The sequence below is a fragment of the Pituophis catenifer genome, unplaced genomic scaffold (assembly GCF_029215685.1).
Source record: "Pituophis catenifer annectens isolate HBS135680 unplaced genomic scaffold, rPitCat1.0.hap2 SCAF_1, whole genome shotgun sequence".
In the NCBI taxonomy this organism is placed as follows: Eukaryota; Metazoa; Chordata; class Lepidosauria; order Squamata; family Colubridae; genus Pituophis; species Pituophis catenifer.
Window position 1 is genome coordinate 221,290,741 of NW_027256881.1, and position 72,089 is coordinate 221,362,829.

General features: G+C 39.7%; 1 protein-coding gene across 1 annotated transcript; it reads left to right on the forward strand.

Moving 5' to 3' along the window:
- Positions 1-10,371: 10,371 nt before the first annotated feature.
- Positions 10,372-33,644, forward strand: MARCO (macrophage receptor with collagenous structure). Its single transcript, XM_070957048.1, has 17 exons — positions 10,372-10,477; positions 12,741-12,842; positions 16,288-16,482; positions 18,329-18,373; positions 19,672-19,716; positions 20,413-20,475; positions 20,597-20,629; positions 21,452-21,505; positions 21,605-21,649; positions 21,957-22,064; positions 23,865-23,972; positions 28,814-28,858; positions 30,420-30,503; positions 31,363-31,416; positions 32,333-32,377; positions 32,983-33,156; positions 33,514-33,644. Exons 1-17 carry the CDS (start codon positions 10,372-10,374, stop codon positions 33,642-33,644), a joined length of 1,437 nt encoding a protein of 478 aa, XP_070813149.1.
- Positions 33,645-72,089: the final 38,445 nt, after the last annotated feature.

Below are 72,089 nucleotides of genomic sequence, written 5' to 3' on the forward strand. Positions count from 1 at the left end.
TCCTCTTCTCCTGATATAGTTTCTGCCATGGAAATTACATAGGTAGCACCTAGAATCAAATAATTATAGAGTTAGGAAGGAACGCAATGATTATGCAATCAAATTTTTTGCAATGTGCAGAAAATCCAACTCAAACATTATTAGTCAGTTTAGATTGCTTCCCTTCCCTCCAGCAGTCAGACATTGCCCTTCAGACAACAGCCTACATTGTTTGGCTGATGGCACCCCGAGGAGGCCCTCTCTGTGGGAGCGCACAGGTTGATGGGAGGCCGTTGGTAGCAGCAGGCAGTCTCGAAGATAACTAGGTCCTATGCCATATACTGGTGCTGAGATGTGTAGTTGGACCTGTGTTCCATCCTTCGACATTTCATTGTCAAAAAGAATTTTGTAAGTTCAGAAGATGGCTAAGACCATAAATATCTCACTGACAGATCACACCTCCATGCATACAACTTGTTGCTCTGATAACTTGGCATTGGCTGATGCTATTCAAACTACCCACCTCCACTTACCCAGCCCCATCCTATCTCATATTGAAGAGACTGCTGGTGTTTCAGTTTCCACTGTTAAGAGATTCTCAGTGGGAGTGGAAATGAAGGCTGGGGAAGCCACCAGCTGCTTTACTCAATTCATCCTGTATTAAAATAACAGGATAGGAGTAGCATCATTGCTGGCCTCTTAGCTGAGGAAGGATATTGTTGGAAGGACACTACCAGATCCTGGACTGGATGGTTAACAGAACCATCTGGCTTTGGGCAGAATCTTGATGCAAACGTAATTGTTATAGCTTTAAGCTAAATGTAATTGTTATTTGTGCCAGAAAGGAGACATTTACATATAAAAATTATTATTAGGAATGATGATGATAATGATGGCTTATTATCATCATCAACATTTGGTATCCAACCTCTCAGTTGGGTACTAATTAGTAATTGGGTACTAAAAACTAATTAGTACCCAACTGAGAGATTGGATACCAAATGTTGATTGGCTTAATTTAGTACCCAATTAATCAGTGGAACAGCTTGCCTTCAGGTGTTGTGGGTGCTCCAAATGAGAGGTTTTGGGGAAGAGATTGGATAGTCATTTGTCCCCAATGGTATGGGGACAATTTCCTGCTTGAGCAGGCGATTGGACTAGAAGACCTCCAAGGTCCCTTCCAACTCTGTTATTCTGTGTTCTGTATATATACCACAATAACATAAATGAAATTACTCATGCGCTTGCATCAGACTTCATTATATCATGACATAATCATACATGATAATATCTTGATGTACATATCATTATTGTGATATCATTGTGACTTTTAACTAATGTTGCTGCATGTAACTTTAATTTTGCTTCTTAATTACAGAACTCTCAAACTGTTTATGGAAAGTAGGCAATGTTCATCATATTGAGTCCCCCTGCCTACCCGGCCCTTTAAAAAGTTCCAGGTTTCTAGAGTGTCATAAGTTTCATCCAGAGGCTGTGAAGGCTGAAATGGTCCAGGTTCAGAATGGTATAATCCAAGGCAAATTGCAAAGACTTTTCCTTACTCCATAACTAATCTCAAAAACTAATTCTTAGCTACCATAAGTCTGACCAGCTCTATATGCCTCAGTCTAATGCTATTCTATTTGTTGTTATCAGTTTTCTTGATGCCTTCATCTTTTTGAAGTAAGACAAGAAAATGCAACTATTTCTTTTACATCTCATGATAGACATGTCCTATCTACTTCTGTTTTCTTTTGTTGAAGAGGAAAGACTTTGCCAAAGAGTTCCTCATAGATAAGAATCCTCCACATCAGAATGTACAAGTCAAATCCATAGTCTTCCTGTGATCCTGGGACCTTCCATAATGACTTTGATATAATACACCTCTGTGGAGACAAAAAAACAACTTGACAGTGGAAGCAAAGATGTTCAACAGGAACTTGTGCAAATTAGTCTTGCCCTGCCCCTCTCATAGCAAATGAACAGCTCAATTTGGTTAATGATCTAGAATGTGGAAGAGTCCAGGGTATTCACTATATCTTTCCATCAATGGATAATGGAGACTCTCACGGTCATGAACCTCCTAGGAGGAGAACTTACTCAGATGAACAAACTAACCACAGAACACTTAGAAGATAAATGTAGAGAAGTACACACAAGCCCTTTTCTGTTTGTTCACTTCTGCAAAATCTTCTTGCCCAGATTTTACTTGGAACAAAATGCTGAGTCTTTGCAAGAAAAGCAAGTTTGTTTGGAAAATGAAAGTAGGGGAATTTCAACATCTTGTACAACATCTTCCTGTGAAAACCAAACAATGTAGACAGTTGGGATTGAGGGGGGAAAATAATCTAAGGGTAACTTAATGAATATGCTTTCAATCTTGAGTTGTTTGCTGTTTTTGTTTAGGATGAAGAGGTTATATTTAATAAAACGTACTCAAAATACTCAAAGCTCATCCAAGCACGATGACAAAACAATCAGAATTGTATATTGTCACAAGGCATGAAATAAACAACATGACTGCCAATAGAATTGCTAGGTATGGATAGGCGTACATGACTGAAATATAGTAAAAATGGAAACGAGCTGTGTTAGTTTATGATAACAAATACATGAAATCTGATAGCACCTTCACCACTAATCAAGTTTCTTAGGGCTTTTATGAGTAGCAGATCACCTCATGAATACCTGTACCCAAACAGCTCACAAAAATGCAAGTGAAAGATGACTTGGTTGATGATGTACAGAATTCAGATCTCCTTGATATCACCCGTGCGGAACCAGTAACAAAAATGGATCACGTGCCACACAACAAATACTTTCTGTTGCAAAATTACATGAGGAAGTATTATACTCATTTCCTCCCCCATGTGATTTCCCCTCATTCCAACTTTAAAATTATAATAAAGTTGTGTCATCATCTTCAACATTTATCATCATTTTCTTAGTACATATTTATCTTTCCTTTTACATTTAAATTTAATGTATTATAATAAAGTTGAATGAGAACAGTCACCCAAATGGTGCTCTAAGCAATAAACTCACTCTTTCCACCATCACTTGTGGCATTAATCTGACCTTATGTAGTTTACAAAGCTGTGCTCTCAGTTTCCCTCCAGCATGACAAGGGGATTTTTTAAATTGAATTTCTCATGTCTAACCCTAACCCTAACCCTTACCCTCCAGATTATATAACTCCTAGTAGACTCAAGCAGTGTGATGATGAAAATGTTCATTCAACATCATTGGTGGTGTGTGTATGTGTGTAGATATCTCAACTTTACCACACATGCCCTCAAATATATACAGTATATCAATTGACATAAAGGCTCTCTCTCTCTCCCTCTCTCTCCCTTTCTATTTTGATTTATGCGCAACACACAAAAAGATTGAACACATACTATTTGATAGAAAAATAAAAATTTAATGGGCCTAATTAAGATATAATGAGAAGTGATGTGCATTTCAGAATTGAGATGATAAATCTACTTGTTAGTAATTACATATTTAAGCTCAAATCAATTGTACTAGACGGTCATTGTTTAATTTCATTAATCAGCATTTCATGTTTCTTTTCAATCTCATAATCTTAGAAGAAAAAGCTCATGTATACCTGTGAATAGATTCACACTGGATGTGCACAACATTCCTGCTCAGCCCTCTCTTTCAAAACCAAACTTGAACACGCACGATAGAGGAGCTTTTGAAATCAGTGTGATCTTTCTTTATCCATTTCCTGAATGGCAAACAATCCCTCAAGCTTCTCTAGGAATACAGCAAGTGTAACATTGTTTTTTTAAAAAATCACTCTTGGAATAACAGATTTCAGAAGTGAAAGAGTTATACATAGTAATATATTAATTCAATGCTATTCTTTATAGGACATGTGTATAATTGGGTATGTTTATTATTAAGGAACAAGAGAGAAGACTTGATGTTATCTCAATTTCTCCCTCCAGCCAACAGCTTGGATATTGTTGCTACTCTTCCATTTTTAAACATCAGTCAAGATCACCTCTATTATTATTGTTACCCGCCAGTTCAGGGGTGGGCTCCAAAAATTTCAGCAACGGGTTCTCTGCCTGGTTACTGGGTGGGTGTGGCCTAGTCAGCCTCCTGTACCATGGTGAGGAGGGGGGCATTTTCACCTTACCCAGGCTCCAGAGGCTTTCCTTGAGCCTCTGGAGGGTGAAACTGCCTCCCCCAGGCTCTGGAGCAATGATGGCGAACCTTTTTGTCATCGCGTGCCAAAAGCAGGGGGAGTGTGGGGGGTCGCTCATGCATGTGCCCACACCTATAATTCAATGCACCCTGCCCACCCCTGCGCTTGCATGAGTGACCCCCGCATTTCCCCCGCTTTTAGCAAGTGATGGCCCGGTGGGCCCGGTAGGCCTAGTAGGCCAATTTTTCACCCTCCCCAGGCTCCAGAGGCTTTCTAGGAGCCTGGGGAGGGTGAAAAGGGCCTTCCTCCCCCCCCGGAGGCCCTCTGGAGGTTGGAAATGGCCCATTTGCTGACTTCTGGTAGCCCGGAAGGCCTGAAAATCAGCGTGCTGGAGCTGAACTAAGGTAACACACGCATGCCCACCGATATGGCTCCATGTGCCACCTGTGGCACGCACCATCATGGCTCTGGAGGCTCTCCAGAGTCTGGAAATGGGCCTGTTTTTGGACTTTCAGAACTTCCGGGAGGCCCATTTTCCCCCCTCCCTGAGCCTCCACACAGGCCCTGCACTTATCTTGCATCCAAAATGGGCTGCGTGGAGACTCCAGGGAGGGGCGAGGTGGGCGGGGCCAGCCAGGGGTGGGATTTGAAGGCTCTCCGAACTGGCCATAACATTAGCTATGGTTCTCCCAAACCCGAGTGAACCCGTAGCAGCCCACCCCTGCACCAGTTATTATGCCTGGTTGTCTCTCTTAGCAGAAGAATCGCTCCAACCTCCTTGGTAATCTCAGTTACACTTTTCTAGCTATATTATACTTTTTTTAAAAAAATGCTATATCATAGACCAGGGGTCCCCAACTCCCTGTCCATTGACTGGCATCGGTCTATGACATGCCAGAAACTAGGCCGTGCAAACAAGCAAAGCCCCATCTGTGGGATGCAGGCAGCTCATGAAACCACGTCCCCTCTGGTCCATGGGAAAAAAAGAAACCAAAGGTGCCCAAAAGGTTGTACCAAAGACTGTACACAAAATTTAATCAATTTGATGGGTAGTATAAAAGTAATCTATTTGGGTAGTTTTATTTTTTTTATTCCTTTCATAATAAACTCTAATGTTGAATTTGCCTTTTTCACTACAACAATACAGTAGGTCTGTAATGTTATGGAATCTCTCTCTCTCTCTCTCTCTCTCTCTCTCTCTCTCTCTCTCTCTCTCTCTCTCTCTCTCTCTCTTTCTCTCTCTCTCCCTCCCTCCCTCCCTCTCTCTCTCCACCTGACAATGCCAACTCAGACTCCTTCAGCGTGTAGTCTTGTGACTGACCTGCATTTTTCAATTAACACCAGAAGAGAGGCTGCTTAGACACACTAGCTCTTCCTCTATATTCTCATGTGTTGTAAGATAATAAACTTTCTGCTCTAACCCCAATTGGATAATAATTTCTCATTTTTGCCTTAGTGGGTGTCTGCTACCTGCCAGATACTTAGCAATGTAAGTTAACTCATCGTCATTACTATGTAGCCCTCCCTTGTTGGTGTCTAAACTAAGGAACTGAAGGTGGGTGGGAGGGAGAGAAAGGTTGAAGAACTACAAACTTAACGAAAGTAACCCTTTTCTGAATCATGTCCATGAACTATCTACCTTTTTCAGTAAGAAATAAGTGCTCAGTCCAGGGTATGGCCACACAATCCCCAATTGGTAATTCCTTTTCTTCTTGCCTTCAACACTTTTTTTTTTTTACTACCGGTTCTGTGGGCATGGCTTGGTGGGCGTGGCAAGGGAAGGATACTGCAAAATCCCCATTCCCTCACCACTCCAGGGGAAGGATATTGCAAAATCTCCATTCTCACCTCACTCTGGGATCAGCCAGAGGTGGTATTTCCTGGTTCTCCAAACTGCTCAAAATTTCCGCTACCAGTTCTCCAGGATCTGTCAGAACCTGCTGGATTTTGCCCCTGACCTCAGCGCAATTCAGACACACCACAATGCAGAGAAGGATGAATCACTGTAAGTATAAGGACCTTTTCTGATATTTGGCCCACATGTGCTAGCCAGCAACAACACACACACGTATACAGTTAAGAATTGTTTTGGCTAAATATGTTTTATTCTATATCAATGGGCTTCATGGTTTCAAGACAGAGAGATTAAAGGTTTTACTTGGCCCTTGAATGGTTAGCATGTGTTCAGAAAACAGGGTAAGGCCTGATAAAAAAACCAATTTGATTTAATTCCATTGGGAATATAATTAGAATTAAATTAATTAACTATAATTCTTACTAATGCTACTTGTGTAATTATTAATTTCTTCTCCTGTCACATTAAAAATGCAGTTGGCAACATTCTGGGGGAAGGTTGAGTGGTATATAGGGGACATGCAGTGGTGGGATTCAGCCAGTTCACACCACTTCGGGAGAACCGGTTGTTAACTTTCTGAGCAGTTTGGCAAACTGGTTGTTGGAAGAAATAATTAGGGCAGAGAACTGGTTGTTAAATTACTTGAATCCCACCACTGGGGACATCTAAAACTTTGGAGGATTGCATGAAGTTTTGGAGACTCGGGTTGTGTATCTCTGCTGTACACATAACAGTCTTCAACCACACAGTTATCAAATAAGAGCTATTCAGGAGGGTTAGGGTTCAAGTCTATCTAGATCATGGATGTCAAACTCGCTGCATCATATTGCTGTCACGTGATGTTTCGTGATGTTTTTCCCCTTCGTGGGGCTGGAGTGGGTGTGGCCTGCATGTGACTCATCTGGTCTGTGGGCTGCCAGTTTGACATCCCTGATAGATCCTTTCAAACCTTGATTCTATCTTCTGAGGTATTAACTAGTTTTGTGTCATCAGCAAATTGGATGAGCATCCCTTCTACACCCTCATCTAAGTCTTTTGTGAAAATGTGGAAGAGTACAGGACCAAGGACCAAATCCTGAATTGACCAATGACATATCTCTGTCCCCATAGACATAGACAACCCAGTGAGTTTGAGAATCAAATAGAGGCATAAGCCAAACGATTCCCAATTCCCGAAGTCTAATCAGTACCATGTTTGGCATCAAATCAAGTGCCTAAAAACTCCTTTTTATTTCTACATAGGGGTGAAGAACAACTCCAAAGAATTTGCCCATGTTGACCTCATGACTTTTGGCCCCAGTAGCTATTAGATTATGCACTGACCTCAGTTACTATTTTCCTGACCGATAAAACATGAGAAGTTCTGCAAACACTAGAAAAAAATCCCAAATTGCTAATGCTGAAAATGATATTGTCCCAATTTACACAATACTATGATTCCTGTCAGCCACAGAAGAAAGAGAAGGCTAGGAATTAGGATGACAAGTATGACAGCTAATCGACAGTGTCATTCTGCCGATCTTTTCAGAACTCAAATCGAGCTCCAAATAAAATGAAAACTGAATGACAAAGAACTTTCCTTAGATGTTTGCAAGTTTCTCTTTCAGTAAAGAATAAGTGCTCAGTCCAGGGTATGGCCATACAATCCCCAATTGCTAATTCCTTTACTTCTTGCCTTCAAGGATTTGCCTTTTATTTTTAAGGATTATTCCTTCCTCACTACTCCCTGCAACTTCCCTCTACCTTCCCAGATTTGTGCACCCTCCAGTTCTTTCCCAGAAAGAGTCCCAACTCTTTCCCTCTACTTTCCCAGATGTTTTCATCCTCCCTTCCCAAACTTTCTCCTTTGAGTCCTCCTTTCCCTTTGTTGTACCATTGTTGCTTTGATGACGCAGGGGTAAAATCCAGCAGGTTCTAACAGGTAGCGGCCACCTCTGGCTGGCCCCAGAGTGGCGTGGGAATGGAGATTTTGCAATATCCTTCCCCCAGGAGTGAGGAGGGAATGGGGATTTTGAAGTATCCTTCCCCTGGAGTGGGGTGGGAATGGAGATTTTGCAGTATCCTTCCCCTGCCATGCCCATCAAGCCTTGTCCACTAAGCCACACCACACCCACCAAGCCATGCCCACAGAACTGGTAGCAAAAAAAAAAAATTGAATTTCACCCCTGGATCAAAGGAAGAAATGGATGATTCCTTCATTCCAAACATGAATGCAAGAAGAAAAACGAATGGTTCAGAAGAAAGAAGAAGCAGTTGATGAAACTCCATAGCTTTGTGGCAACATGCCTACCTAAGAAGGTAAAGAGAGATTTAACAAAAGGAAGGAGAGATAGGAACTGTTGGACAGGATAGGAAAGAAAAGAGAGTTTGTCTATGGAGATTCCCAATCATTTGGATCACGGTTTCCCCGAAGGTGCTTTTCCAAAAGGCAACTGGACTTTATTGTTTTTTTTCCCTTGAAAACATTTTGCTTCTCATCCAAGGAGCTTCTTCAGTTCAATTCTGAAGAAACATCTGGGATGAGAAGTGAAATGTTTTTTGAGGGGAGAGGGGACAAGGAAGTCTAGTTGCCTTTTGGAAAAGCCGTTTCTGACAAAGGAGTGGTTGTTTTATCCAACCTTGACTCAGTGTGCCCACTGAAAGATGTAAGATTTGAACACAGTTGTGTGAGCCGGAGAGCTGGGGAAAATAGGGCAGCCAAGAGATTTTACCCCATTTTTATGGGTCATTGTTAGACCAATTTTTAGGAGCAAAAAGGAAGCTGTCTACCAATTAAGGAGACCAGGAGCTCAGGATGAATGATTTGTATAGGCTAATCACCAAGTGCTGGAGAGGATGGAGCATGTGAGATGCTACAGCTATTCAGAGCTGAGGATGTTACTGGACTGGAATGGAGCTAGATCAATTCAACACTTTCAGAAATGAACAAAACTGCAGCTACTGTTTGTGTAAATGTGTATTCTGTATGAGTGCTATTGGGAGCCTTTTTTCTGTAGAAACCATAGCCTATTCACAGTCGATTAAGTTTAGTATTATCTAGCTCAGCAGTCCACAACCTTTCCAGATTTGCGAACTGGCAGTGGTGGGCAGTGGCGATGGTGAGGAGGGGATGATTTTGCAGTGTGTAATCTAATCTAATATGTGGTGACTCAATGGCTAAGATGCTGAGCTTGTTGATTGAAAGGTCGGCAGTTCAGCGGTTCAAATCCCTAGTGCCATGTAACAGGGTGAGCTCTTTTTTACTTGTCCCAGCTTCTGCCAACCTAGCAGTTTGAAAGCAAGTAGAAGAATAGGGACCATCTTTGGTGGGAAGGTAACAGCATTCTGTGCGCCTTTGGCATTTAGTCATGCTGGCCACATGACCATGGAGATGTCTTCGGACAGCGCTGGCTCTTCGGCTTTGAAACGGAGATGAGCACTGCCCCCTAGAGTCGAGAATGACTAACACATATGTGCGAGGGGAACCTTTACCTTTATAATCTAATCTATGACAAGCTCCATTACAAAATTGGGATTCCTGGCATGCTCTCATAGAAATGAAACCATCAGCCAAAGAAACGTCAATATTATTAGAGACGGGGCGGGGTGGGGGGAAATTCATATATCATCTGCGTATTCAATATTGGCTAATTTTTGTTAGCCAACAGTAAGTATATTCTCTCCTAACCACAGGCTTATATTAGTCATGATGCAAACTCACTGCCATGTTCCTATTCTTGGTCTTTTCTTATCATTTTTCTCAACAGTTTATTACAATAATTTCCATCATTATATTGTTTGGATTATCATCATTTGTATTGGTGGCTTAGCTATTTTTTCATTTCCTCTATTTTGTTCTGTCTCTCGTCTCTCTCAAGGGATGCTCTTAGGTGCTCATGGAATCAGGGGGAAGTTTTAGAGCTATTAATACCTTTTCTTCTTGTGCAAACCCTCCACCCCAATCTCCCACTGCTTCAGCATTTTTCTTTCCGCAGTTCTCTCATTTCACAATGACAGTTACAGTCTATTAGTTGCTGCAATCACTCCTATCCGTAAAACAATGCTGACTTAAACGTATAGACATGCCTTTACATAAGCACGATGGGTCAAAGAGAGTTAGAGAGAAATCATTGTGCAAATGACAAGAGTCACATTTCAGAATAAGGATTTTAGTATTTAGCTCTATCTCTTTATCCTTAATATTAACGGGTATATTCACCAGCCCATGCTTAGACTTTTTTGGAGGAAGTACAAAAGGCAGTGTGCTAGGAATTTTTTTCTTTTCTTTTTTGCAAGTCTAGTAAAAATAAAATCCAGCCAATGGCAAGCGTTCTTGTAACAAAATGTATTTCCAGGAGATCCTGATAGGATTACAGTTTACAGTAAAACTTTGATCATGAACAACTCAAATAGCTTCATTGATGATGAATTCAAAGACAACAAAACATTCTCATTGTCAGATAAGATGACTTTTTCTGGACTCACACCATTTGAAATTAGTGGTAAAGTATTTTTACTATTTGATGATCATGTATGCTTAGATCAAAATATCTAAGACAACTTATTAGTGATTGATTAATGAGACTTTGTCTTTTATAAGGTATAGTATAGTATAGTATAGTATAGTATAGTATAGTATAGTATAGTATAGTATAGTATAGTATAGTATAGTATAGTATTGTATTGTATTGTATTATATTATTATATTATTATATTATTATTATATTATATATATATATATTATATAGTATATATTATATATACTATATATATATATAATTATATTATAAATAATATGCATTATTTTATGGCAGTAACATAAAAATATGGAAGGGTGCCATGGAATTTCATGATCAAGACTATAATCCTAAATTTGGATTGTAATCTTGGTCATGACATATATGTGATGGGAATACAATGGTTTATGTCTATGCAAATACTTGTATATATGCATAAGTGCCAGTAGGGATTCTCAATCATCCAGGTCATGATAATGTCCCCAAGGTGCTTTTCCAAAAGGAAACTGAACTTTCTTGTTGTTGTTGTTGTTGTTGTTGTTGTTGTTTTCCTTGAAAACATTTTGCTTCTCATCAAAGAATCAGAATTGAAGAAGCTTCTTGGATGAGAAGCAAAAACTCTTCAAAGAAAAAAAAACCCAAGGAAGTCCAGTAGCCGTTTGGAAAAGCACCATTGGGATATGCATAAGTGGTTTCTAAGGCAGACTACTCATTCGGTAGCATGGAAGTTTGAAGAGCACATACACGGATGAATACTTTTTCTCCAGAATTTAGCTGAGGAACCAGAAACCAGAAACCAAGCAGGATAGGTCCTGGTTATGATTTAGATTGGGATCACTGAGATGTTTAGAGCTAATGAGTAGAATAAGTGATAAAAATATATCCTGGAAGAAAGCAATGGCAAACCACTTTTGCACATTGCCATACAGGGAAATCCAGGAGGAGGCAAAAAAGTCAAAATGGGGATTGTGTTTGCATTATTGAAATTCCATCCTTTGGTATGTGCCTGGAGACAACATCCATATGCATAACAGTGGGGCTGTTATGCATAATTGCAGCCATCAACCTGACCTTTTTTTTTTTTTTTTTTTTGACATACATATGTACCTCGGACACCATGTTGACAAGAAAATTTCATAGATGGAATCACTGGAACTGAATCATTGTTATCTTTTCAGTTCTGTACATTTCACTAAGAAAAGAAACAAATGAAATGTGCTTTTGAACTATCTCGTTTGCTAAAAGATATTCCTAGTTAGAGAAATCAGCAGAAGTCTCATTATATGTTAATCAAGGATGGATTTAAAGTTGCCTTTCACAATGTGCTGTGACACATTAAGTGCTATTTTTCACACGGGCAAGGTTTTCATTACAACTATTTGTAAAAAATGAAGGTAAAGGTTCCCCTCGCACATATGTGCTAGTCATTCCCGACTCCGTTTCAAAGCCGAAGAGCCAGCACTGTCCTAAGATGTCTCCTTGGTCATGTGGCTGGCATGAAGAGCTTTGTGGGGAAATACACATAACTTTTATTGATGGGGATTGTTGTCCCTTCAAAGTGAGATTGTGTCAATGGGACTTTTCAAATGGACATTGGAGCAAGAACGGATTTCCTCAGAATTGTTCAGCATGCACCTATATCAAGTTTGTAAGATTTTTCAACATTTATTCAACTGGCTGTTGTCACAGATTACATCGAAATACCTTAAGAAGCAAAATTATATTGCTTAGTTGGTTTTATTTTTGTATTGATTGACCTGTATGTCACTGACTTTTACAAAATTTACAGTAAAAGATAGTGAAAATTAGTACTAAGGTGTGGGTTCTTGGGAGACTGTCATTTGTTGATTGTAGTTCTCAGTAGATGTCTTTAGAAATTTGAATGATCAAATATACTTCCAAATAAGCTTGCATAGTTTACACTTACACTGCCTTTTGTCTAGAAATTAGGCAATTAACTCTCTGTTAAACATACCAATAAAGCAGGGGTGGGCAACTGTGGCCCTTTTACAACCTGTGGACTTCAATTCCCAGAATTCCTGAGACAGCCAAGCTGTCCCCTGCAATAAAGGATAACCTGTTTTAATCCTGCTATTCAATTGGATCCATGTTTTATAAAACTTTGGGTAGAAGATTATTATGACCTGAAACTATCATTATTTGACCAGTAATGGTAGTTTCAGTCACTTGTAGAGCCAAATGATGGACTTACATTACGCTTTATATTTTGTTTTTCCCCAAATTTTAGAACCAAACAACAAGAAAAAGACTTGCCGATGCTGCATTTGGTCTCTACTTATAATATATTTGGTTATACTCACAGGAGGCATGGGACTGTTGGCTTATAAAGGTAACCTGTATTAAATGTAATTTAGTTTTTTTTTAATCAAAAGATTAAAAACTGCCTGTTCTCACACTACTGATATTGGTAAATCTAGCTGAGTGAAATCCTTAGTTAACCTGCTGCCTTGGGTAGATACCCTCAGCAGCATTGAAGTATCAGTTCAATGTACTATGTTATATGAAAGTCACAACTGGTGGTAAGGACCATCATATTATGTCCCCCAAGCAGCCAGATGTTTTGTAGTGTCCTCTTTAACTGATTGCTGTATTTCAGATCCTGAAGGGTTTTTCCCCCCTATTCCCCCCTGAAAAGAATACAGAGTTAAAAAGGTAAAAAGAACCCACCCATCCTAAAAAGTTCCAAAAAAAGTGAGAGCATTTCTAACTGGTACTTGAAAAATAAAAACAGTGCCAAAGATGATTCCCAGTATTCACTAAATAACCTTCAGACCTTTAGTTTCTCAACTTTAGTTTTCCAGATGCTTTTGTCTTCAGCCACATGTGAGACTGATTAGTCATCCTGGGTTTTCTCATCACAATCTGGGTAGCTCTTTACAATGCTTTTTATCTTGTCAGACAATATTGAATGTAAAAACAGCAGCAACACAACAATAGGAAACCATTCCGTAGTCTAGATTAAATCGCAGAAGTATGCTCGGGACAGAAGAAGCTAAAAGCTAAAAGTGCCACTTGATTCCAAGTATTCCTGAGCCTTTAGCTGGTGAATTATGACCAACAAGTGGGGCACACCTGGACAGAAAATGTGGTACCACCACTTTTCTTTTGATTGGTTGGTTTGTTGATTGATTAATTGATTGATTGATTGATTATGTGCCATCAAGTTGTTTTCTACTCCTGGCAAACACATAGTTTTTCTCTATTTTTCTTTTAGCCTACATTTAAAAGAGAGAGAGAGAAGGAAAAGGAAGTGGGACATTAAAGCATAGAAAAGTCAGGGAGAAAGGAGATGAGAACATCATACTAGAAAAATGGATGATAAATGCACACCAAGACAGAGTAAGACAGTAAATACAGGGATTGTAGGTCAAGGTTAAAGGTCCTTGTGAGACTGCAAAGATTAAAGGCAGCATATTGGCTTTGGGGATCTTGTAAATGTTCTTAGCTTTCTGGCTAATAATGATGATCTCCATTCCACATCTGCATCGCTTGTTTTCTTAGTACTTAATGGTTCACAGCTGAAGCCAGGAATGTTTATATTGGATGCAGCAGGTAGCAGAAGCCACGATCTTGTGGCCATTCCACCATCAGTGATGGTACTATATGAACTTATCCAATGATTGTATACGGCTGATAACAAATGTGCCTCCTATATGAGCTGGAAATTCTGGTGGGTAAACAAATGTTGGTCGTGTTCTTGTGATTGCCATTCTTTAAATGTTATCCTACCTCTTCTCAGTATAGAGAACATGTGCTAGAACATGAAACGAGGTTTTAGTGCATTTAAATTGCGTTGAAAGAAGGGCATGGAAGTTCTGCTGGTGGGGCTAATTCAATCATATACCGTGTTTCCCCGAAAATAAGACCCTGTCTTATATTTTTTTGAACCCTGAAATAAGTGCTTGGCTTTATTGCCATGCGCTCAAAAGCCCAATTGGGCTTATTGTAAGAGATGTCTTATTTTGGGGGAAACAGTGTAGGTAGAAGTTACCCTCTAATGTTGCAATGATCACCAGATTGGAAAATCTTCCACTTCCACTCAATTTCTTTGAAGAAATTTTGTTGTTGTTGTTGTTGTTCAGTCGCTAAGTTGTGTCTGACTCTTTGTGATCCCATGGACTGCAGCATGCCAAGCACATCTGTTTTCCACTGTCTCCCTGAGTCTGCCCAAACTCATGTCCACTGTGCTGATGACACTGTCTGATCAGAAGAAACATTAGGGAACACATATCCCAATAAATGAAGTCTCTGGTCAGCCCCTGTCCCTTTGGAAATGAACATATCATGTCCAAAGAGAATGTCCATAGATAATGTTTTCTTGCTTCGGCAATACCACTGTTCCCATTTTTAAACATCAGATTAAATTGTATTGCATAAAGCAATATATTTCCTCCAAACACTAACTTTGAAGTAGCAAACACCTCTCCTGCACGAGCTGCATTGGCTCCCGGTGGTCTTCCGGGTGCGCTTTAAGGTGTTGGTTCTCATCTTTAAAGCGCTCCATGGCTTAGGGCCAGGGTATTTGCGAGACCGCCTGCTGCTACCGATAACCTCCCACCGGCCAATACGCTCTCACAGAGAGGGCCTCCTCAGGGTGCCGTCGGTCAGGCAATGTCATCTGGTGGCCCCCAGGGGGAGAGCCTTCTCTGTGGGGGCACCCGCCCTGTGGAATGAGCTGCCTCCTGGAATACGATTGATCCCGGACCTCCGGACCTTCCGTAAAGCCCTGAAGACGTTTTTATTCCATCAAGCTGGCCTAGCCTAAATGATTTTTAATTGGGATTTTAAATTTTATGGATTTGGGGGTTTTAAATTGGGAAGCCAGTGATTTAATTCTTTTTAATTATCTTAACCTTTGTATTTGTATGTTTTTTAATTTTGGCTGTTCACCGCCCTGAGTCCCTTCTGGGAGAAGGGCGGTATACAAATTAAATAAATAAATAAATAAATAGTTACCTATTAATTAAAGTAAAATAATAAAACATGAATATTGAAAAGGCAACGGGCTAATTGAATCTGAATTTTGTATCATTCATGTCATAGAAATGTGAAAGAGTCAGTAGGATCCTGCTACAATAATTGATTTGGTGTGTTTTATATAACACTAGCTGGACGCCCGTGCTTCACAACAAAACTATGTCATCGGGCATGATAAATTGACACTTAAAGCCTAAAACTTAATGTAGAATGTCTAACTCCATAGCATCAGAGCATGTTAATATAAGGCAACTGGCAGTTGGAACAGTGTTCCTTTCAGGTGGGGAGGGGTAGTAGAACGTCTAACTCCTTAGCAAAAGAGCATGTGAATATAATACTGTATACGAAATACTAATGATCTGATGGTCATTTCAAAAAATCCTTTCTTAGCGAGCACTTAGAAGCCAAGAGGAACATACATGCCAAATTTCAAGTTTGTAGGCTTTACCGTTCTGGAGTTTTCGTGATGAGTGAGTGGTATTTGGCTTTTATATATATATAGATTAACAATAGCAATAGATCTGTGATTTGGCCAGGTATGACATTGAAGGACACGTCCTGGTGAGAGTTTTCACAAATTGTGATTATTTCTACAACTTCAAGAGAACATTCAAGGCTGAAAATAAGGCTCCCTGACAAAATAATAGGATTTGGTTAAAACAGGAAAATTCTTCACCTAATTTTACATTCTCCCAGGGCTATGTAGAAAAATGAAAATCAATTTTGAAAATTAGCACAGTTGGGTAATGGTGAATAAAGTTTGGCTATTTCATTACTTTCTGTTCAATTTTTCTTAGTCTCTACGATGCACAAAATTATAAATAGCATGAAAGACGGCAGAACAGCAAAATCAGTGTATCATCTTGCCAATGCCTCCATTGAAATCAATCCTCAGAGTGGTCAAGAAAACTGGATCCACAATTTAAAACAAGAATTTTATGTAATCAAATTGAGCAACCAACATTTACAATGGGAAATGGCGAACATTACAGGTATATCCTAGCTTCGTGTAATCTGAATGCAGTTTTATTTTGTTTTGTCCATCTTCCTACTGTGCATATTAAGTATTTTGAATCAGTAATGGGTTTCAAATCCCAGGGCTACCGGTTCACTATCGGTAGCGTGCGGGTGCATGTGGTCGCTTTGCGATCGCATGGCGCTTTTGTGCATGTGCAGAAGCCTCTGCACATGTGCAGAGCATTTTTGATGACATCTGGGTGGGTGGGCGGGCGGAGGCTCATGTCACCACCATTAATGGTTCGCCTGAACGGGGGAGAACCAGGAGCAACCCACCACTGTTCTGAATGCTGTATACAAAATGGAATGGATTTCTTTGTTCAAATGCCACATTTATAATTCAGGGGACATTTCTGCTCTTGGAGTTCATCGACAAGAGCTTGAATATAAAAAATTAAATTTGATCCATTAAGTCATTAGAATCAAATTCTGTATAGGCTTTTTTTTCTCTGAAGCAAATGTACAATTATCTTAATCTCAAAGGTTTCTGATCAAGACCTTTCCAACACTCCCAATTTATGCTGAAGATAACCAGAGTATGTACATAAAAGTATTTATCATTTGCTAGTGATCATGTTGCATCTGCCTCTGTGCATATTATGATATAAGGAAGGAAGGAAGGAAGGAAGGAAGGAAGGAAGGAAGGAAGGAAGGAAGGAAAGAAAGAAAGAAAGAAAGAAAGAAAGAAAGAAAGAAAGAAAGAAAGAAAGAAAGAAAGAAAGAAAGAAAGAAAGAAAGAAAGAAAGAAAGAAAGATCCAATTTGGTACTTTCATCATCTTGATGTAGGTACTATGATGTTGTAATGATATGTGGGAAAGACCTTGGGAGGTGGAGCAAAGAGATGTTGTCTAGGGATAAGAGACAGCATAACCTGCAGCTGGATAGTGGGTGAGGCAAGAGACTCAGAAAGGATCATCCATAGTTTTAGTTTCTCAGGCTGTAAAGGAAACAACAGGAGAATTCTACTTTCAGATTGTGTAGCTTTACAATAAAGTAAAATTGGATTATCTGGTCATGTTTCCTGTCTGGTCAATCAGGCTGACAGATGTATCATTGATCTGGGGCATTCTGTTGGATTATGATCCAGGTTGGATTAAATAGCAGGTAAAGTCAATCACAAAGCAACATTCAGAAAACTGTTTGAAGCATGTCTATTGCTATTGCTGCCACCCACAGCTCTACAAGGTCACCAGAATAATCACATTAACATGCACTAGCCCACCCAGTACTACCGTTCAGGATTGGGTATCAGCCCTTTCAATCACCTTAGCAAAGACCAGAAATACTTTTTATACTGATTATATTCCTACTTGTCTGTATTTCATTGGTGCATTTGTTTCTTCTCCATGTAGACTTGTAGCTTGATGAGAGGTGTTGAACCTATTAGAGTTTGCAGTAATTGGGTGGAAATCTCTTGATCTGGTTATAAATACCCAAGAAGGCCCTTCTGTACACCTTGGAAATGTCTTGGCCAATAAAGTGATGGAATGGTTTGGAATGAAACTGAAATAAGGAAATTTGAAAGGAAGAGTTAATCATTTTGCATGATGGAAATGATACTGAGTGGAATTCAAACAAATGATCTAAATGTTCATACTGTACTGTAATCCATGAAAACAAAATGAGGGAAAGGAGGTCATAAATCCCATGAGAATGTTGAAAATGGTAACAATGCAGGTATACATAATGTAACTGGAGAAATGTTAAAATAGGGTTTACATCTGGAGTAGCTGTGCAGCTTGTTTAATAAGCATGTGAAAACGGATTGGTTTTAGTTACAGACTTATGCTATTTCCAACAGATGTCAATATCTTTTTCAGATCAAATTAAAAGTAACATGACTCAAGGAATTGCAGGACCTCCTGGTGAGTAACTCTAGTATGATCTTCTAATCACTTTCTATTCTTTCATTTATTGCTCCAACTTAATTGAGGGATATTTGCTTGCTTGTTTTCTTGCAGACATTACATTATTCCAACTAAATAAACTAAGGCAACATTAGAGAACACCAAGCACCTTTCATTTCAACCCTGAGCTACAAATATTTTCCTTTATTGGGTCCAACTTAATTCCTGTAAAGTATCTGAATGTGATATTCTATAAACAAGCAAATGTCATACATATCTGAGTTCTAGCACACAAAGTAGGCAAGAACAGCTGCTCTAAACTTCTACAGCATTCATTCGAAGCATGGTTATCAAATTGTTCATTTTTGTCTTACCGGATTCAACAACAATGTGTGAGAATGTGCCTGTTGAACACCATTGGTGGATGGATCCACAGAAATTAGCAATAATCTGTATTTGTGCATTATTTGTAAAAGGAACATGAGAACTAATCCTATTATCCAATTTTCAGGGATGGAATATACATGCATGTTTTTAAAAATGTATTTGAAAATGGATAGGTTAATGGAAATAATGTAAAAAGAAAAAGCCAACTAGGAATATTAAAGAAATCATATTAAGGAAGTTTCCAAAAATACCTGTTAAGCGAAATATATATTCTGGGAGAAATGTGCAAGAAAATGCACATGAATTTTCATGTGGATTAAAGAAGAGAAAAGCAGTTAGATGCAGAAATTGGCTGGAACAAATATAAGGAATGAAAAGAAAAAGATTAGTCGCAGAAAGTAATCAGAACTGACAGATTCACCTATCCCTGATGCAAATAGGCTGGGTTGGATAGCTGGACACTTGAGTAGATAGATCCCATGATTATGTATACAAAGTTCAAGAGCAGACAATTTCTGTACATGTAGGCACTTCAGATCTCCTGCCAGATGAATACATGGAAGAAGATTAGGGGCAATGGCTACACATTCCCTTCATTCAAAAACACATATTCTCTGAATTTTTCCCATAATTCAGTGATGAAAATCCAGTGATGAAAATACTCTTACTAATAAATTCATATGCCAGTTATAGTAACATATAAATTTAGTGGCCCTTTAGACTGGTTTCTGCTGCTGATTGTGTGTGTGTGAGAGAGAGGGGGGGGAGGAAGGGAGAGAGGGGGGGGAATGAGAGAGAGAGAGAGAGAGAGAGAGAGAGAGAGAGAGAGAGAGAGAGAGAGAGAGAGAGAGAGAGAGAGAGAGAGAGAGAGAGAATAGCAATTTTGAAGACCAGGATAAAAATAAGAACCTTCTTTTTTTCATAATCAGGTCCCAAAGGAGAAATGGGAATTCCAGGAAGAAAAGGTGACCAAGGTAATAAAGGTCATATTTTCAAATAATCAATTTTGAATTTAGAGCATTGATCCAATTCAAATGTAACAGCTCCAATCCTTTAATAAGCTACATGCCTATATACTTCATGTCCCTCTTACTTGGCCATCTTCCTGAGTAGGATATGAAGTCAGGAACAGTCATGTGTCTGTTTGTTAAACCTAACAAAATGGCTTCCTAAACTGAATTAATCATAGCCTGAACTGCACCTTGAATTGTCATTGCAAATTGCAAATGTAGCTAGGAAATCAGATCTAACCTTTATAAATTCATTAATAGCAATAGCACTTAGACTTATTTACCGCTTCACGGTGCTTGACAGCCCTCTCTAAGTGGTTTACAGAGTCAGCATATTGCCCCCAACAATCTGGGTCCTCATTTTACTGACCTCGGAAGGATGGAAGTCAACCTTGAGTTGGTCAGGATCATATTCCAGGCAGTGGGCAGAGTTAGCCTGCAATACTGCATTCTAACCACTGTGCCACCAGGGCTCTTTAAAATAATGAATACCTGTTTCATTGCTGAAGTGCAGTTAATGTGAAATGAAATGGCCACTAAAATAGGCAGCCAATATGTAATTTTTATGAAACTGGCAGATTCAAGGGCTGAATTTGAATCATTTATGGCAAGTATATCATATAAAATCTGCTATAACCCCACAACTGTGGTATCTTTCAGGAGATAAAGGTGAAAAAGGAAACATTGGTTTAACAGGAATGAAAGGAAACCAGGGAACAAATGGTAAGCAAATAAAACCACAATCCCTATCTTCGAGCAGAGGGCTGAGGGTGAGGTGATGATATTACTGAATTTTGGATTTTTTAAACTGAGTGAGTCCCTCCCCCCCCCTTTTTTTTTTCAGGAATCGGACTTCCTGGACCCAAAGGAGAACCTGGTAATTCCTCAGCTGCAGCCTGAGGCTCTATGCTGTGAAGACAAGAGGGGTGTTATCCAATCCATATGAACCATTTAATTTCTTTTGGCTGTTCCTGGGTTTCACCCTGAAGGACATCACTCTAGATTTGAGTGAGCCATGAGCCCACCTCAAGTACTCAAGCATCTTTGCTACTTTTTGCAGGACTTTGCTACTTTTGTCTCAAGAGAGACTCAAGAAGAATATTAGACAACAAAGCAGGCATTATGTGTGTGGGGGGGGGGAATAAACAGTGTATTGGTCTTCTGGAGTGGTGGGAAGAGATTAATTTTCATTAGAACCAGTTATTGCCTTATCTAGATTCCTGCATGCCAGGATATGGGGTACTGTACATTACAGCAAGTTCTCTATGCCTATATGGAATATTTATAGCCTTGTAGAATTGTACTATATTGTAGTACATTCTGCCGTGAATTTATTCTAAGATCAAAGGAAGGTGGAGGAACCCACTCCTTGGACCCTGAAATAATAAGAAAGGAAAGACTCTGTTGTCTCTTTTCTCAGGCTGTGGTCAAAAATTTTGATATTCTCCATTGATGATTTTGAAGTGGAGACCTCTGTTAGGCATAATACATCGTTTCTAAACCAGAATTCAAAATCTCTCTTAAACCTTTTCCGTCTGTGCTTTATTTCAGATCACAAAACTGAGATGGTTTTAAGTTGAGGACTATTTATATATATACCTTTCTGCTAAACTGTAAATCCTATTGAGCTCAGTGATACTTAATCCCTAGTATATACAGAGAAAAAGATTGCATTTTAATGTATCCTTTATATTTTTAGGAGTTCCAGGAATACAAGGATATGTTGGTTCCCCAGGAGAAAAGGGTGATACAGGTAATAAAGTAATCAGATGCTGAAATTCAAGTAAAGTTTAATTTCGTTGCCAATTCTTGTTTCACATTTATTTTTCTTTTCTCTATATTTTGTTTATAGGAGCCATGGGACCAATAGGGACAAAAGGAGAGCAAGGTTTACCAGGTAGTCTATTTCATGCTGGTGGCTAGATTTGCCCCTTTAAGCGTTTTTTTCTTAAAGTAATTCTCCTGAGAGATCCTTAAATATCACTTCTTTTGCACTTGAAAACTTCACTGGTCAGACCAGGGAAGTCCAGTCTAGCAACACACCAAAGCAAGTCAAAAGTTTATTATAAGGCTACTGCAGCCCTGAGACTACAAATGTAGCTTGAATTGCAATAAGATTAAACCTCTTGACTTCAATACTGGACACTGAGTATGGTGGCTCAATTAAAAATAATTATTAAATGCACACATCTCTTTTATATCAGGTTTATCTGGACTAAATGGTGAAAAGGGATCAAAAGGGGATCTTGGGCCTGCCGGACTAAAAGGAGAACCAGGAATGAAAGGAGAAATGGGGGAGATGGGATCTCGTGGTAAGACGAATTATTATCATTTTGAAATGAGAAATATTTTCTTCCTACCTATTCTTAATGCAATGCAATTCTGCTGGTGCTATGAGGAAGAGGTGAATGATAAAGTAGCCTGATTCTGTGGGGTTCTTGATGGTCTAGAACTTGGTTTAGAGCTGTGGTGGCACAGTGGTTAGAATGCAGTACTGCAGGCTAGTTCTGCTGACTGCCGGCTGCCAGCAGTTAGGCAGTTTGCGTCTCATTGGCTCAAGGCTGACTCAGCCTTCCACCCTCCAGAGGTCAGTAAAATGAGGACCCAGATTGTTGGGGGCAATATGCTGACACTATAAAACCTCTTAGAGAGGACTGTAAAGCATTGTGAAGTGATATATAAGTCTAAGAGCTATTGCTATTGCTATTGGTTGTTTGCCTGCAGGTATTTCATTACCCAACTGCTTGCCACTGATGCTGTTACCTAGTTGGGAAATGAAACATCTGTAAGAAAACAATCAAAATCAGAGAGCACCAAGGACCTCACAGTTCAACTCTGAGTTACAAATATTCTTATCTATTGTCCGGAGTCTCTGAGCTGTATCAGATATTTTGCAGGGTTGGCGGCTGTGTAAATTACAGTCTGGGGATAAAACAGAATGAATTCATCTATGTAGCATGGATTCCCGCCAGAAATGTATGATATTGCTTTTGTTACCTGAGTTTGCCCTCAGGAAATAGATTGTAAAGTTTAAGGCTACCAAATTTGGATTGTAGATCTAGGCTATCACTAGATGGCAGAGTTTCTTGTATTTCTTTGCTGCCATCTATCATTTCTTTGCAACTGAAATCAGTAATGCCTAATTTCTTTTAGGTTCATTTTTAAAGGAAAAGTCATTTATTTTTCTTATTACAATATGGATAGTTATTACATTAACATAATTCCGAGACACATTATACAGAAAGAAATCTACCATGTAAATTAAATCGGGTACCATACATGTGAAAAGTTATCATATATAAGAAGTACTCCAATTATAATTATTATTAAGGTAAATCATAAAATCCAACCAATTTAATCAAATTATGGTACCTGCTTCTGAAATCTCATGACTTGTAGGAAAAAAAATCATAAAAAATAAGTTTGCCTATGATTTTCTTTCCTAATAGCTTTTCCAAACTACATTAAAATTCTCCCCAACCCATTTTATGTATTTTATGTAATTTACTTATATGTCTCTCCACTTGACAAACACTTTATTTCCTATTCCACACTGTGTTCAATCATTTATTCAAATCCAACCAAACTAAACTCAAAACTCAACTCCCCCAGCTCACAGCTGTGACTATGGGTACTATCTTTTTTTTTTTTTTTTTTTAAAGAAGAAGTTGCAAGCTAGATGTGTTGTAATTGTTAAAGCCTGAAGTAAAATACTTCTGTGACCCAAATTAGCACAATCTTTGTTAATGGAGTGCCTTCTAGATGGGTCGATGGCCTTCGTTTCTCATAATTCTCTAGCCAGTTTGGCATTCTGGTTGTGAGTTATTGAGGCTACCTTCTAAATCATGTAGAAACTCCAGATTGAGAAAAATCTGTCTTAATTCATCATTCACATGACAAATGATCTCAAGGGCCTGTTGACCCAGAAACAAACTATACAGCTTCATCATTAATAGAAAGAGCTAATTGATTAGACTGTGATTGTCCTCAGTGAAGCAGATATTAAGCAAATTAGTTGTGTTATGATGATGCTGCAACTGAAAACAAATCAGGGACTATACACACGAGAAAACTTCTGCCTTTACGCTTAGTGTGTTTAACTTGCTAAACAGGCTTACCAGGATCGAAAGGAGAAACTGGTGAAAGCGGAATCATGGGCCCAAGAGGATTAACTGGTCAAACAGGAGAGAAGGGAGAGAAGGGAAATCAAGGCCAGGATGGTAAGTGAAAACAACCAAGTGCTATATTGAATGTCATATTTAGATCATGGAGGATAGTCAAGTACTCAATATATTTTCATGGTTAATGTGACATTTACTATTTTCAGAAGTAAATAGTGGGAACATGATATGGGTTAGTATTACGGTATCATTCAACCAGCAACTACTCAGACAACAAACAAACCATAGTCAGCCATATTTTAGCAGTTCCCTTTCTTTCTTACTGGAATCTTAGCAATCTTTACACTGTTTGACTAGTTGGTCCTTCCTGTTTTCTTTATTAATTTGGGTGGGGGGGGAGGAATAAGAAAACATGGTGACCTAACAGAGCAGAGACCTACAACACATGGAGTGGAGAAAACCCCAAATTTCACATCTTCCATAGGGAATGAAATAGAACTGGGAACAGCAGAATTCGTCTGGCAGTTTGAGGTCATTCATTCCTCTTGTCTTTGTGTCTTGAGACTCAAAGGGAAATTTAGCTGTAGAGTAATAGATACCACATCTAAGTGAACAACATAGGACTATAGGTGAGATCTGTAAAACTACTACAAGCCATGGTTTTATACGCTATGTTTAACCCATTTGTCTATAATCTGGGTTCCTACATCACATTAGATTTAACTAGTGGTGGGTTGCTCCCGGTTCGCACCGGTTCACAAGAACTGGTAGTAAAAATTTGTAGTAGTTCAGAGAACCAGTAATAATATTGGCTGGCCATGCCCCGGAACCGGTCCTGGCCCGATCACTGCTCGCTTACCCCGCCCACCTCATCAGAGCCTTTTTTTTTTTTAACTTTTAAAAGCATTTTTTCTACAACCTCTTCGGCTGAAAAAATGTTTTTAAAAGTAAAAAAAAAAAAAAGCCTCTGATGATCGCGCAGCTCAGCTGGGATCGTCAGAGGCTTTTAAAAGCATTTTTTCTACAACCTCTTCAGCCAAAGAGGTTGTAGGGGGAAAAATGCCTTTAAAAGCCTCTGGCAATCCCAGCTGAATTGCCTGATCGTCATAGGCTTTTAAAAGCATTTTTTTCTGCAACCTCTTAAGGTTGTAGAAAAAAAAGCTTTTAAAAGTAAAAAAAAAAAAGTTGGCCACGCCCACCCAGTCACATTATCCCCCACCAAGCCATGCCCACAAAATAAGCCACGCCCACAGAACCAGTAGTAAAAAAATTTAAAACCCACCCCTGGATTTAACCATATCATGGCTTAGGGCAGGGGTCTTCAAACTTTGCAAATTTAAGACTTGTGGACTTCAACTCCCAGAATTCCTCAGCTAGTCATGCTGGCTGTGGAATTTTGGGAATTGAAGTCCCTAAGTCTTAAAGTTGCCAAGTTTGGAGAGCCCTGGCTTTGGGTATCATGCGAATCAGTTCATTGCCATGCCTCTGAAAGGCTAAGGAAAAATAGCTAGTCAGATATTCTCATTGTGAAGGAAGTAGTCTAAACAATCTTGTTCTGCTCCATGAATTCATTCCTCAGAATGCTATTAATATATCCAAAGTGTTGTCCTATTGACTACTAGGGGAACTAGTAGAGATAGCAGGTAATGGACTCTTTGTTCTTCTGAATGTCCCTACTTTGATTGTCCCTGATAGAAGACTGATGCTCTGAGGCTGTCCTTTTAGTCTACTACCTATAGGGGAAAAAAGAATAATTTCTTCTCATTTCCATCACTATGACATTAGAAAGCTCAGAGATGCAAGTTTATTTTTGGTGCCCTAAATATCAAGTGGAAGCCCAAATAATGTCAATAATGTACCATGAGGTCATCACATTAATAGTATACTGTACATTGCATTTGTTGTTGTTGTTATTTTATTATGGTCTCCTGAGACATATGACATCATGTTCCTTGCCCATGACTGGATCTAGTAACTTTCTTAATCAACACTATTCTCACCCTTTGAGGCCTTAAGACTTATTAGCTTTGGTTCCACTCGGATATATATGAATTCTAAGTAAAGGTGAAATCTACTTACCTTCCTTACCGGTTCAGAAGCGCACACACGCGCGTCATGTGCACACACAGACCTTCTGTGCATACGCAAAACCTTCTGGACATGCACAGAAGCAGGGGTGGGTTCTACTTACCTTTACTACCGGTTCACAATGGGGCCGCAAACTACATCATACCGGCTCTATTGGATAGATGGAATACCACTTACACAGTGTTCAACTTTACCTGTCTCTACTCCCCTTACTTGTCCCAGCTTCTACTAATCTAGCAGTTTGAAAGCACATAAAAATGCAAGTAGAAAAATAGGGACTACCTTTGGTGGGAAGGTAACAGCGTTCTGTGCGCCTTTGCTGTTTAGTCATGCTGGCCACATGATCACAGAGACGTCTTCGGACAGAGCTGGCTCTTCAGCTTTGAAACAGAGATGAGCACCACCCCTAGAGTCAGGAACGACTAGCACATATGTGCGAGGGGAACCTTTACCTTACCTTACTCCTTAATTCAACCTTGGTGTCCTCCAGAGTTGTAGATTTCTTCAGTCCATTCTCAGCCACTCCTGAGGATTAAAGAAACATAGCACATCTGGGTTGGGGAAATCTCCCTTAAGTGGGCACTATTTTTCTTTTAAAAGGTATGAATAGAATATATATTATCATTGGGATAATTTATTCAAATATCATTTGCTGTCCTTTAGTTTCTGCCTTATGACTTTTCAATAATTGATTTTTTAAATTGTTTTTCTCCCACCAAGACCCATGATGATTTAATGTTTTTCATTAGTCTTCCACTCAAGGCATTAGTGCTACATTTGACATTCTAGAACTATAATCCAGTTGGTAGTTTTACTCATCCCTAAATATATTCCTGCAACCTCTCCTTCATGTAGAAGTTTCAAAGGGTATATTCTCCTATTCTCATTTTTATGTTTATATTTTATATTTCACATTTTGAAACTTCCCATCTCCCTCAGAGAGGGACTCTGGATGGTGTACAATATAATGTATAAATTTAGAATCTAGAAGAAGGCATGGATGATTATAGGTAAAGGTGAAGGTTCCCCTCGCACATATGTACTAGTCGTTCCCAACTCCAGGGGGCAGTGCTCATCTTTGTTTAAAAGCCAAAGAGCCAGAGCTGTCCGAAGACGTCTCCGTGGTCATGTGGCTGGCACGACTAAACACCAAAGGTGCATGGAACACTGTTACCTTCCCACCAAAGGTGGTCCCTATTTTTCTACTTGCATTTTTTACGTGCTTTCACACTGCTAGGTTGGCAGAAGCTGGGACAAGTAATGGGAGCTCATCCCATTATGTGGCACTAGGGATTTGAACTGCTGAACTGTCAACCTTTCAATCGAGAAGCTCAACATCTTAGCCACTGAGCCACTGTGTCATGGATGATTAAATGCTGTTGAAAATTACTTTAAATGGTGAAGGGAGGGTTGTCATGGCATTAATCAGCCCAGTGGTGGGTTGCCCCTGGTTCGCACCGGTTCTATAGAACTGGTACTAAAACCAGCGGGAGGCTCCACTCACTGACCCTGACATCATCAAAACGCTTCTGCGCATGCACAGAAGAGCACAGAAGAGCCCATTGTGAACCGGTAGTAAAGGTAAGTAGAACCCACCCTTGAATCAGCCCCACAACTTTGCTCCTCTGGGCTCCCTACTCAAAACTGAAAAGCAGACAAGGCTCTCTTCTTAGACCCTGCCAGTCAGAATTCTTTAACAGATGGGGTCTGCAACATACCTTCTCTGCCTGACTACATGGTATGGGCCAAAGTATTCAGACGAAGATGGTTCCACAGGTAAACTGGTCCCATGTGGGGTTTACATAACCAACACCTTGAATTGGACCTGGGAGCAAACTGGTACCCAATGCAGTTCACAGAGCAAAGATGTTACATGTTTCAGATAGCCCCATGTAGAGTGCATTGCAATAGTCTAGATGACCAAGGCATGAGTGACCAAGCAGAGGGTCTCGCTATCCAGGGAAGGATATAACTGGTGCACAACACAAAGTTGAACAAAGGCCCTCCTAGCCATGGCTGCTATCTGCTCTTGGACCAGGAGCTATGAGTCCAGGAGGACCCCAGATTATGTACTGGGTCTGTCTGAAGACCAAAAATGATAAACGTCTGGATACAGAGCGGCCCATCCACTGACTTACCAGGGTACAGCTGAAGTCAGTTTTTCCTCATCCAGTCCCCACAGCTTCCAGGCACTATGAAAAAATGCCCACAGCATTACTTACTTTACCTGAAATGGAGATATAAAACTGTATACCATCAGCCTATTTGTATCCCGTGGTGGCAGATGATCTTGGCCAGCAGTTTCATGCAGATATTAAAAAGGAGCAGAGAGCACTGAGACCTGTGGTAAATAGGTCATAAAACCCGAAACTGTGCCACCCATCCTCAATTAAATAATTTTAATTTTTAATTTTAATAATTTTAATAATTATTTTAATTATTTTAATTAGCAATTTTATGATGTTTGTGTATCTATATTTTTCTTGACTGTACACCACCTTGAGTCTTACGGGAGAAAGGTGGTATAGAAATATAATAAATAAATAAATAAATAAATAAATAAATAAATAAATAAATAAATAAATAAATAAATTCCCTAAATTGGCCCAAAAAGTTACCATGGTCAACGGTACCGAAAGCCTCTGAGAAGTCAAGAAGACCAAGGATGGATGCATCACCTCCATCTTTCTCCCACCAGAAATCATCCAGGAATGCGACCAATGCTGATTGGTCTATATTTTCTATATAATATATCATTTCGTATGTCATGTTCATAACATCCAAAGAATGTCCTTTCACTTATAGAAACACACTCAGATATACAGACAAGGAAATATTATTTTCTCTTTCAGGTCCACAAGGTTTCAACGGTCCTCCTGGACTACAAGGAGATAAAGGTAAATAATGTTGTATAAATGCAATTGAAATGCCCTTCTTATCATCTATACCCTGACACAAACATTCTCCAACACTATAACCCTATACTTACCAGAAGTCAATTTCCTTATATTCAGTCGCATTTATTCTTACATACTGTAGATGTGTTCAGGAGCACAATAGTCTCACCCACTTCCTGGAAGTAAATGTTGCTGAATTTAACAAAGGTTACTTTTGAGTGAAAATCCATGGGATTGTACTTCACAGCAAAGTATGCTTACTAGGCAATAAGACACGCAGAGGTCAATAGGACTTACACCTGAGTAAATACTAAAACAAGAGCGACTAAAGTTTTTTCCTAGAAATAATTTGACATAATATAGAGAAGTCTCCACTGAAATTGCTAGATGTAATTACATTGTTGTTCCTAAAAAAGGAAGTGACTACTGCTCACTTATTTGGCACCAGATTGTATACTTTAAAAGTGTAATTTGCAAACTTTCTTCCCCTTTTTCTCCTCTTTCATTGATCAGCTCTTTCTACCTCATGAGCAATTATCAATTTATGAAGGGATTTTGACCTTCCTCCACATTAGTCAATGGACGGGGTTTCTCCCAAATGGTAAAAATGAATTTTCAGTCTCTGTTTAGCCTTCTAAACACCGTTCCATGTTATAGATTTGCAGGCAAAAACTGTTCTACTGACATCAGCAAGAAATGATACATGGTGATGTGAATCAGCAAAAGATGAGGCAGGATATGGTGGCCATTCTCTGCATTTCCTTTTGATACAAAGCTGCTTACAGCAGGAGGTTGACAGTAAGAGCAGATTTTGCTTGCAAATCTATAATGTGGAACCAAAGGGGCAAATCTACAGAGCAAAATCATCTACGGTAGTCTGGCATAACCTAGTACAGGTAGTCCTTGACTTTTGATCGCTCACTTAGCAACTGTTTGAAGTTACAACGGACCCACCAGAGCTACTTATAGCCTAGGTTTCAAAGTTCTGATAACTGCCCTCTTTTGGTCATGTGATTGCATTTGGGGTGCTTGGCAAGTGGCCTGCATTTATGACCATTTCCAGTTTCCTGCATGTGACTGGGATTTATTACATTTGTTTTTGGCCGGAAACCATTTACTTATGATGTCCAGGTATAATGGGTTCACTTAACAATTGCTACATTCATTTAATGACTGTGGCACTCATTTAATGACTGTGGTGTTTGCTTAACCAAAAAACTGTTGTAAAATTGGGCAAGGTCCCTTGATGACTTGCTTGATGACCACCAGGTTCAATTGCACTCATAAATCTATAGTCTATGTACCTTCTGATCGACAACTTCCAGAAGCCACAGTTTACATGACTAATGTTGGCCTGCTTTTTAGACACAGTGGTTGTGAAGTCTAGGAGTTGTAGTTCAAAATGTTTTGACAGCACATGATCAGGACCACTGTTCTATTACTAAGTAATATTTTCTTATCAAATTAAAAGGATGGTTCTTAGCACACCTTTCTTTGTACACAATGTGCAACTATTCCTTCACATTTGGTATGCTATCACACCCTTTGATTCACTTAACAGGTGCTACGGGAAATGTGGGTCGACCAGGAGCTCTTGGCCCAAAGGGTGAACAAGGGGAGACAGGAGCAGCAAGTCAAGTTCCAGGTAACCAAATACCATGGGTTTTTTTAAAAAAATTGTATTATTGAAGTCAATATTCCTCTGGTCTCCAGTTCAATTAATAACCAGGGCCTGGTGGCTCAGCAGACTAATAGCATTGTGATTAACACCAGCTGTCTGCAATTACTGTAAGTTCGAATCTCACCAGGCTCAAGGTTGACTCAGCCTTCCATCCTTTCTAAGGTAGGTAAATTGAGGACCCAGTTTGTGGGGGCAATAAGCTGACTTTGTATAAAATATACAAAAGTATGAAGGCTATTGCTTAATGCATTGTAAGCTGCCATGAGTCTCCGGAATTAAAAAAAAAATTCATACATAAAAATTCTTTTTTTCTGAATGCCAATTATATAGCGGTTTTAAATTTGTAAGTCTTTAAAAAAAGTCCTTGTATCAAAGAAACAAAGTAAAACTCACCAGATGTCAAATTAAACTTGCGATTTTGAAAGTCTCTAATATCCATGGTATAGTTAAGTAGATCATCTCCAAATGTGATTACAATGTAAGCGTAGCTAGCTTAACATTCTTTTTAAAGGCGCTGTTACAACTGAGAGCAAGAAGTTATCTCCTTGTTTCAGGACACTCAATCCAATAGGGGCATTACAATCCCCTTGTAAGGAGCTGCCATTCAGAGCTTGTGGACAATCTCCTGTTCTTCTCTTCTCCAGAGAGTTTCCAAAGGACTGGTCTACTTGCCAATTCTTCATGACAGTCCTAGTCTCTGCTGTTCATAGAGACATATTTAGTCAACCATGACTCACCTGACAGCTGAAAGAGCTGCAAATAGCATGCTGAAACATTAGCTTCCAAAGACTTTCTAACCTGTAGTTCTTCTTTCTTCTCTCAGGCCCACGAGGACAAAAAGGTGATCAAGGTCAAAAAGGTAGTAAGGGAGATACAGGTAAATTCCAAAACCAATATCAATATTTTGCACATATATATATATATATAATCAAATGCATATGAACGTTATGTTTTGTTTTGGCAGAATATGGATTTATCATGTTTAATTATTATAGGCAAGTATAGCCCAAAGTGCACTCATGATAACTCTCAACCCACTCTCCATAAATTCCTTTTTATTGAAGGTACCGGATTACCCCGTATGCCCTGTTTGGTTGCTCTTTAATGGAAAGCCACTGTAAAGATTCTATAATGCTGCTTCTCCAATTTTGTTGTTTCATACATGGGGGAAAATTAGCCTATTATGGTAGTAGCAAAGAAAGGAATTGCAAGCAAAAATCCATTCCAGGACCACACATTTTCAAGGGGTCCATGAAGTGAAATAAATATTTTCTCTGTTTTAATTTCTAATAAATATTGATAGGCATAACCCACACAAACCAAACTTTTCAGGGTCCTCAATCATTTTTTTTTAAAAAAAATTAAATATATATAAATATAAAGTTGGTATAAAATAGTTTGTCATGAATGCGACTGCTTGAGGGCTCTTGGATTGGAGCTGAAAGGCGAAAGGGATGCAATATGCTCCCTCCCATATGCTGGGGTAGACCAGGTGTCTCGATAGAAAAACACTTAAACTTTCCCTTGGTTCAAACTGATGAAGGGAGAAGAATTTGTGGCTCAGAGATTAATACAACTGCCTAACATGCAGGCAGCCCAAGTTTGAATCCAAGTAAGGGTATGGCTAGCAAGTAGGATAGATAATATCTTTCTGGTGCATGTTGTATTTGTTTTATTCATTTATAACTCCATTGTGTACTGTTTCTGCTTTCATTTATGATTTTTTTAAAAAAACACACACAAATTATCTGGATGTTTCATTAACACTTGTTTTGTTAATTCTCTTAAACTAGGATCACCAGGAGCACAAGGTTCTAAAGGTGAAAAGGGCATCTCAGGTAAATTATTCCCAACAAACAATTTGTAAAACTTTTTTGAACATGTGGGTTTGAGCTGGGTTTTTTTATCTAGCATCAGAGCAAAACCATAGCAAAAGCACAATTTAAAAAAAAAACAACACATACAGCTATGCCTGTTCCAGAAGTAGGCAAAACAAAGATAATATTCTTTGTATCAGGACTTATAGATAAGTAATATGGTGCAATCCTTTTGTTAGAAAAGCTATTTGTGTTTATTATCCTTTGTATTCCTACATTTTAATCCAGGGGTTGTCTTCAGGACCTAACTAATTGTTAGTGTTATGTTATTCTTTGCCAGGAGTGGCTTATCCATTCAGTTATCCAATATTATCCAATATTAAGAAACAAAATCAAAATGTACAAACACCAAATAAATTTATGGAGCATCAGTTGCAGGATTTGCCGAGAATGCTGTATTAAAAATCCCCCATTTCCTTCTAAGAGAGTTTATACTGAACCCTCCTTTAGATGTGGAAAATGTATAGATGGAATAGAAAGGTTCTTTTTCAATGGATACTTGGTGTAATCAAACCCTTAATGCTTTTGCCATTGTATTTTGAAATTGCATATGTGAACAACCACAGGATTCGGTGCTTTCCTGAGACTCGTAGGACAAGACAACCGTGGCCGTGTGGAGATTCTGCACAACGGGCAATGGGGCACCATCTGTGATGATCATTGGGATGTGAATGATGGCCATGTGGTTTGCCGTATGCTGGGGTTCAGTCGAGCTGTTAATACCTTCACTGCACCTGCAGGTAATCTACTTCACAACTTCCATCAAATCAGAAAACAAGAGATTTTGTCTTCCTTCCTTCCTTCCTTCCTTCCTTCCTTCCTTCCTTCCTTCCTTCCTTCCTTCCTTCCCTCCTTCCTTCCTTCCCTCCCTCCTGAAACATGGCAAGGGAGCATCTTTGCTCTGGCCCTTTGTTCTAGAGAGGAATTTTAGTCATCTGAGAGTACAGCAAAAGGGAATATGGTTCCCTCAACAATCCCTCATATTTGTACGATCAGGTCACACAGCACAATGACATCAACAGAATTTGTTTTCTCACCTTGGAAACAATTTATATATTAACTCATTATATCTCTGCTTATGTATTTTGGCTCATCAGGATCTGGACAAATCTGGCTGGATGACGTGCAATGTTCAGGAAATGAACTCTCCATTTATCTGTGCAGTAAACGTGAATGGGGTGAAAACAACTGCAGTCATAGTGAAGATGCTGGGGTTGAGTGTGCTTAAGGCAGTTTTGCAGCACAACCTGTAAAATAGTATTGAAATAAGCATCTCAGTCTCATCATGTGGTGTGTATCTTACTGATCAGTTACCTAACGCTCATTGTCTTCTGTTGCATCAATGTATTTTTAGGTTCTTCTTTGATCAGAGCCAATTTTAAGGATGTACTTGATGTATCTAGGCTCATAGGTACACTGAGGAATGTTTTTATGTAAAAATCCCATAAATTGTATCTCCATTCACCTGGATGAAGGATCTATTGATACAATTGGACTTCCTGATAAGAAGCACATGTGGAAGATACATACCACAACACAATGAATATCTGTCAAGTTAGATTTCATCTTCAATAAAGTACAATGGCTTTGCTAGGTTCTTCTGTAGATAAAACAACGAAACTTCACATCATTGTTTTATAAAACAGCTGGGATTCCAGGAAACGTTCACAGCCTTTGTCACCTGAAATAAAACTTTACAAAAAAGAATGACCATGTTTCTTTAGCCTGTATCTTACTTTCACCCTCTTCCAGGGGTGCCTTTTCTTGAAATTCCACATCAGGGTGACATCATGTTGAATCCTGATTCCGAACCCATGCATTGCTCCAGAGAACTCAAATGCACTGCTTTCCTATTGTGAGCCTTTGTCTTCCTTCAAGGCATAGCCCTTTGGGTGTCTGAAGCGGAGTCTAAGATATTAGCAATAGCACTTAGACTTATATACCACTTCATAGTGCTTTACAGCCCTCTCTAAGCTAAGGTGACCAGACGTCCCGCTTTTGGCGGGACAGTCCCGCTTTTGAGCAATTTGTCCCGCGCCCCGCGGCGTTTTAAAAAAGTCCCAATTTTTCATTCTGCCTCCTGAGTCCCGGCTGCCTCCTGAATCCCCGCTGATGGCTAGAGGGAAAAAAAACTCTTTAAACTCTTGCCGCGGGGCTTCAAAGGGCCGACCTACAGCTGATCAGTGTTAAAAAAAAAATGAATAGACCCATGCCTGCAAAAATAGAAAAAACAGCCCCTGTTAACAGCTTCCGCTAGGTTAATTAGCTGCAAAAAGCTGCAAAAAGTTCCTGGAGCAGATTTTTTTTCCCCTAGCTATGCTGAAAACAAAGGCGAAAGTGAAAGTAAAGCTGCAACGTGACAAAATGAGGCAGAGAGAGATTTCTTTCTTTTTCTTTTTCTTTTTCTTTTTCCTCACCAAAAAAGGTAGGTACAAAACTGCAAACAATGGGAAATTTTGGGCAAAAGAGGAGAGTTCAAGATTTTAAAACACAAAAGAAAAAAAGCTCTATTTAACTAGGGAATTGTAATAATTGAGATACTATTAATAATTGTATATTGTGTTGACAGCAGAAATGGTTAAGTTGTGGTTTGGAGGAATATATGGGGGAAATTATTTGGTTTATTATTATTGGTAAATATAATTAATTGATTTGTAAGAAATTGGATTGCATGGAAATAATTGGAATATTCATGTTCATATTGATTAATATACAAAAAAGATAGTTATATAACTAATTGATTTATATTAAAATGTTGAATTTGTATTAAACAACTGTATTACATAATTACATAATTAACCAATGTGAGGATGGATATAAAAATAGATGACAATGGGAAGGGGTATAATATAGAATAGAAGGGAAAAATTGAATTTGATTAAGATTAGAGATGAGGATGAAGGGTAATATTGTTTTTTTAAAAAAATAGATGAGGAATAAATATGGCAAAAAGGAAATATAGAAATTGTAAATTTAATTGAAATGACTAAACGCTGTTTAAATTTGTGAACCAGCCAAATATTCTGTTCAAAGAAAATACATTGTATGTTTGTATGTGTGTTTCTAATTATTGCTATTTATTCATATTTGTTCTCTTTTATTCTTTAAAGTTTAACAATTCATTCTTAATCTTAATATCTTTATATTTGCTTGAGGTTGGCTTTCTTCCCTTTCATCTTTTTTATTGTACAGCAATCTTTCTCCTCAAACCTACCACCACTCTCTTTTCTTTCCTTCTTACTTTCTCTTCCCCCCACCCTCTTTTTCTCCTCCCTACTTCCTCTTCCTTTCTCCTTCTCTTCCTCTCTTCCTCCCTCTCTTACCCTCACTCCTACTCTAATTTCCATTCCTTCATCCCTCTCTATTGCTGTATCCTTTAATGCATATGGACTACTCAGAGGGCTGAAAAAGTTATTTTTGACTGGTCCTCACACTTTTGACCAGTCCTCAAACTTATGACTGTCCTCACATTTTACATTTTTGCCCTATCTTGTCATCATGGTGAAGAGAAGCAGTTGTGAAATGAGTGACATGGTTGTTAAGAATGCTGCACGGGCATAAATGTGAGGATGGTCATAAGTGTGAGGACCAGTCAAAAGTGCGAGGACCTGTCATAAATGACTTTTTTCAGCCCTCTGGTTAGTCCTTTTGTGCATATGGACTACTCAGAGGGCTGAAAAAGTTATTTTTGATTGGTCCTCACACTTTTGACCAGTCCTCGAACTTACGACTGTCCTCACATTTTACATTTTTGCCCTATCTTGTCACCATGGTGAAGAGAAGCAGTTGTGAAATGAGTGACATGGTTGTTAAGAATACTGCACGGGCATAAATGTGAGGATGGTCATAAGTGTGAGGACCAGTCAAAAGTGTGAGGACCTGTCAGAAATGACTTTTCAGCCCTCTGAGTAGTCCCTATACACATAGCCATGGCCACCCGGTCACATGACCAGCTAACCACGCCCACCCAGTCACATGGCCTCCAAGCCACGCCCACACAATAAGTCACGCCCACAATGGTGTCCTTCTTACCAATGTTAAAATCTGTTCACCTTACCCTATACACATAGCCATGGCCACCCGGACACATGACCAGCTAGCCACGCCCACCCAGTCACATGACCAGCTAGCCACGCCCACCCAGCCACATGACCAGCTAGCCATGCCCACAAAATAAGCCACGCCCACAATGTCCCTCTTTACCAATGTTAAAATCTGGTCACCTTACTCTAAGCGGTTTATAGAGTCAGCAATTGCCCCCCAACAATCTGGGTCCTCATTTTACTGACCTTGGAAGGATGGAAGGCTGAGTCAACCTTGAGCCGCTCAGGATTGAACTCCTGGAGTGAGCAGTGAGTTAGCCTGCAGTACTGAATTCTAACCACTGCACCACCACGGCTCTTCGGCAATTCCCCAGGGCCAACTCGCCCAGCCAACTTGTGCGGTTCACTTGCTGCAGGACAACTCACTACAGCCAACTCGCCATGGAACTACTAGCTGCAGGACAGGAGGTACACTAATATCAAAATGATGGCATAGAATCATTAGAGAAAGGATGCAAAGGGAGGGACAGAATGAAATGTGAATGACAAAAATTAAACTAATGTTTTTATTTATTTTAAATGATTAAATTGAATGATTAAATTGTCCCATGGCAAGCTGTCCTGTGTGGAAGTTGGCCATGGCAAGTTGTCCCATTCCCACCTGGAGCAATCCCGCAGTCTCAGTGCTAGGATCCAGCCTGGTGCCCCCACAAGAAGAACCATCCCTCTCTTTCATTTTGTGATGGTATTCTGATAATATGCAACAAGAGAAATTCTCACTTTACATACCTAAATCAATTTTTTGTTGTAGAAGAGCAGATCTGTTGCAGGAGATCAGGAATGTATGCCTTAAAATACAGAGTTCTATCTTTTCAGGGAATACCTGTGAAAGAGATTATCTTCTGGGTGAATTATGTGTTCGTATAAGAAGGCACAAAACCATGAATGACTTCGATGAGATCTTAGATGAGAATTCTAGGAGGTTTACTGCTTCTTGTTTCTTTTCTTTTCTTTTCCCTTGGCATTTCTGTAATAAAAGTCTTGGACGATGACAGGCAGGGATATCCAAATTGGCATACATCAGTTTCTGAGATCTGCTCAGCCAGAAATGAAGAAAGAAGAATGGGTTGTATTAAAGGAGCAAGAGTGATGTATTTTCAAGGAATTGTTTTATGTAGCATTTTATTAGTTCTTCTAAAATATGTCATTTTAGCCAGTCTTGGCAAATGTTGATCTGAAGACATATTGGCAGGATGAAATGTTGCAAATGTTGTCTAGAGTTTATTATTGGCTCATAAAATTCAGCATAAGCTGAATGCACACAAACACAGACGGAAGGAAAGAGAGAAATGCCACTGTGCTTCATATAGCTGAACAAGAAAAGAAGCCAGCGCCGAGAAAGGGCTTATCTTGTATTGGCAGCAATCCTCTGGATAATGCTCTACATCAGGGATGGGCAAATGTGGCCCATTTACAACCTGTGGACTTCAACTTGAAGTCCAGTTGAAGTCCACAGGTTTTAAAAGAGCCACATTTGCCCACCCCTGCTCTACATGGATTGGCCCACCTCATCTTACCTTCATATTGTTACCTCATCTTTTCAGCCATACAAGAGGAGCAAGGCATTATGGTCATTTTTCACACTTAACAACCATTGCAACATCCTCAAAGTCACCTGATCAAAATTTGGATGCTTGGCAACTGGTATGTATTTATGACGGGTGCAGGGTCCCGGGGTCATGTGGTCCCCTTTTGTGACCTTCTGACAAGCAAAGTTAATGGGGAAGCCACATTCACTTAACAACCAACTTAACAACAGCAGTGATTCACTTAACAAAATATGGCAGGAAAGGTTGTAAAATGGGGCCAAACTTACTTAACAGCTGTCTTGCTTAGCAATGGAAATTTTGGTTGTAAATTGAAGACTACCTGTAACACAAATCCAGACCCTTTGCTTTATACAGGTAGTCCTCAACCTACAACCACAGTTCAGCCCAAAATGTCTGTTGCCAAGTGAAACATTGGTTAAGTGAATTTTGCCCCACTTTATGGCTTTTCTTGCAACAGTTGTTAAGTCAATCACTGCAGTTGTCAAGTTAGTAACACGCACGAGTGGGTTCTAAAATTTTTTACTACCGGTTCTGTGGGCGTGGCTTATTTTGCAGGTGTGGTTTGATGGTCATGTGACAATTCTTTAGGATTTAGCAGAGGTACTGGTCTACCAGGCTTTTAACTGCTTGCAGAGCTGTACTGGTCTACTCATTTGTTTTTGGAGGCATCAAATCATATCATCACCACTACCGGTTTGGCCAAACCAGGCCAAACCGGGAGGAACCCACCACTGGTAACACGGTTGTTAAATGAACCTGGCTTCCTCATTGACTTTGCTTGTCAGAAGTTTGCAAAAGGGGATCACATGATTCCAGGACACTGCAATAGTCATAAAAATGAGTCAGTTGCCAAAGTATCTGAATTTTGATCACATGGCCATGGGTATGTGATGTGCAATGATCATAAGTGTGAAAAATGGTCATAAGTCACTTTTTTCAGTGCCGTTGTAACTTTGAATGGCTACTAAATGAACTGATTATTTCTACAATTTTGTTGCGGCAAGGATCGAATTATTGTCTTGAAGACTAGCATTTTAGGATTCTATTAGAAGCCTCATACACCTGATCAGTTTTAATTTTACATTGCCTCAAGACTGCACAATGTAAAGCAGCAGCAGTCTTTATATTTTGCCAAGCTGTAATTTCCTCCAATATTAGCCAGCCTGGCCAATTGCAAGAAATTCTGGGAAACAGGAGTTCAACATTCTGACCCCTATAAATTCCCCAGTTCAGTCATCTGAACATATAATTAACAATCCCCTCATCATTGAGAAATAGTGATTTAAAAAAAAAAAAAAAGCTTACCGGTACCAAAATAATTACCGTAAATTATCTTTTCTTGTCAATTAATGCTAATTACATTAATTGCTGAGGTAGGAACCAGGAGGCAATGAGTTCGGATCCCATCTTAGGCACCAAAGAAATTGGCTGGGTGACTTTGGGCCAGTCACTCTCTCTCAGCTCAATCCACCTCACAGGATTGTTGTTGTGAGGAAAATAGGAGGAAGAAAGAGTATTATGTATGCTTGCCACCTTAAGCCATTTATAAATAATAATAAAGGTGGGATAAAAAAAATCAAATAAATAGTTGGGAAGCGAGCAGGAGACATATTGGAGACATATTCTGAAATCCATTGTTGAAGGGGACACTGACGACAACATGAGCATCCTCTGTAGTTTTTGTCTCAAAATATGTTCTTTAATATTTAAATTCACCACCTCAAATCTGTTCCTGTAGATGTGTGTGTGTGGATATAAAGAACCCTACAATAACATCATAATAAAAAATGGAAAACTCTTTTCTCTTTTATCAGATATTCTAACAAATTGTTCCATCTCAGCACTAGGTGGAGTTCTAGACCCTCATCCAGATTCATATACCCATATTTTTAGGAATATAAGACGCACTTGTTTCCCTCCTAAAAGAGGCTGAAAATTTGGGTGCGTCTTATACTCCGAATGTAGCTTTTTCGAAGCTTTTTTTCAGCCCTAACGAGGTGCTAGCAATTTTCAGGGCTTTGCCTGCTCCCTCCAACTCTCAGCTGTTCTTTAGAAGCTTTTTTTTCAGTGAAGCTTTTGCCTGCTCCCTCCGACTCTCAGCTGTGAAGTGTTTTTTCAGTCCTAAGGAGGCGCTAGTGAGTGAAGCGATCTTCGTGTTTGCCTGCTTTTTCATTGCTTCTCTCTCCAAAGATCAGTTGTGCTTTAGAAGCTGTTTTTTATCCCCAAGCAGGGGATAAAAACCAGCAAACTAATGTTCTGAAGCTGACCAGACTAAGGACCCTAGCCTGGTAGGCAGATTTTTTCACCCCCTATTTTCTTCTCCAAAAACTAAGCTGCGTCTTATACTCCAAAAAATACGGTAGTCTAGGAGGTTCTTCAGCAACTCTAACTGTGGCAGTGACAATGTCCAGATATAAAAACTGGCTCACAAGCAAATGATTTCTCAGATTCATGCAATTTACACAGTCCAATTATTTTAGCTACCCTGAGATTTTTATAGACCAAGATCTTCTGTGAGTCCTTCACTTGTTTCCATCCTCAGAATTTTCCAGCCCTGTTTTTCCAACTACAGTATCATCTATTCCAGAGAGATGGTTCATCACAAGACTCATACTCATCTCAAAGACTTGGGCAGTTCACTCCATATTCCCTTGCTTGCACCTCCGATATGTGCCTGCCTCCTTGCAAGCTTCACCATCTTGAGTTACTTATAAAGTAATAAAAACAGGTCTTAAAAAATCTAATGAATGAATGAATACATGAACATGACCCTGCTGAGTAGATGAGGTAAAATGTCTCCCACCTCCTAACTGTGGTCCTTTACTGATGTTCTGTAGGGTGTTGGAAGGACCCAAGGACACCCTCATGCAAAATGGACAGATTCTGCAGAATAGAAGCCTGTGCAATAATAACACTGTACAATAGTACAGTGAGAAGAATTCTGAAGGCTCCCAAGTCCATGGTTTAACTCCTAAGGTCTCTGAACTATAGGAGAATGTGGGGTAAAGATCCAATATTGTGTCCAGGATGCCCTGGAGTAAATTTCTCTCATATTTCATCCAACTAGCCCTCTCTGAACTGACCAATTAAGCCAAGCATTCTTGCCCACTACAACTAAAACAGCATATTCAACATTAAAAGCTTTATGCTGCTGGAGATGCAGAAGTAGGCATATCCTACACTTAATATAGTTATCCAAATCTGCATTGTTCCTGATGTCACGCCACTACAAATCAAGAACAGTGGTGGGATCCAAATTTTTTTACTACCGGTTCTGTGGGCGTGGCTTGATGAGTGTGGCAGGGGAAGGATACTGTAAAATCTCCATTCCCACCCCACTCTAGGGGAAAGACACTGTAAAATCTCTATTTCCTCCCGATCAGCTGGGACTCAAGAGGCAGAGAATAGATGGGGTTGGGGTCAGTCAGAGGTGGCAATTATCGGTTCTCCTAACTACTCAAAATTTCCACTACCGGTTCTCCAGAACTGGTCAGAACCTGCTGAATACCACCTCTGATCAAGAACATACAGCTTCTTCAGTTATGAGGTTTATGTGTAAAAAGGAAGGAAGGAAGGAAGGAAGGAAGGAAGGAAGGAAGGAAGGAAGGAAGGGAGGGAGGGAGGGAGGGAGGGAGGGGAAGGGAGGGAGGGAGGGAGGGAGGGAGGGAGGGGAAGGCTTTTGAATTGTTCTGCTGAAGCAGTTGCTATTGTAATGGGGTTTACCAATGTCCTGGTGGAGGAAAGTCTATCAAAGACAGACAAGGAAAGGTCCTATCCCATCATCTGGTTTTACTGGCCCATGTTCTGGACTACCTGATCCATCTGAGTGACCACCTGATGCTGTTAGTGCAGCATTGACTGACTGGCCAAGGATCAATAGAGTCTCTTGAAAGTTAATAGCTATTATTCTGACTCTCGAGCAGGTGTGCGATGGCTCTCCTCACCCTTTTGTGGGAGTGATAAGAAGGTAATCAAGCTGTCAGGCTCCTTGGCTCAAACTCAGCAGAAGCTACTCAGATCTTTGACATGGCACAGCCAGACAAGAATCTTTAGTGCCTGCTAGAATGAAGCCACTTAAAGCAGTTGATTGCCATCTGCCAACAGATCTCCATAGCAGTTTAAATCCAGTGCTGCTTTTGCTCACCGTTCCTTTGCATTGCAGTTCTTCGAGAGTGGTTATTGATAATTGCCAATGTATCTCCAACAAGAAACTTTAAACCCTCTCCCTGCAGTTTAGACTACATACTATTTCATAATATGTACAAAACAAAAACTATTTTCAGTTGTATCTGACCTATAAATACAGTGGCCTAATAATAATTTAACACTATCATAGTTTTGGGCAAATATGGCCCTAGGCTCTGGCTCCGGTACGCCCAGACTCCAATAAGGCACTAAGATAGAAAGATCATTTTATTACTATTTATTCAGAATGTTCTGATTAAAAAGGCTTCCTCTCATTCAAAGAGGGACCCAGTTCCTCAGCTTACATTCTGTTTTATAGTTAACAAATCAAAGGAAAATACAAGAAAAAAGTTGATTGGGCTGGACAAAACTAACCCTTCCTTTGCATAGAAAATCAGTTACATGGATTTTAATATATTACATATTAAACAACACACATGTCTATTTAAATGTCTGTTTAAATGTGATCTGACAAAAACAGAGGTGTAAAATTTAAGATGTTAATGGGGAAAAAGTCATAAGATTGTTCGGAGTTCACAGAGAGACAACCCAGGTGCCAATTAATGCTAAAAAATAGCAATAGTACTTATATACCACTTTACAGTGCTTGTACAGCCCTCTCTAAGCAGTTTACAGAGTCAGCATATTGCCCCCAACAATCTGGGTCCTCATTTTACCTACCTCAGAAGGATGGATGGCTGAGTCAACCTTGAGCCTGGTGGGATTTGAACTGCCAATTGCAGTCAGCAAAAGTAGCCTGCAGTACTACACTCTAACCACTGTGCCACTGAGGCTCAAAAAGCATTCTCTTTCTTATCAGAAGACTAACTCCAAACATCCTATTAAAATAAACACAGTCCCATCCTATCCTGACCTGGAGTTTTTATCTTTGCTGTTTAAGAATGTTAGAATTTATCAATCAATCCATACAGCAATAAATAAAGAATTTAAACCATTAACTTCATTTAAAACAAAGACAAATACATCAAATTAAAATACTTGTGATATTAGTTAGCCAATATAACAATACTAGAAAGTCCATGTTGTGTGGCCCGCAATAGAGACCAAAATAGCCTAAGCCAGCCCCACTTCAGTATCTTTCTCCTATCATCCCAAGCATTGGGTTTAAAGAATAGCAGAGTGCCACAACATTTTAGATATCTTTTTTAAAGACAGGTACAAGGTCTGAAAAGTGGGTAACATGCAGGAAAATCCTGGAAAACATAGCATGAATTGAGGCCATTGGACTACAAACAAGCTTCTAAGAAAATCCTCATATTCTGCCAAATGTTATTGTGAGAGAAGAAAACAAATTTTAATGTATGAGTGGAGGATCCTACACCTTCCCCTCTTCCTTTCTTGGTATTTTAACATAAATAATTCCTACAATACAAATATTGTACAGAAACATGTAAATTAATCATTGTTGGTATAAGGATTCCTAAAACTAAAGAATAACTGCCTGCAATCAGTAATAATTCATGGAATCTTCCACAGGAATGTTACTTATACATCATTCTGTTCTTTTCCTTCTGTTCAATCATGTTCAATCCCTGGAGACTGCCAGGATAAGTCCCTACATTTTGGGGGACAAAGTTTTTCAGAACTGACTTACAACCTTTCATTTGTGATCATTCAAAATTACAACACCACTGAAAAAAGTGACTTACGACCATTTTCCACCGTTACAGCCATTGTGGAATCCCCCTGGTCAGATGATCAAAATTTGGATACTTGGCAACTGGCTCATATTTATAACACTTTCAGTGTCTTGGGGGGATATGATCACCTTATGTGAATTTCTGACAAACAAAGTAAATGGGGATTCACTTAACAATGGTGTTACTTGTTTAACAACTGCAGTGATTCACTTAACAATTCATAAAATGTGGTAAAACTCAGTTAACAACTATCTTACTTAGCAGTACAATTTTGGGCTCAGTTGTGGTCATACGTTGAGGATTACCTGAATATATTTTAGTTTTGAATGAACGCTCAACAAGATTGCCCAAAAAATATGAATCGAAGTATGCTTGCTTAACATTTTAGAACAATGATATGCTTTGCCTAGAATCCCCAGTTTAATTCCAAGTTCCATACTGTCTTTTGTTCGAGACTGAGAAACAAATGAGAACCTCTGTGAGAATGATGAGATATTTGGAGACATGCAGTCCAATCCTATCAATATCTCTTCAGAAGTTAGTGTTAATGAATTTAATCAGACTTACAGATAGACACAGAATTGCAGCCTTACAGGTATAACCAAAGGGAATATTGAGAAGAATTAGCCTGTTTCCCAAGGCAGTCCACCTCGTATACAAAACATCGAACACATATTAAAATATGTAAATATTCCTTAACATTCCCCACGCACCACTGAGGATTCATGAATCCATGAATTATGAATTGTGAAATCATGAATTATGAAGGCAAAAATTGCCAATTAGCTAGGGAAAATTGTGCATTGCGAATTAGCAAGGTGTAATAATGGGAGCTTCTATAGGAACTTATTGAATGCCTTTGCTTGCTGAAACGCCACAAGGTCAAATATTGTCAAAAACTGATTTTGTTTACATATAGCAGTTTCATATTGATTTTCCCCCCCATGACTCTTTATCAGATCTGCCCTTTGCCTGTGGAATAGATACAGTTGCAGAAACTATTGAAATGACCAGCTACCCTAAATGTATTAATGATTTACTTTCTCTTAAATCAACCAGAATTGTGGAATGGCTGCTGACCCTCAGAACTGCCCTGCGGAAACATTTACATATGAGAAAACCCAGGCTCTGAATTTTGAAGTAAGATGGCCTTGTTATTCTTTCCAATCCAATAGAAAGAATTATCATACCAATCATCTCAAAGGAACCCAGAGGCCGTACAGCTGCCTGTCTGTCCATTGGTTAGTTGGCAGAAACTGAATAGAATGGGACAAATTTGGTGATGGAGTGGAGAGACTCTAGCAAAATCTCCTAAAATAAGTAAAAGAAATAAAAATAAAAGAAACATGTTCAAATGTAGGCAAGATCCAGCCAGGACTTGGAAAGAGAGAAAAATCCTTCCTTGGAGAAAAATCCCCCCAATGCCCCCATATATTTCCATGAAACTACCGTATCTGCTTAGCAGAAATTGGGAATATTGCTGACTGCTCCTTTCTGAGCCCCCCTCCCTCCTGATCACATGACCCATTGCTGAACAAATGTAGCCTGTATGCAGTTCGTAAGGCATATTTATCAGTGGTAAAATCCGCCCAGTTCTATCCGGCTTGCCGAACTGGTAGCACCGGTAGCAGGAGGTTATGTGACTGCATTTATGGATGTTTGCAGCGTCCTGCAGTCATGTGAATGCGCTTTACAATGTTTTGGCCAAAAATGGACACTTCCTTCTGGTTTTTGGCAAAACCGTGCCCACAGCAAACCATCGGTTCACTTCACAATCGCAGCATTTGCTTAATGACTGCCTCCTTTGCTTAAATGCAGCCACCAAAATGTAATAAAATCTACTGTAACATGGACAGGCTCCGTTACAGTTGTATGTCAAGGACTGCCTTTAATAACAAGAAATGTATGGTTTTGAAAGTCCTCCATATTAACCATGGAAGAAATGCTATGCAGGAGTGGATGTCCTTTTTAGACCATTAGGGACTTTTCATACATTTAGACTCCACTCCAGGGGTCGCACTGAGAATGGGCTAGAAGGGACATTCCATGTCAGCATAGCCATTTACAGGAGGGCCCACTGAAAAGGTCAACCCCCCACCAGCCATCATGGGCTCCTAGAATCTTCTCCACCAGTTTATCTTTGAATGTCCATGGAGATTCTCAATCATCCAGGTCATGGTTGTCCCAAAGGTGCTTTTTCAAGAGGCAGCTGGACTTTCTGGTTTTTCTTCGAAGATGTTTCATTTCTCATCCAAGAAGCTTCTTACACAAGAAGCTTGTATGAGAAGCGAAACGTCTTCAAATAAAAACCAGAAGGTCCATTCTGCCTCCTGAAAAAGCACCTTTGGGACAGTTTATCTTTGCTTCTATTGCTTTTGCTGTTTTCTAGACAAGTCTTTTCTAGACCGCCACAGAGAGCACTAAGGTTTGGTCACCTCTCTTTTTCTTTGTTGAAAATTCCCAGTGGGCTTACACAGGATCCAGGCATTCACTTGTACATCAACAAATACTAGGCTTCAGTTCTTTGTGTTGCAATAGATCGGCTTTCTCTTTATTTTCCTTAAATGTTAATACACCTTTTAAAGAGTTCCTTTATTGTAGGCATTTTCCCCATGAAAAATCTTAGAAGTCTAACATAAAGTAAGCTGTGGTCCTTAAGGAATATGTTTGGGATACAAGCTTGTAAACTCTCTTAGTAACTGAACAGCAATATTGATTGATTTATACATCACCCATCTAAGTGACTCTGAGCGGTTTACAAGTAAACAAGTAAAAAGACAATAAAATCCTCACAGAAATAGACAAACCTAAGAAAGAAAGAGTGCCTTTAAGCCACCAACCACCCTCAGGGTTCCTCTTCCATATTTATAGCTTCCTTGAAATAAAACATCTCTCTCGACTTGTGCTATAGAGCCAAACTTTAAGCACTAATACTAAACTTTAAAGTGTCCTATGCAAGAAAAACACTTTATGCTGCTGTGTAGAAAGCCTTCCTTTTCGTGATCCCCGGCCATGATCATGCATTTTTAGATCCATGAAAAATCTTTACCTCTGTTGAATTGAGAAGTGTAAGTAGGCAACCATAACTCTTGTCTGCGCAATCAGGTGAGCTTCAAATAAAATCAAATGGAATATATCTGACAGAAGGGTTGACTTCCTACATTTGACCCTTCTGGGAAATAAAATGATTACTACCATCCCATGGAAGACATTGTGACAATGTGTTCTTTTTACAATATAGTTCAAAGTCCAATGATAAGGCCAATACTCTTGATCTAACCTCCGTATTCATATGCATTAATTCATCCATCCATCCATCTATTCATTCATTCATATCATATCATTCATTCATTCATTCTATACTCATCAACAACATTATTAATCAGAAGATACTGGAGAGAACTGATATTAAAAATAATGCAATAATCTCATAAAATTGCCCTTGCCTTGAAATCTCCAAATCTGCTAGACACTGCCATATTTTGAGGGACTTCCAGAAAAATGTCAAGGATGGGACCAAAAGTTTAGTGAATAGCCATGATCATCAGTTCTCACAAAGACTTGCAGATCAATGTTCCTTCAATATGACCAGATTATTAATTGCACAAGATCAACTGTAAGAGAAGATCAGAAGATTAACCCAATATTTAATTATCTTAAGATCCTCAGCTATGCTTTCATTCTTTGCTTTTCTTGCTATCTGAAGCTAGAATTCTATTCTACAGGTATTCTATTCTATTCTATTCTATTCTATTCTATTCTATTCTATTCTATTCTATTCTATTCTATTCTATACCTCCCAACTTCTATTCTATAGTTTCTAGACCTCCCAACTTCTAAATTATTCCAGCTTTTTTACAACTAATAATATAATAATCATAACAAATTATTCCTATGTGTCTTTACCTATAGTTGTTCTTCTTCCTTTCATTGACTCCTTTTCTACCCAATTATTGGAAGATTTTTCACTCCCTCACTGGTTTACTATTTGCCCCACACTCCGAGGCACCCTTGCATTCGTTACCTGGGGCTTCCTCCTTCTCCTTCTTAACAACGCACTCATCTTGATGTTACAAGAGCAAATGGGACTGGCCAGGATTGCTGTCCCTAAGCAATGAGGTCATGTGACCTCACACTTTCTGACCACATTGCTTTAAAACGTCAATCCCAGTCTCAATTGCCATTGTAATCCAAAGCTTACCTATAGATGTTATTTTTTTGTGCAACTATAACTCTGATGGCAATCGCAATTGTGTGTGGGAAGGAAGGGAGTTACCGGAGCACAAGCTACAGATAGTCCTTGACTTACAATTGAGCCCCAAATGTCTCTTGCTAAGTGAGACAGTGGTTAAGTGAATTTTGCCCCATTTTATGACATTTCTTGCCACATTTGAACCAATTGCCACCACAACTGAATTTTGATCAGATGGCTATGGGGATGCTGCAATTGTCATAAGTGTGAAAAATAAGTCACTTTTTTTCAATGCCATTGTGATTTTGAATGGTCACCAAATGAACTATTGTACAAGACTATCTACTGTATAGGTCATTGATGGCGAACCTTTTCAGCACTGATTGCCCAGAGTGCTGGAAACCTAAAGAGCAGCTGGTCGGTGCATACATGGCTGTCTTTTGGCTGGGTTTTTGGCTGTTTTCAGGCCATTTTTTTGGGCCTGAAAATGGCCCAAAAAACAGCCAAAAAACTGCCTGAAAACCAGGACAGATAAAAATCAATGATTTTTTTAAAAAAAAAATCAGATTTTTTTTTATTTAAATCGGATTTTTTTTATTTAAATCAGATTTTTTTTTATTTTTATCGAATTTATTTTAATAAAAAACTTTTGGGGTAAAAATCTATCGTAAGATAGTTTTCTATTTAAGATACATAAATAATTTAGTTTATTCAGCATGAAATGGAGCTTAGTTATGTAGCACGAGGCTGTATATTCTGCAACACTGGGACTATCGGTGAGTCAACAGTGGGTCAAAGGAGTAGCAGAGATGACAGTTGCTCTTTAAAAATTATGATTTAAATCGAGTTGCTTTAAATCAAGCCTTTTTACTAGTGATTTAAATCATGATTTAAATTGTGATTTAAATCAACTCGATTTAAATCAAATCCACCCTGCTGAAAACGGCCCAAAAAATGGCCTGATTTTGGCCATTTTTCAGGCTGTTTTCAGGCCATTTTCCGGCGCTCCAGTGCCCACGAAGACCAGCTGGCTGGCTGGCATGTGCATAGCAGAAACCATAAGAGCAGCTGGAGACAGCGCACATGCTCACAGAGAGGGCTCTGCATGCTACTTCTGCATGCCATAGGATCGCCATCATGGGTATAGGCTGTCTGTTGTTGTAAGACTTGCTCACCTCCAAATTCATTTGTGGCTTTTAGCTAAAAGGCTAAAAGCCACAAGAAGAGCAACGCAATCAGATTTGCAGCTGGTTAGGGAAGATATGTGCCAGGGTGGAATTGCTCTCCCCTTGTAGTCCAATCTCCTTTTTTAAACTTTTTGGATGTCAATGAGTGTCAGGCAAAAACAACTCTGTTTGGGTGGTTCTACCACCCAAAGTTGGAGCAGAAAAGATGAACTGTTTGTCACTCTTGTTCCTTTCTTGGCTTTTTTTGCTTTCTTTCCCTCCCTCTAGTGACTCGTCAGAATGTATCTAGCACCTTCAAAAGTCTAATACACTTTAGATTTCTGACCTTTGATTGATCTCATTTGATACTTGGTAATTAGCACAAGCACTTTTTTCTTACTTTGGGACTTGTAATGCTAACATTCATTTACTAGCTACAAAGGAGAAGGAAGGTTGGATGTTTGGAGGGGTTGTTGTTCTTGTGGCTTTATCTTAAATAGCGGTAATCAACAACTTTAAAAAGAAATGAAGAAAAAAAAGAAGGCACTCGTTGAATCACAATGATTATTGGAGGCTCACATCTAAATAATCTCTACACACTTGGAAGCATATTTGCCTTTGAGCGGTAGCCAAAAGTTATTCTCCTTCTTACAAGAACTCTTTCTATATCCTACACTGGGTCCCTTAACAAATCCACAAATATCTTTCCAAATCTCAAAGACATTAAGGCATTTAACTCCCTCTCCCCCACATTCTTCTAATGTAGATCTTTGATGATGGGTGTGACTGGAATGATTTTGGAGCTTTAAGTCGTAGCCTGAATAAAAATTAAGGGAAATAGTTTTGGGAGGGAGGGAGAGGGAGAGGTAAGAAATGTAGCTAATAAAATATCCAATTAATTGTAGCTTTGAAATGAAATGTAAATAAAATGTATAAATTTTTAGACTTTGCTGTGAGGGGCACATGACATGGATTTTTTAACTTGTTAATTAACATAGTTACTTTGTAATTTAATTTGACTTGTTTTCTCTCCTTTAAAATAGTTAAGGCACATTACAGACTGGAATATAGAAAAACTTTTTATCCTATTGCTGTATAGCAATAACACTTAGACTTATATACCGCTTCAAAGTGCTTTACAACCTTCTCTAATTTACTGACTTCATAAGAATGGAAGTCTGAGTCAACTAGAGCTGGTCAGAATTGAACTCCTCACAGTGAGCAGTGAGTTAGCCTGCAATACTACCTTCTAACCACTGCCCACCACAGCTCCTATAGACTGATTGGCAGCAACCTAACATTCCTAAAGCTGAAAAGATAAACTATAGAAGGGATGGCTGGAGATTATCTCCTGATAAGAAAAAGTTTGTCAGTGCTAAATGGCGTATGGTTTGTCTCTTCCTGAATTCCAAACAACCTTTTCTCTTAAATTTTACAAGCCTTCTGACATCAGACCTCATTTTAATAAACATGTGTCATATTACGGAATGCAAATAGATAACATGCTTGACTGTATGTAACTGATTGACTTTGATAAGAGGAAGTTACTTTTGTCCTAACCAATCACCTTTCCTCTTGCATTTTCTTTGATGTCTCAACTAGAAAAAGGAATGTAGGATGGGTCTCAAGGTTCTCCCTTTTCATAGGGAGATCCCACTTTATCAGGGTACCCCAATAAATTGCATTTGAATGATCTTCCAACTCAGTTGCTTATTGGGAACCCAGTCAGCATTGACTTTGCTTGTCAGAAGATGGCAAAAGGTGATAATGTGACTTCGGGACACTTCAACTGTCATAAATAGGAGTCAGTTGCCAAGCACCTGATGGCAGTGCAGTGGTTAGAATGCAGTACTGCAGACTACTTCTGCTGGCTGCCGATTTGTCAGTTCAATTCTCAGCAGGCTCAAGGTTGACTCAGCCTTCCATCCTTCCAAGGTTGGTAAAATGAGGACCAAGATTGTTGGGGGCAATATGCTAACTCTGTAAACTTAGAGAGGGCTGTAAAGCACTGTGAAGCGGTATATAAGTGTAAGCGCTATTGCTATCCAAATTTTGATCACATGACCATAGGGATGCTGCAATGAAGTGCAAAAAAAAAATGAACTGTTGTAAATTGAGGATTGCCTGTATATGCATTGTCTTCCCCTCCGCATACAATACTTGGGACATGCATCTATTCATCTCCTCTTTCTTTGTATTGTGTTTTCAAAAACTGCAGTCTTTGTCTCCTCTGAATTGATCTTTTGCTTTCAAGAGATGGCACAAAACTCATCAGGAAGCAAACAAATCTGGCACTTGAATAAGCGAAGCAATTTGTCGCTCTGTAAAATGCCAGGGCGATTCAATTTGTACCATTTAGGAAAACCCAACAGTTCTCCCCCCTTATTGTTTCCTTGCCTTACCAACAGCATGGAAAGTCAATGCATTTCCCCCCCTCCTCCTCCTTGCTCTTTCCAAAAGAGGACAGATGCAGGCAGCCCGTTTAATGTGTGACCTTCAGGAGCTTCAGAAAAACAGTTACAAATGAAAAAAATGCTGTAAATAATCCTATTTGCAGTCCATATCATATTGGACTGCAGAGGGTTGTTATAAATCAATCCCCTCCAAGTAGCAGATGATAAAGCAAACTTCTTCTTTGCAAAACAAAAAACCCCAAAGCCAAACAACAAATACATCATTTGGCATTCCAAAGCATACTCTGTTTTCTCAGAAGAGATAGTTTTCATTTGATTAAAAGATGGTTTCAAAAAATACCCATGACTTGGTATTTGGAACTTATTTTAATTTTAGTTTTATCATTCCCGGAATATCCAGTTATCATACGTTTAAGATGTTATTGGAAATGCACCATTTTCTAGACGGCTATATGAATTACACTCTTCATTTTATAATTAATGTCCTTTAGTTTTATAATTAAAAACAATTACGGTAAGCATTAGGTACAAAACATACATAAACTTCATTAATATTTGCTCAAAACGTGGATGGACAATAGCACCCAACCCAAAAATGATATCCTCAATGTCCTTGAAAATATTGATACTTAACTCTAGCTAAGGGGGAGCATTATCAAGATATACAAGATATTCCATCAAGCAGGTTCAAGAAGAAGAGCCTTTTCTGCTGTGGCCCCATCCCTGTGAAACACTCTACCATTGGGAATGAGAAGCACCGCCTTCCTTTGGGCCTTCTGGAAGGATATTAAAACTTGGTTGGGGCTCACCAGTGGAGGTGGCTGATGGAGTAAGAAGACCTCATCCCCATCCCAACTGTCTCTTAGCTCTCTTATTTTCAGTTTTAGTACATATTTAAATAATATTTCAATCTGTATAGTTTTGATATTTTGATTATTTTTCTACTTGTTTTATAACTTGTAAGTGGTCCAGAGTGACCTTATAAGGGAGATGGGAGGCATACAAATTTAAAAAGAAAGGAAGGAAGGAAGGAAGGAAGGAAGGAAGGAAGGAAGGAAGGAAGGAAGGAAGGAAGGAAGGAAACAGACATGTAAACTGAGAGCCAGTTTGGTGTAGTGATTCAGGTGTGGCTTAGAAACCAGGAGACTGTGAGTTCTAGGCCTCCCTTGGTCAGAGAAACCGGCTGAGTGATTTTGGGCCAGTCACTCTCTGTCAAGTCCATCTCACCTCACAGGGTTGTTGTTGTTGTTGTGAGGAAAATAGGAAAAGGAAGGACTATTGGGTCTATTCATTGCTTCAGTTACTTATACAGTAATAAAGTTGGGATTTAAAAAAGAAAACTTCAGTATGGAGATCCAAATATTTTCTGACTGCCAGCCTAGCTGTGATGAAGAAATTCATAGTTAAGTTGCAAAATATACACTGCTCAAAAAAATAAAGGGAACACAAGCAGAAGACATCCAAGATCTGAATGAATGAAATAGCCTTATTAAATACTTTGTTCTTTACATACTGTAGTTTTGTGTTCCCTTTAGTTGTTTGAGCAGTGTATAAACTACGGTATGTAAAGAACAAAGTATTTAATAAGGCTATTTCATTCATTCAGTTCTCGGATGTCTTCTGCTTGTGTTCCCTTTATTTTTTTGAGCAGTATACATTAGACAAATGTTTAAACTATTCTCACCTAAGACGAATTGTATGTTAAATTCTATAATAATAAAATAAGTATTTTCCCTAACAAAGAGCTTCTCAATGAGGCTTTTGTCATCCAATTGTCCTGCCCTCATCTCACTGTAACTCTTCTGCTTTCCCCTGTTAGCTATCTTTTTTATTATTATTATTTACACACACACACACACAACAATTCAGAAATGAAATGATGTCATTGCGGTGCACTAATTTTGATAAATATTGCTTGGAGCTATCGGTCTGAAAAAGCCCAGGATACAGTTGGGCTTAGATGCCATTATTGTTAACCTCAGCAAAACTCACATTCAAGTCACCATGTATTGCTTTTATCATCATCATCCTTTATAAAATGACATGATCGCATTGTCAGTAGAGGAACATTTGAAGATCTGAAAGTCATCTCAGATGACGATGGAAAAACAGGGCAAGTTTAACTCTTTACTCCCACATGGCCATTCAGCAAAAACATTCGCAGCATATAAACGAGTTTTATTGAACAGCTGTGAAATAAAATGTATATGGAATTATGGATAGAATGTAGCATAACAGCTTTTCTTCTTTAGAAGTTGTTCTGTCAACAGACTTAACTAATCTCTGCTCTCTCTTGTTCTTGCTTTAGGTCAGGGGTCAGAAACCCACAGTTCTGGAGCCGCATGTGGTTCTTTCATCCCTCTGCGGCGGCTCCCTGTCGCCAGTCAGCTCCACAATTGATAGGGCTTTTGGTTAGGACAGGTAGAGGAAAATGGACGCCGCACTAGGAGGAGACTCTATGGTGGGGGAACCGGCTCCAGAATTGAATGGGGGGCTTCCGGTTAGGACCTTTGTGGCTCTTTGAGTGTTTAAGGTTGCCGACCCCTGCTTTAGGTAAATGGTAAATGTTAAAATTCTTTAATCAGTTTCTGATCAGACTATGACAGTTGCTTCCCAGGCACCAAAATACATACAAGTAGTCCTCAACTTACAACAGTTCATTTAGTGACAGTTCAAAGTTACAACAGCACTGAAAAAAATGACTTATATGACCGTTTTTCACACTTATGACCATTGCACCATTCCCATGGTCACGTAATCAAAATTTGGATGCATGGCAACGGGTTAGTATTTATGACCGTTGCCATGTCCCGGAGACAATGGGATCAGCTTTTGCGACCTTCTGATAAGCAAAGTCAATGGGGAAGCCAGATTCACTTAACAACCGTGCTACTAACTCAACAACTGCAATGATTCACTTAGTAACAGTGGCAAGAAAGGTCGTATAATGGGTCAACACTCACTTAACAAATGTCTCACTTAGTAATATAAATTTTGGGCTCAATTGTGGTCTTATGTCGCGGACTACCTAAGTAATACTGCCTCTTCATCCCTCACTACCCCCACCCCAAGTACAGAATCCATTCCATCTCTTTTCTCCAAGTGTTTCCTGTACAGTGGAAACCAGACAAAAAAAATATCTGTAAACATTAACCACTTTTTGGCAAAGCGTGTGTCAATATTCCCAAGTACGAATTCACTATATTACTGCTCTTAAATCAAGCGGTGCTGACTTCAGAAACAGGCAACCTCTTCCGTTGCCTGTAGTATAAATTGTATCACTTCTCTGCCACTAGATGGCACTAAACAGGAAAATGTCACTGAACAAGGCCCTGCATTATATGCACATCTCCATGAAGTTTGACTTCCAGTTAAGATTTCAGGCAGTTGGTGACTTCCTGACAGCATTTCCAGAGTCCACATTTTGCACCGACTGTGTTCCACTGATGGACTGTTCTAAAGCCGTTTGGAAAATTCAAAGCTGCATCAGTGACTCTTCTTAAACTTGCAAATGCATGCATATAATTTATTTCAATAAGTTCAAGAGTGGTATATCCTTGTGGATTTATTTATTTATTTATTTTTGGAGGTCTGAATCTAGCATCATTGACTTTTGCATCCTGACTGGTGGTCAGTAAAGTGCTGATTAAGAATTTATTCTTCTCCTCTTTTTTCCCCCTACCTTTCTGTCTGATCTTTAATAGTTTGCTAATTTGAGTTCATTTTATTCTGCCTTTCTTCTTAGATACTGTATGCATACATGGAGCACCTATCCTTCCTCCTATTAGGATATAGTTAGCAATAGCAATAGCAATAGTACTTAGACTTATATACTGCTTCACAGTGCTTTACAGACCTCTCTAAGCGATTTACAGAGTCAGCATATTGCCCACAACAATCTGGGTCCTCATTTTACTGATCTCGGAAGGATGGAAGGCTGAGTCAACCTTGAGCCGCTCAGAATTGACCTCATGAAGTGAGCAGTGAGTTAACTAGGGGATAATTTTTGCATATCTCGTAATGTATTTTCTGTAAATAAATCACCGGCAGCAAAGTAGATGGACTCAGTTAACAGTGGCAATCAGTGCCCCATTGCAAATGGCAAAGAACCAGGTTAGGGACAGTTAATCATGGAGAAAATCTATGTGGTCTCTTAAGAGTCATCAACATAATCAATCACAATCAATCAAGCCACTACTCCTTGTTCAGATTCCAGCTCTCAGCAACCTACTCATGCACAGAATGCTTCAGTCTCCAAAAGCTTTAAGACAAATCCTGTCGCTACTGAAGGCAGAAGGTATTGAAATCTGAGAGGATTATGTCCTGTCAGAAAATAATTATTAAATTTCAGGGTCTCCTCTCTTTTCAGGCACATCGGCTTTTGAGGAAGTTGCTTTGTATTCACAGAGGAACTGCAAGTAAACAACTTGCATGCACAACACATGCATAGCTGAGTAGAAAGTGGGATAAGCATGAAGTGTAAGCTTCGTTAGCAGTGGGGCAGAACAGAAGAGTTCTAAGTTTTACCAGAACCAGCATCTGATTTGTTTTAGGTTAAACTACCTTTACTAGGGATAGGCCTCATTCCTAACAACTGGGTTTTTGTTTTCTGCCATGTCCTTGTGACATTGTCTTAGTTTCATCCTCAGCCCATAATTGAGTCAACCTAAAGTGATCTTCACTTGTTTGTGTTTTTAAGTACTGTAGTTCATCCTCTTCTCTCAAGACATTTGTCTGTGGTGGGTACAATTTGGACTGCTTCGTTGACAGTATGGTTGCGGACATGATTAGGGACCAGGCAGAGGTGGGTTTCAGCAGGTTCTGACCAGTTCTGGAGAACCAGTAGTGGAAATTTTGAGTAGTTCAGAGAACCAGTAATAAAAATTCTGACTGGCTCCGCCCCCATCTATTCTCTGCCTCCCAAGTCCCAGCTGATTGGGAGGAAATGGGGATTTTGCAGTAACCTTCCCCTGGATTGGGGTGGGAATGGAAATTTTACAGTATCCTTCCCCTGCCATGCCATCAAGCCATGCCCACCAAGCTATGCCACGCCCACCAAACCATACCCACAGAACCGGTAGTAAAAAATTTTGAAACCCACCACTGGGACCAGGCATTGCTCAACTCCTATGGGCTATGTATGATGTCCTTCCCTTCAATTGTCATTTTGGTTTGGGCTGCAGAAGAGGCCCAAATACCTGGATTCCACAGAGGGAAGACCACTGCTTTTCATACTTCTTGTCAGAACTTCCTCAAGTTCCTTATAAACATAGATTCAGTGCTCTTTTAAAAGAGTGACAGTTCCGTAGTGCATGGAGGTCAGTCTAAATTCAAAAAGGGAGCTGGGGTTGTTTGCTCACCACTATTGGTATATTGCTTTCAGACCCAAGACCAAGAATGGCACATGGTGATTCTTCCAAAATGACTTCGTTATTTTTCACACCTATAGACAAAATCTTGCCAAATGAGGACTCTACTATCTGCATCTATAATATACTCTGGGAACTATCAGGGTGGGACTGTCTTCACCTTCTTTCTCTCACACATATTATATTAGTGAGTTGCCTCTTACTCCTCTAGAATGCACCCTTCCCTCCTTGGAATCCACCACTATGGTAGATTCGTCATGCCTTCTTCTAAGAAGGATTTTCACATTACTGCATTTTGACTATTTTAAACTTTATTATCAATTTAAACTTTATTTGTCAAGACTTATGCACTAATGAGTCACTTTATAAGGGAGGTGGGCAGCATAATTTAAAAAAAAAAATAAACTAAATAAGGCACTGCAACTATAGCCCTGAGTAGTAATTCTTGTGCAATTGCAGTTCTTGTGAGTATTGGTGCAATACCCTTCTGTGAACAGAGCAGAGCCATTTGGCTTATTTGGTTCTGGATTTGGTCCCAGGGTTGATGATTGCTATTATTAAAAGCCAGGCAATTACCACTGCATATTCTCCATGACTACCCACTGGCTACTTCCAAGGGCTGGCAGCCATGAGTTATGAGCAGTCACTCACTGCCAGCAGTATCATTCTCTTGTAGCATTGAAATAGAAAGAAGCTGACTCATTATGAATCATTTCCTGGTCCATCCTGGAATCCCTTTGCACCTATCACATGTCGTCTGGGCTATATTTCAATGTGTGCTTAGTTCTCTATTTGTTTACAGATTAACAGAGCTGGAAGGGATATTGTAGGTCATCTAGTCTAACCCCCCCCCCCAAAGCAGGAAACCCTACACCTACCATTTCTGACAAATGGCAGTCCAATCTCTTCTTGAAAGTTCTCACTATCAGAAAATTTCTCCTTATTTTTAGGTTGAATCTGTCCCTGATCAGTTTCCATCCACTATTCCTTACCTGGCCCTCAGGTGCCTTGGAAAATAACTTGACCCCTTCCTCTCTATGGCAGCCCCTCAAATATTGGAACACCGCTATCATGTCTCCCCTGGTCCTTCTCTTCACTAGACTAGCCATGCCCAGCTCCGGTAACCGTTCTTCATATGTTTTAGTCCCCTAATTATCCTGGTTGCTCTTCTCTGCACTTTTTCAAGAGTCTCAACATCTAAACATCACTGCACCCACATGAGAAACAGACTGACAGATGATAGATGCAAAGAGGGGTTGTTCCCTTCTACTTCACCTCCACTCCTCTTAGAGTTATCAATACAACATGATAGCAAGCTGAATACCTGTTCTAGGCATCAATCTGAACCCACCTTACCCTGTTCCAAATTAAAAGAGAAATTGGCAGCTTTTCTTGCTGGAGATGAATCTTGATAGCAAAGAAAATGAGGTAGGGGGATCCACCAATCTTTCTTTCTATCTAGGCCCGCAATATATGAGAAGAACACTTGTTCTGCCCCAGCTACAGACCCCAAAGAACGCAGCACACACAAACTCTATACAAAGCTTATTTTACTCAAATAACTCAGTCTTTATCAACCAAAGGCTGTTAATAAACTGTCTTAACAGCCTACAAGAATTCTGAGATAAGGTAATCACAGTCTTACTAGAGTTGGCAGAAAGCCCAGAAGCAATTTTGCAGAGAATCCAGATGCGAAGGAGAGTGAACTAAAGTTGTTCCCTACAGTTTGCTGCAAGTGGCGTTTCTCCTTAAATAGGCTAAGGGAGTGGCCAATTAGCCTCAAGCCTTACTCTCGAGGAGACCTCCTCCTGAGGAGCCACTCCTGCCTTTCGGCAGTTCTGTGTACCCGTGCATTGAGAAAAGGCTCCTCCTCTTCATCCTCTTCACTTAAAGGAGCTTCTGGAGGTTCTGAAGGTCCTGGCTGAATCCCTGCCTCTGGCACCACATCTTCTCCAGCCTCCTCACTGTCCGACTCGAGCGCCAGCTGCACAGGCTGCTGGCGCAGTACCACACCAGCCTCCTCGTTGTCGGAATCAGCTACAATCTGCACAGGCTGTTGACGGGCCACAACAACACTATTTAATGACCGTATTATTCTGCTGCACTGCACGGCACCCATATGGCTGTTGTTCGGGGGTGGTAGCATAGGCATTCTTTTTATACATCCATGAATTTTCTTTTACTTTTCTACTGACTCAAGGTTGATGTCAGCGTTCCAGAAAACCCCCAACTCCAAGTAAAGACTCTGAAGCAAGCATTTTTCAAAGTTCTATTTACTAGAATAGGTAAACTGGCACATCTGGGAAAACCCAAATCTGAGAGGTCTGGGTTTTCCCTCAGTAAATCAAAACCCCCAAAACCATCCCCTCACTCCTCAGTCGATCACATGCTCCAATCAACCGCTGTCCCATCTCGAGACCTCACTCCAACCACTCCTTCTCCAGATGCAGGATCACCCTGACCTTGACCGACAGGGAGAATGCTATTATGTCTACAGACAACCCCTCTGCTAAATCTCCCTTCCTACTTTCCCACACATGAAAAGGTGGCAGCATGGAAGTTTCCAGCCTCATATGGCTTCCAAACTGACAGTTGGGTGAATAGATTTTAACTCGGTGTCCTCAAAAGCCTCTTGTCATCAATGCTGTATGAGTGTCAATACTAAGCAATTATGGCAGTGTCCAAATTCTACTGTGGGAAGCCCCCCCCCCCAGAAGAATGAAATATTTTGGGAAATATTAAAAAGGCAGATATTATATTTCCCTAAAGGAGAAATGGAGAAACATATTTTTAGAGGCAGGAAGCAGCCCCCAAGTCTTTCTTAATAGCCCAGAGAAAATGCCAGCACTGAAGGGATAAAGAGCTTATTGAAAGAGGAAGACAACTATTTAGATAGCTCTATTCATAAACAAAGCAAATACTGCAGGCAGAAATCCATTCAAGACAGGATATTACAAAACTCCTTGACAGAAGGGTAGGATTAGAAAGCAGCCCCTCACCAATGATCCAACACAAGACGAAACCCATTAGCCACAATAGGAATAGCCCGACATCCTTTCAGAACACGTCCCTTCATTGCACCACCCCAGAACAGGTCAAACTTCAAAGTCACAGAAACCTATAAATATCCATCCATTCATTCAACCATTTGTTCAGCTGACCCAGAACTGTCTTTGTGGTTCTGTTTAATAAACCATCTTTCCAATCATCCTCCATGTTTCCACTGCCTTTCTCCCGGCTTGGAACTGAACCAGATGGCTTTTCCTTCCAACACTACCCAATCCTCTAAGAAAAAGAAAACTGGAGTTTTAAATCAGGTAAAAAAAGCAAAGCACTCAATTATAAAAATCACCTGGTACACCCTTCCTAAATGTAGCACCCAAGCCATGCTTGCAGAACAGGTGCTGAAGTGTTGAAATTTTTTCTTACACAACTGTGTGTTGATACAACTCTTGTCAAGAGATCTGATTGAATGAACTTTCTTGTGAGACTATAGTCTTCTTCTCAGTGTGGCTAGCTTTGGAGACTTTGTTTCTAGAATCAGTACATATGTGATTTTCCTTCAGTTTATATTCTCTTGCATTGATTAAAACTTAGTTTTTTCCTGGAAACTTTTCCTTCATGTCTTTTGCTCTAAGAGAAGTTTAAGCATGTGCTTTATTTAAACATTTTGACAATAAAAAGGAAATATTTTCAGACCTATGGGTTTACATGATCTATAAATAAAAGAACATTTACAGACAGGCCAGTAATAACATTTGTTATATGCTTTATTCAGGCATATATTTTGGTGGTAATCCTTGCTATTGATTTAAGGGATTAATAAAGAAGTACATACGTTATAATATGACACATTTGTTTTTTCTAAATATTTTGATAACTACATTAATTGGTTTTTTTTGTAACACAGTCTATAGTGATTAATTTTATGCATTCTGATACATTTTTCTTAGAAGGGATATGAAGGGGCATCTCAAAGGAGTCCATGGCACAACCAGATCAAAAACCCTGCCATAGCCAAATTTATTTGAATTCCTGAAAAAAGACAAAACATGTATTTCCTGATGTGTAGCTTAAAAATCCTATGCAGCACAGGGTTTTAAGATACACATGCTTAATCCTTCATATTTCACTCATAAACAAGACTGATTTTTACCAGAGAGTTTTATTTCCTCCCCTCCAAAATGCATAGGACTTCAGAAGTCCTGGAAGTTCTGACTTCATGGACAGAAAGTTTTTCTGAGGAGATTTCCCTAAGGTTGGATTGTCAATCTCTTGGCCAGTGCTTTGCCAGCTGATGGAAGCGAATGGAAGTGAGCTGACATTCTGACCATTTACAACCCCATGGACTCTAAGTCTTGGGACTACACATGCGTAAAATTATTATGGTTTGGGGCTGACAAATCTCTTTGGGTGGGATTTATGGAATAAATGGCTGCTGGAGATCAAACAGACCTTCTCATTAGTCAGAGTTTTGAGGATGCTGAAACATTTTTTGTCCTTCAGACCATTTAAATATTATTTTGGGGGGGGAGAGGAGGATTATTATTTTTAGTGCTTTACTAAAAATTATTATTATTTTTATTTTCCTAAACCACCGTGGGGCCTGGGGGCGCATGTTTCCTAAATCAGTAAGTATACTGAAGAATTCTGAGTGCTGCCTAAGATTGCATTTTTTCAAAACACAACATCCAGCTTTACACTATTTGTTTTTGACTGTCTTCTATTTCTCTACTATCTTAGTTTCAGGTGATATGCTTTGGGTTGGAAGGTTTCTTACCAACAACTGATAACATACAAGAGAAAGAGAGACAATAAGGACTCCAGAAATTTGCCTACTTCAAACTTTTAGAAGGAGAAAAAAAAGGATATCCATAATAATCAACAGGCAAGTGTTAATTAATGTCTGGTTTCTAAAGCTAAGCGCTGTCCTGCCGGTGAGCCCCTTTTACCTCGCCTGTGGGTAAATGAGGTTTGGCTGCCCTTTTGTGAGACAGCCCCAGGATACAAATGAGCCGGCACTCCCAGTAGACTCACCTGAAAGGTTAGCGGTTGTGCACAGAGTCTCCAATGAAACCCATGCAATACAAATGAGGATTTCAACAAAGAGCACTTATATTTGATAAATAGGGACAAATTTTACTTTGACGCAAGGAGCTGAAGCTGCAGTGGCCAAAAAGGTGATTTATCATGGTGCCAAGGCACCAGCCATTAAGTCTTTCATGCTGGAACTATTGTTGTGACATCAAAAGTGTGTGGTGAAAATGGATGATCGCCTCAGAACAGTGTTATGTTTAAAGATAAGCGCACGTAAGTGTGAGGGGTGTAATGAGGGGGCCAAGCCCCTCATTTGCAATATTTTCAAGTCTACACATTTGTCAAAATATCTCATGATGGCATTGTCATGTTTTCTACTTTTCCTCCCCTGATATTCAGCTGTTACTTAATTATTGATGCCATGAGCTTTCTAGTTCTTTCAAGAATAGGGAAAGGAGAGAGGAAAGGAATGGGGGGGGGGTGGCAAAGTAGACTTCTGAGGTGAAATATCTGGTAGCCTTCTAGACTTTGATAGCTATCCTTGAATATTACAAAAAAAAAAAAAAGCAAGGAATCGAAGGCCTAAACCAGAGATAAGATTTAATAAAGAGCTGGCCCCTTCAGGGCTTGTTTTTGTCTACTGCAGAAGATACAACCCACACAAAAATATAAAACTCATTTAATAAAAGTCTTTTATTAAAATAATACAGGAAGAAACGAACTAATTACATGACAGGAGAGCAATCACATTCGCTACTGTATATTTAATTTTCAACAAAACACAAATGAAAGAAATAAAATTTAGTTTTGATTCTGGTCTCAATAATTATGTTCTGGAGTGCCATTCTGGAGTTTCCTATGAGTCCAAGTGGTTTGTGAAAACCCCTCGGATAACCCCCTCCTCCAATTCCCATGAAAATAAAAGAGGAAGGAAAGGGCGCACACTCAGAGTTGCAAGATTGATGCCAGCCCTACAAAGGTAGACCAGATTAAGAAGCAGACACTGTGCAGGGTATTTTATTACAAGTTATAATAATAGAATCTTGCAAGTCGGAGCCTTCATCCATTTCAGGAATTGAATATCTCTGCATCTTAATTATCCTGTATAAAATGCATCAATATGAGTCGCATATCAAGAGAATGGGCCTTATACAGTTATATTGTACATTACCAAATTTATTATAATTACAGGGTATGTCCTTCAAGGTCTTGCTAATGGCTACACTTGGTTTGGTGCTTTGAGACAATGATGAGTTGTTTATTTTTGGCTTGCCATTGTGTGAAACCACTCCCTGTGCTTATTTACCACAATTAATGCTATTAATTAATTGCACAGTTAATGTGCAGCCCCAGTTACTTAACTATGTTAACTAACTAGGTTTAAACCATGGTTTAGGCCCGTGCTTTAGTGAAACAGATGAACATTTGGATAAGCTCCTAAACATTTTGCAGACAAGACTAATTCAGTTTCCCGTGAACTCAGAGGTTATTGAATGCATTATTCTTGTTGAAATGCTAGCAGACATATGACTAGCCAGACGCAGCCAAACAAATATATAGAAATATATTATTACACTTGCTTTTAAAGTAATTTTTTCCAACTTCACATTTTAAAAAAATATGAAAGACGTGCTTGAATTCACTTGGCCTATTTCATTTCTTCAAGGTCAGAAATACAAGAGTTATTTCCCAAGAACTTCAGCTTCTTCTTTCTATTGTTGCTGACATTTTGGAATCTGCACCCTTTTGTTCCCGGTATTAAATCTCTAGCTGCATGACAATTGCACTTCTCTGAGAGAACACGCCTATGAACTTGAGTTATAACACAAAGGGAGTGACACCCTTCCTTTTTTGAGAAAGTGATCCGGCTACGGCACAAGTTTCACTCATTGGAGACCCGTACAAAAATGCATGATTCCCAAATCTGATTCCATTTAAAGAGATCTATACATCAGGTTGGGCTTGAAATTGTTGGAAGAAATATTCTTTTGGGTTCAGTTCCAAGTGGGGAAAAAGACACTGGAAACATGGAGTTTGGAAAGATGGTTTTAATGGTGGACAAGATCACATGGCTTGAGTTTCTGAGCAGAAAAGGGCAGAGATGCTGAGAGTGCCTTGGTTTTATGCCCTCTGTTGGGCTTTGAATTTGAGCTTGTATTCTGATTGGTTGTCAGACTCCCATGGGGCCATGCAGGGGCATCGCTGTAGTCTGTCCTGAGTCCCAAGCTTGGTTGAGCCTTGCTGGATGATGATGTAATCTTCCCTGGTGCCATGTGGTAAATTCCGTGGCTAAATGGGTAGAGGGCTAATCCTACCTTTGTTGGATCTTGGGTGAGGGCATTTGCCTATGAATAGACCTATCTATCTCTTTATCTCTTAAATGTGGACATCTGCTGTGGGCTATTGAGGATGGTGGGGGCTATTAAGAGTGAGTCTGTTTCCTGCCTAAAAACACGTTTCCCCATTTCTCATCCAGGGAAATATAATATTCTGCCTTTTTAATATTTCCTACAATATTTCATTTTCCTAGGAGGGGGTGGTGCTAACTTCCTACAACTTCAAAGACAAAACCCCTGGGCCCATGACAAGTTAGTGGTAAGGAAGGTATCCCAACTCTGCCTCTCACTGACCAGAGCTGCTCAGATGCAGGAAGTACCTAAAGCTGTTGAGATGTTATAAACCCTCCTTATTGTGCCAGCTGTCACATTGGTGGGGCAAATGCAGAATTCTTTCTCATCTTCGTGAAGAAGAAAAAGCTGCTTCTTCCTGAGTTGGAAGGAAAGGGAGCTCAGTGAAAATACAGGAGAAACAGCCAGGTGATCTCCTTGCTTCTTTGTTTATGGTGAGGAAGGGCAACCTGTGGAAGGGGTTGAGAAGAGAGCTAGGACATGTTTCCTGGCTAAGCTGTCACCTAACGTCAAACAGTGATGGTAGGGTAAGTTCTTCTAGAGCAGGGGTGTCAAACTGGCAGCCAGCAGGCTGGATGCGTCACACATAGGCCACGCCAACCCCAGTGCCACGAATTGGAAAAACGACTTGAAACGTCACATGACAGAAACATGACGCCGCGAGTTTGACACCCGTGATCTAGAGGAAGAAGAGATCTCCCTTTCTACAAGGAATGTCAGGGAGGAGGGACAAGAATGATAAAGATCAGAGGGATCCAGAGGAGGAAGTCAAAAAAAGTCAAGATGGGAGGCACAATCAAAGCCCCATCTCCTTTTAATGTGTACCAGCTATACCCGGCCACGCGTTGCTGTGGCCCAGTCTGGTGCTTCCGCTGGGCTAAAAGAGCGAGGCTGAAGTTCCAAACTCTCCACGAACATTTGGTGGGCGTGGCCAACTCAACGTCACTCACTTTCATCAGTCACATGACAGCCCCCAAGCCACGCCTGCCCAGCTGGTGATTAGGGCAGAGAACCAGTTGCTAAAAAACAATGGGAACCACAAAATCCTCCCTCTCTGTCTCCCCCTCTCTCTTTGTATCTCTCTATGTCTCTCTCTCTTCCCCCGTCTGTATCTCTCTATGTCTCTCTCTCTCCCCCCTCTCTCTGTATCTCTCTCTGTCTCTCTCTCTTCCCCTCTCTGTATCTCTCTATGTCTTTCTCTCTCCCCCTCTGTATCTCTCTATGTGTCCACAAGTCTTGAAGTTGCCAAGTTTGGAGACCCCTGCATTCAACAATCATCTTATACTATCAGCCTAGGTCTGTTTTTTCAGATGGGAGATGTTAGCAGCTAGGGGGGCAGCAAAGCATTGAAACAATGTGCTCCTTCCTGAAAACAATTAAAAAAACCCAAGAGTGCCACAACTCTTCTCAAACAACTCAAAAACACACTTGGAAAATGAAATCCCCTTTTGCAGGGAAAATACATTATTTGAGAAGTTACCAGGCAGAATTAGAAGAGAGCTCCTCGTATAAGGCTTAAGGGTTCTGTTCAAAAGAATCTCAAGGATGCAGGTAGCATCTCTCTCCATTATATCTAATGCTAGAAACGGAGAGAGTATTGAGCGTAGCAATAGTTAGGGGAGACAGTCCCCATTACGAGTATAGGAAGTCTTTGACTTTAAACCATTCCTTAAGTGACCATTCGAAGTTACAACAGCACTGAAAAAAGTGACATATGACAGTCATTTTGCACTTGTGACAGTGGCAGCATCCAGCCCGGAGGTGGATTTCAGCAGGTTCTGAGCAGTTCTGGAGAACCGGTAGTGGAAATTTTGAGTAGTTCAGAGAACTGGTAGTAAAAATTCTGACTGGCCCCGCCTCCATCTATTCTCTGCCTCCCAAGTCCCAGCTGATTGGGAGGAAATGGGGATTTTGCAGTAACTTTCCCCTGGAGTGGGGAGGGAATGGAAATTTTACAGTATCCTTCCCCTGCCACCAAGCCATGCCATGCCACGCCCACCAAGCCACACCCACAGAACCGGTAGTAAAAAAAATTTGAAACCCACCACCGATCCAGCCAGATTCCCTTAACAACTGTGTAACTAACTTAACAACTGCAGTGATTCACTTAACAGCTGTGTGGCAAGAAAGGTCATAAAATGGGGTTAAATTCACTTAATAACCATCTTGCTTAGCAACGTAAATTTTGAGCTCAATAAATTGTGGTCATAAGTCAAGGACTACCTGCACTGAATGACACAACAAAATGCCCTGGAAGGCTTTCTCCCACTTTTTAACCAACAGCAATTCCCCCTTCATTTCCGGGTAAGATAACATGAGACTTTGAGACTAGCTTTCTTAGATGATATTATTATCAGGGTTAGAGTCAGCTTTAGGGGATACGCTTTGTGTCTAGCTTTCCCCAAATGCAGGAATGACAGGGCAGGGAGAGGCTATGCCTCAGTGTCAGATGACACACTCACCGTCAGAAAAGCTCAGTTTCAATTCCCCATGTCAGAGTCAAGTCAGCAATGCAGGGAAAACCTCTCCAGTAATTCGGGAGTGCTGCTTAGTTCCTGATTTAAAAAAACAAGGATGTTTTTGAGGCAAGATAGATCCTGGTTGACTTACATGAACCCATCCTTGCAGTTTTCATAGCAAAAACATCAAATTAGCCATTAACTTCTTTGAGGAGTTGGGGATTGGGGAAATGAGGTGGCCGTTTGCTTCAGTGTTGATTCCAGGGGTGAAATCCAGCAGGTTCTGACAGGTTCTGGAGAACCGGTAGCGGAAATTTTGAGTAGTTCGGAGAACCGGAAAATCCCACCTCTGGCTGGCCCCAGAATGGGGTGGGAATGGAGATTTTGCAATATCCTTCCCCAGGAGTGGGGTGGGAATGGAGATTTTGCAGTATCCTTCCCCTGCCACGCCCACCAAGCCACGCTCACCAAGCCACACCACACCCACCAAGCCACGCCCACAGAACCGGTAGTAAAAAAAATTGGATTTCACCACTGGTTGATTCCCTGAGCCAGTACTAACTAGGCCTAACTTCTATTTAACTTCTGAGATTGGTCAAAGTCAACTAGATATTGCTACATAGTTGGCTAGCATATGACATCAGCAAAATCAATTTTCACTCAGTTTGGTGGCTGCAGCACTGGGCGATGCAGGCTAAATAACTGTGAACTTTTGAGTCTTGAAATAGATATTATTGTAAGGGGGGGGGATGCCTTTTTACAAAGCTATTTTTTCTCATATCTGAGAGGCTCCAAAAACAACTTCTTCTAAAAGTTGCTGCAAGATTCCCTTTTGCTCCCCGTAGGTTGAATCTCCAATCCGAATGAAGGTAAGTTTCTGCATTGTACAGTATTCAGCTGAATGGCCAATATATGAATATTTGGAGTACAGGTAGTCCTCTACTTACAACAGTTCATTTAGTGACCGTTCAAAGTTACAAGGGCACTGAAAAAAGTGACCGAGGACCGTTTTTCACAGTTACAACCATTGCAGCATCCCCATGGACGCGTGATCAAAATTCAGATGCTTGGCAACTGGTTCATACTTATGACCATTGCTGTGTCCCGGGGTCATGTGATCACCTTTTGTGACCTTCTGATGAACAAAGTCAGTGGGGAAGCCAGATTCACGTTACAGCCATGATACTGATTTGACAAGCGCAGTGATTCACTTAACAACTGTGACAAGAAAGGTCGTAAAATGGGGGCAAAGCTCACTTAACGAATGTCTCATTTAACAACAGAAATGTTGTGCTCAATTGTGGTTGTAAATTGAGGATTATCTGTACTTTATAAACATCTGGAACTTCTTTCTCTTTCTCTCCGTGTTGCAGATGCCAAATCAGGGGTGAAATGCTCCCGGTTCAGATCGGATCGCCCGATCTAGTAGCAATGGAGGCTGGTGGTTCGGAGAACCAGTAGCAAAAATCCCTGCCCCCCCCCCCCCATTGCCCAGCTGCGCAATCATCAGAGGCTTTTTTTTATTTTTAAAAGCATTTTTTCTACAACTTCTTTGGCCGAAAAAATGCTTTTAAAAGTAAAAAAAAAAGCCTCTGACGATCGCGCGGCTCAGCTGGGATCATCAGAGGCTTTTAAAAGCATTTCTTCTACAACCTCTTCAGCTGAAGAGGTTATAGAAAAAATGTTTTTAAAAGGAAAAAAAGCCTCTGGCGATCAGGCAAGTCAGCTGGGATCATCACAGGCTTAAAAAAAAAAAAAGAAAGCCTCTGCCGATCAGGCAAGTCAAAGAGGTTGTAGAAAAAATGGTTTTAAAAATTAAAAAAAAAAAAGCTGGCCACGCTCACTCAGTCATATTACCCCCCCCCAGCAAGCCACGCCCACAGAACCGGTAGTAACAAATTTTACATTTCACCGCTGTGCCAAATGTCATTATATTGAATCCATCACAATTCTAGATTAATTCTGTGAAAAGTCTGGAATCTTTGATCAACTATTTGACGTCACACTGAGCTAGATGAATTGATTATTTCTTTCTGCATCCTTGTAATTCTTAATAATTACAGAGGGGGGGTTGATTTTATGGTGGAGCTGCTAAACCTTGTGTTTGGACAGCCAAGGGCAGAGCACATGCCTGTTTACCACAGTCAGAAGGTGAGAGCAGGTTGGGAGAGAAAGCCCACCTTTCCTTGTTGGCTGAAAGATTGTTTCCCACTGCCAAGTGTTACCATGTCAGGTAGCAGGTGTGTATATGCATTCCTCAGGCACGATAATGCCACTCTGGAAAGCCAATCTCCTTTTTACCTTAACAAAGAAAATTAGGACTCACAGTCATATAAAGTGTCTTGCCGCAGAGTGTTAAGTAGCTGCCTGATTGCTCCAAGACTGATAAGAGGCCAGCTGTAACGAAGAAGAGAAGACTCCACACTGCGTTTTTCCTGCCCTTTTAGAATGTAAACACCTCAAAGCCCTCTCACATTCATTCTGCATTTTACCATGGGAAAAGATTGGAGCTATTTGTGATTCTGTTCCCTCTGGGTTGCATCCACAATGCAGGTATGGGGACGGAGGTGGGTTTCAGCAGGTTCTGACCAGTTCTGGAGAACTGGTAGCGGAAATTTTGAGTAGTTCAGAGAACCGGTAGTAAAAATTCTGACTAGCTCCGCCCCCATCCATTCTCTGCCTCCCAATTCCCGGCTGAGTGGGAGGAAATGGGGATTTTGCAGTAACCTTCCCCTGGAGTGGAGAGGGAATGGAGATTTTACAGTATCCTTTCCCTGGAGTAGGGTGGGAATGGAGATTTTACAGTATCCTTCCCCTGCCACGCCCACCAAGCCACGCCCACCAAGCCATTCCACACCCACCAAGCCACACCCAGTGACTAGTGTTGCCAGGTGTCCACTATTTGAGCGGACAGTCCGCTTTTTTCACATTATGTTCACTATTTTTTTTCACAAAATAGTGGACATTTTTTTTATTCAAAAGCTTTATGATGAAATTAAAATGTAATTTAATATTTTACATATTATTATAATATATTTGATGTTTTGAATTTTAAGTAAAGTTTTGAAGTGATTATTTTAATCCGTGTTAAAATGTTTGTAAGAAAATATATAATTTAATTGTAAAAATTTTTTTTATTTTTTTACTACTTAACACCCCCCTCCCCGCTTTTTTTTTTTTTTTTAATTTTGATTTATATGCCGCCCTTCTCCGGAGACTCAGGGCGGCTTACAGTGCGTTAAGCAATAGCCTTCATACTTTTGTATATTTATACAAAGTCAGCTTATTGCCCCCACAACTGGGTCCTCATTTCACCTACCTTAGAAAGGATGGAAGGCTGAGTCAACCTTGAGTCTTGGAGAGATTCGATCTTACTTTAATTGCAGACAGCTGGTCTTAAATTACAGAGCTCTGTCTGTTGAGTTATCCAGGCGCTTGTCCCCTATTTTTTGGAAGCAGACCTGGCAACCCTAACACCCACAGAATTGTTAGTAAAAAAAATTTAAAACCCACCACTGTATGGGGATGAGTAACTTAGACTCCAGACTTGCTTGAGCTTCTAGAGCCACTGATCATTTTACTGGTGGCAAGAACTCCTGTCCTTTTGAGATGGGAAACACTTAACTGCATTATGAACCCTCAAGGAAGCTTAACATTCACGTAATGCAATGCTTCTTAACATTGGGGCCTTTAAGATGTGTGGACTTCAACTCCCAGAATTCTCATTAGGGAATTGCTAATTAGGGAATTCTGGGAGTTGAAGTCCACACATCTAAAAATCCCCAAGATTGAGACACATTGGTGCAGTGGTAAAAGTACTAGCCTAGAATCCGGGAGATTTTCATCCTTAGGCATGAAAGTCAGCTGGATGACTTTGAGCCAGTCTCTCTCTCTCTCAGCCTAACTTACCTCGCAGATTTGTTGTGATGGCGGCGGAAACCTTACCTGTGCTGCCTTGAGTTGTACAAAATAAAAGTGGGATAAAAATGTAACTTTAAAAAAAAACAACACCTAAAGTTAGAAAATCCTTGCCATGCCTCCTTTGCAAAAATCACTCTGCCCAAAATGTTAAATGCAGCACCATAAAAAATGTAAGACCTCTCTATTAATGACTTTGGGGTCTGATTATAAAAGAAAGAAGCTATCCATCAAGTGTTTGGCCTTCCTTACAATTAAGTCTTGGTGCATTTTTTTGTCGTCCTCAATTTACAACAGTTCGTAAATTTGTTTTTTCCTGCCAGAAAAAATTAGCAAAGAAAGTATTTATTTGATTATACATGTAATAACAGCTGCAAGGATTGTTTATGCACAACATTGGAAAGCAGAGAAAATACCTTTGGAGGAGAAGTAATTTAAAAAAAAATTAGATTGTGCAGAAATGAATAGATTGACTGATGATTAAAGAAAGAGAAGATTCAGAATACTTTAAAATATGGAATCAACTCTACTATTGGTTAGAAAAGAGATACGAATAAGTAAATTAATAGTTATGTATAAAAATGCTATAATCAGAATATTTTGTTAGTGGTAAATTGTTGTAATTGATTGGATGAGAATGAAGACAGAAGAAATAACAAAAAGAAGAATGATTGGAGACAACACCGAGATGTCACATGGAAGGAATGACTGATATATTAAATGTTTGTTTGTTTAAAAAATAAAAAACTTTAACAAACAAAAAACTTACAACAGTTCATTTAATGACTATTCAAAGTTACAACAGCATTGAAAAAACTGATTTATGACCGTTTTTCACACTAACCACCACTGCACATCCCCATGGTCATGTGGTCAAAACTCAGATGCTTGGCAACTGAACTCATACTTATGACCGCTACAATGTCCCGGGGTCATGTGATCACCTTTTGCAACCTTTGGGCAAGCAAAATCAATGGGGAAGCCAGATTCATTTAAACAACCGTGTTATCTTAACTTATCAACTGCAGTGATTCACTTAACAGCTGTGGCAAGAAAGGTCGTAAAATGGGGCAAAACTCACAAATGTCTCAGGTAACAACAGAAATGTTGGGGTCAAATTGTGGTCATAAGTTGAGGACTACCTGTACTTAATTTGGAAACTTCAGTTTGTATTGACCCGAGGCCAGGTTGGTATCTGGAATGATTTGAAA

Excerpts from the sequence above, each read along its gene's own strand:
- MARCO (XM_070957048.1), top strand. The coding sequence starts at position 10,372 with ATGAACAACTCAAATAGCTTCATTGATGATGAATTCAAAGACAACAAA. Across the intron at positions 12,843-16,287 it reads GGGACTGTTGGCTTATAAAG|TCTCTACGATGCACAAAATT; the intron begins GTAACCTGTATT and ends AATTTTTCTTAG. Across the intron at positions 31,417-32,332 it reads AGGTAGTAAGGGAGATACAG|GATCACCAGGAGCACAAGGT; the intron begins GTAAATTCCAAA and ends CTCTTAAACTAG.